The following is a 72089-nucleotide window of genomic DNA, read 5'->3' as shown; positions in this document are numbered from 1 at the left end:
TTACTGTTGTTAACATGATTTTTTGAGATTCTCCTTTGTTGAGTCATTCACTTGTAACTACTGTATGAGACTTCCAAGGCATAAAAATATAATACTACCTATCCATTTAAGTATTATTAGGTATTTGTTTTTTCCCTAGATTTTGCTCTTATGCGCAATATTTCTATGAATAGCGTGTATGTCTCATCTTGACTTTCTCCAGCACGTACACCTAGGCGGGAGATTGCCATGTGCAATTTTATTACGTTTTTGTCCAATTATTTTCCACAAGGGTTGTGCTTCCACTGAGAGTATATTAAGTGTTGCTGAGGCTAAACATCTTCATTATGAAGACATCTGGTGTGTCAATACTTTAATATTTGCAACATCAGGGAGGCGTGACATGTTCTGTGATTCTGCTTTTGATGTTTTCCTCTAACTATGAATGAGTCTGGACATCTTTTTTTGTCTTTATTCATCATAAATATTTCCTCTTCTCTGAAGTGCCTCTTTCTAGCCTTTGTCATTTTTTTATAGTGGTTGTTCATAAGTTCTAGTTAATAATTATTATTGGTTATTTGCATTGCAAAAAATTCTCTCCCAGTTCGTGGCTTGTGACCTTATTATTCTATTCCATTCATCTACTTACCAATCCCGCTCCAGTTTCTACACTGGCTTGCCTTATTGTGCTCTTTTGGTGAAGAGAAGGCCTACATTTTCATATAGTCAAATGCAACCTTTCCCTCCCCTTATGGTAAATTTGGGTCTTACGTAAGAGCTATTTCTTTTCCTCCAGATCTTAGAAATATTCTCTATGGCCTTACAGGATTGTTTTGGTTTTGCCTTTCACAGTGAAGTCTTTAGTCTTTAATTTGCCACAGATCTATAATACCCGGTCATTTATAATCGAGTTTCAACAGATGGATGTGTTTGTTTCTAGCTTCTAGTCTGTTCTGTTGGTCTTCATATCTGCAAGAGCAAGTATCTATCCACAGCTTGTTTTTCTTTAGCATTCTTAGCTCCTCTGCTATAGAAAAGCCATATGCTTTTTTGCACACATTTTAGAATCAGATTGGCATGTTTCCCCCAAAACCTGACAATCGGTTCTTCCTCCTCATAACCTGGTGGCTTCAATTTGAAGACTCTCACTATTCTTGGTGGATAGTGTATGGTAGAGTTCTTGCAAACTGGCTGCAATTATTCCCTTTGTTGTATCCATACTCTCTGGAATGTAAGTGCTGCTTCTCCTTTCAGTAGGTAGAATCTATTTCTCTATGCTTTGAATACGAGCTGGCCTTGCAACTTGCTTTTCCTCTCTGAATGCAGTGGGTAGGTCTCAGGAGGTCATCACTGTGTGTTAGAATTTTGCTGCTGTCTGTGAACAAGCCTGGGGTAGGCTGCTGGATGGCGAGAGACACATGGTTAGTCACCTCATCTTTGCACTTGACAGTCGGCCAACCCCCAGTAGCAAAACTGCCTTTTGACCTGCAGCTGACCAAAAATGAATGAGAGATTCCAACGGAGACCAAAAGAGCTATCAATCTCAAGTCTAAATCGTCAACCTGTGGAATAATGAGCTGGATAAATGGTTGATGCTTTAAGCTGCTGAGTTTGGGGGGGGGTGGATTGTTACTCAGAAATAACTAATGAATATCAGGTGACCAGGTTCTTGCCAGCATAATGTGAGCAACACTCGTGTTCGGTTTCATTTGCTCTCCTCCTTAAAGAGGCTGATAGGGAGGTCACCCAGCCTGGACCAGGCAGATGTGGACAGAACCCCAGGGTAGCTGGTCTCAGCGTATGGTCTGCAGACTCCCGAGAGTCTTCAAGACACTCTTTTGGTCTGAGAGGTCTCTATTTTAATAACAAGTTATTGTTTGTCTTTTTCACTATGTTGATATTTACACTACTTACACCGATGGTGCAAAGCCAACAGTGGATAAAACTTCTGTTACTTTAGCACAGATTTAGGCAGTTCACTATATGGACTAGTAATTGTGGAATTCATTAGCACACTTGAGCAGTAAAGTGCCAGTGTCACTGAAGACTGTCCTTGATGAAGCAGTAAAATTATTATTTTTCTTAAATCTTGATCCTTGAGTAAATATCATTTTAATAATCTGCGTGACAAAATGGCAAGTATACATAACACCCTTCTGTTGCCTACCTAGCATGAATGTTTCAAAACTCCCGTGCAACTGAATGGCTAAAGTTGCTTCTTTTTTTTCTTTTCTTTTCTTTTTCTCGTGTGTGTGTGTGTGTGTGTGTGTGTGTGAGGAGAGAGAGAGAGAGAGAGAGAGAGAGCGAGAGAGAGAGAGACACCATTTCTACCTGAATGAATAGACAGAAAACCATGGCAATTTAGACTGGGGATTTTGGCAGACATTTGTTAGTATTTCTTTTCTTTTCTTTTTCCTTCTTTTTTTTGCTTTTTAGGGCCACACCAGTGACATATGGAGGTTCCCAGGCTAAGGGTTGAACTGGAGCTATAGCTGCTGGCCTATGTCACAGACACAGCAACACCAGATCCGACCTGCATCTGCAGCCTACACCACAGCTCACAGCAACGCCAGATCCTTAACCTACTGAACAAGGCCAGGGATCGAACCTGCAACCTCATGGTTACTAGTTGGAATTTGTTTCCACTGTGCTACAATGGGAACTCCTGTTAGTATGCTTTTATAACAGGTCAGGTGCAGCTACAGAGGAAGCAGAGGAGAGGCTCAGGAAAAAATAAACTTGTCACACTCATAGGCCCTAGAGACAGGTGGCACCACACAGGAGCACATGGCAAAGCACCAGGGTGGTCAGGAGGCGGAAGACAGGAGCCAGGGGGAGGTTTAGTACATGGCCTCTAGCAGGGTGTCCCTGGAAAAGGCAAGGGAGGGCAGTGGAAACAGCTTAGGACTGGCTAGCTTGAATGACTTGGGGGGTCCAGGGCTATGGGGATGGCCCATCATTGTCAGGCACCTGGCCCTGGGATGTTTGAGGCAGAGGACCATTAGGAATATTGCCTTCTGGGGCACACAGGTCAGATAGGGGAGGTCTGGCTCTGGACTGGTTGTTTGCATGTCAAAGGTCTGCTCCTGGCTGGACCCTTTGCTGTGTCTGAGATGGTCTAACCTCAGAAGAGGTGTCTCTCTCTCAAGCCAGAAGATGTTTCTAAGATGTCACAACATCTCAACATAGAGAAAATTAAAAATATTGGGGTTCCCACTGCAGCTCAGCAGGTTAAGGACCGAATGTTGTCTCTGGGAGGATGTGGGTTTGGTCCCTGGCCTTGCGCAGGAGGTTAAGGATCCAGCGTTGCCACAAGCTGTTGGGTAGGTCACATATGCAGCTTGGATCCCGCTGTGGCTGTGGCATAGGCCTCAGCTGCAGCTGTGATTCCACCCCTAGCCCAGGAACTTCCATATGCCGCAGGTGCGGCCTTAAAAATTTTTTTTTTTTACGATGCAACTTTTCAAAAAGGAACATAGTTAGCCAATGATACATTTGCGTGTTCAAGCAAAGTAAGAATTTTGGAAACCTTGTATTCTACTACCATGACCTCCACAGCTTTCTAACACAGACTTTTTCTGATGGTGTTGGTGGTATATTCATGAATGTGTTTTAAAACATTGTATAATGAAATGCGTTAACGTTTGGAAGGCCTGTATTAATTCAGTGAACTAGTATTTTCAAGATTACCAGCATATGCTGTTACCAAATCACATGTAGTCAAAAGACTCATTCGAATTGCAAGACAGACCAATGACTTTTAATATAAAAGAATGTAAAAAATTTCTTCAATATCAGGTTTCGGGTTCTACCTACCACCTGCAGTATAAGAAACTAGCACTTGTCAAGTTTTGGTATAATATCAAATAAGAATAGGAATATTTATCTGAAAAGGTTATTAAAAAACCCTCCCTTTCCCAACTACAATTATGTGTGAGGCTGGTTTTATGCATTTATTTAATGAAAATAACATAGTGCAAGAGAATAAATACAGAAGAAGATATGAGAATCCAGTAGATTTCTATTAACACAGATAACAGAGATTTTCAAAAACAGAGAACAGTTCCATTCTTCCGATTTTCTGTCTTGGTAAATACAGTTTTTTCCCTAAAAATATATGACTTATGTTTATAAATAATGCGTTGATTATTATTATTTTTAAATGGATTAAAATATTCTAAACAGTCTTGTTTTAATTTGAATACAGTAATTATTGATATGTACAGAGCCCACAAAATCCAAAGCTCTTTGCAGTCCTCAAGAATTTTTTTTTTTAGACTTTATCTTTCTAAGCAGTTTTAGGTTCACAGCAAATTGAGCAGAAAGCCCAGCAAGTTCCCATACTCTCTGCCTTCACAGGTACACAGCCTCCCCACTGCCAACATCTTGAACCAGATGGTTCATTTATTAAAAATCCATGGAACTACACTGACACATCGTTATCACCCAAAGACTATTTGTTTTTTTCCACGAAGCTTCACTCTTGGTGGTGCACATTCTATGGGTTTTGATAAATGTGTGATGACATATATCCACCATTGTAGTATCATGTAAAATAGCTTCGCTGTCTTAAAATCCTCTGTGCTTTGCCTATTTCGCCCTCTTTCCCCACTAACCCCTGGAACCACTGATCTTTTTACTGCCTCTGCTGTTTTGCCTTTTCCAAAATGTCATATAATAGCAAGACTAGTTCAGTATGTAGGCTCTTCAGAATGGTGTTTTTCAGTCAGTAATATATAAGTTTCCTACATGTCTTTTCATGGCTTGACAGCTCATTTGTTTTTAGCGTTGAATAATATCCTATTGTCTGGATGGACCATAATTTCTTTATCCCTTCGCGTACTGAAGGACATCTTGGTTCCTTCCAGGTTTTGGTTTATGACTGAAGATGCTATAAATATCTGCATGCAGGCTTTTGTGTGGACCTAAGTTTTCAACTCATTTGGGTAATTCCAAGGAGCTCAATTTTATAGTGAGAATATGCATAGTTTTCTAAGAAACTACCAAACTGTCTTCCAAAGTGACTGCATCATTTTTGCATTCCCACTAGGAAGAAACGAGAGTTCCTGCTGCTTCACATCTTTGCCAGCATTTTGTGTTGTCAGTGCTTTAGATTTTTGAGTTCTCAGTAATTTTTCAGAGTGTAAAAGTGTTTGGAATAAAAGACTTGAGATGCTTCCCTAGAGGAGCCCAAGAATCAAGATGGAAGGAACTTGAGCCCTAAATCAGTTAATCAAGCAAAGTATCCTTCTCAGTGCAGAACAGTCAAACTTCAATCTTAATCTATTATATTTTAGGTCCCTCTGCTATAAGATGCTTAGCCTTCAGCTAATTACAGCAGAGCCATCAGATGGGACTCTTTATGCCTCAGCTTCCATTGAAGAACATACAGAATATGTATGGTAGAAAAGTTGGATGTGAGACAAGTCTCTGAATGAAGGGCTTAGTAAGGGAAATCTCTGAGGATCAGTTCTTTGACTTAGCCGATCAAGATGTAAAAAGTACTGAGAGTATGGAGAGAAAGAGAAGTCTGCCAAAGAAATTTCTTTAGAGAGACGTTTTTCCAGGGTTTGAGGCTGCATCACCTGCCTTTGAAAGAAGGTGTCAGGGAATTTTCCATCCTAACCCAAGCTTAGTGAAAGAGAGGGATGCTTGGAAGGCTTTGAAATGTGTGAAACATAGTGGATGGTGCCTGTCTCCTGTCTGAGAAGCAAGAGGGAACTGTGCTCTGGGCTCTGATTCTTGCCCAGAAAGTCTCACGGGAGAGGTAAGGAGTGATGATGAATCGCTTTGGTGGTGGTTGCTGCTGCTTTGGGATCAGCCTGCTTCCAAGGCATGCTTGGGGTGGGGATGCCTGAGTTTCTTTTCAGATGTGGGCTGCCCGGGAGCAATCCAACATGAATTCTACATCTGTGCAAAAGGCTTCGTGGCTTGGGGAAGAGTCCTCAGCAGAAGGAGCCTGGAGGTGCATCTGAGAAGGGGGGTGTAAATGATTCCCTGGAAGAGTATTGTGTCCTTCTGGGTGAAGGGACAGCAAAGGGAGGGGCACGATAGTAAAGCACTCAGGAACTCACTAAAGCCCCACCAGCAGAGAGAGGGGTCACTCCAATCACCTGCTTGGACCAGGGAGTATGAGGCTGGCTCATGGAAACTTAGTCTCTTCTTTCCCCTTTCCCCTCCTCTCTCCTCTGAACCAGCCCCAGAGTGCCAAACGCCTGTTATCTGGCTGGGGAAAACTACATGAATGTATCAGAAGGTAGCATGCATCTTGCTCACTGCAGACATCCAGCCTGGAGGGAGAATGAGCAAAAAATTAAGTTTGGAGTTTTAATGATTATATGAGACTGGGCATTTCACATTTGTATTGAGACATTTTTGGTGTGGTTTAAACTCATTATATGTTACTAAAGAGTCAAGAGAAAAAGGCCTTGAACCTGCTACAGCTTTTCTTCTGATGGGAGATTGCCCAACCGAATGAATTTTTTTTTAATAATTTTTTTTTTATTTTCCGAATGTATTTTAAAGAGAGGATGGGGAACCAAGAGTAAAGTTGCATCTGCATGTCACATTTCCTACACACCAATGTGAAACTACTCTGTTTTGTATCTCCATACTTTGATTTTTCAGGTTTTCTTCAAGAGGGTACATTTATAACAATAAACAATAGTTAAGAAAATGGCTCAAATGATTTTGCAGGTTTGTGGGAATGGTAATGAGTTTAGTTTGGAAATGTTAGCTATTCTCTGAGCAGTAGACAAATACATTTGATGATTTTTATATAGTCATAACTTTTTATATAGTCTTAAATAGCATTGAATAGAGAATAAAGGTTGTGTAATTTTTAGCTATAATAACTATTATTTTGGATTTAAATATTTGATGCAAACCTAGTCCCTTCTCTGTTCTTGGATGTGACGGTTCTATCCAATGATTTAAAAGAGGAGCAAAATAAGCAAAAAAACCACCAGTTTTCCTACTTCAATAGAGTATATTTTCTCATTTGCTTCCCCCCTTGGATTTGAAGCATTAGATTATAGATCTTTTGAGACTGTAAATCCTGACTGTATTTCTGAGTGCTACAGATGTCAATCACTGTTCAGAACACCACTCTGGCAATCAGTACAGCTTTCTTCACAGGAAATTATAATCGAGTTCAGTTTATATTAAGAACACTTTAGTGGCAGTGACATTATGTAAACTGTAACTGTATTAACTTAGTATATTTTCACTGTGGTGGTACTGCAAATTAAGATGATTTAAATGTTTTTAAAAACTTTTATTATGCTGTATTTTGTTGGGTATTAAAGCATGCAAAATTCCCTTCAAGCACATCGTCGAATAAAAGTGTAGTTATCTCCATTTATGTTAACTGAACTTTATTTTCCAGAAAACATTTTCATATTTTGATTGAATTCTTTAAAAATGGGGTAGCAAAATAAAAGGCAATTAATTTTGATGGAATTTGTAAATTTCATAGACAGTAATTTAAAGCACTCAGTAATTCTTGAGTAACTATATAATAAAATAATCTAAAAAAATGAAGTTCCAAATCTTAAAAAAAAAAATAGCATTGGCTTTTGGCTTAATTGATCTGTACGATTTTATAAAATCACCATACTTTTATCCATTATTAATATTCCACTATAAACCATCCATAGGAAAAAATAAAGTATCTTTTCTTTTCCTTTTTGATAAGCAGGTTCCCAGAAGTAACCCAAGATTATGTTAATTTTAAGTCATTCATCTATTCCATAATAATTCATAAAGTACTGATCATGGGCTAGGTGCTTGTCAAGATACTGGGTTTAATAAAAACAGCAGCAATGACAAACAACCACCTTGATGGACTTCATGTTCTTGCAGGATAGACAGATAAAAATCTTGTAAATGAACAAATCAGTAATATGATTTCTGGAGAGTGACAGCGCTGTGGAGAAAACAAAAGATGGTGATGGGAGAGAAAATAACTCTTCCATTATTAAGATAACTGTTTTTCTTTTACTTCAGTTGTTATCACCAGTCTTGATGTTCAATAATAATTTGATAACATTTATTGAGCATGCAACTTGTGCTGTGTGCTCTGTTAAGAGGTTATATGTGTTTTCTCATTTACTCCTCAACGCTCCCCAAAGAATGGGTATTATTAGTATCTGAATTTTCTGCACGAAGACTCTGAACGCTTAGGAAGATTTATCGATTTCCTTCAAGTTACATAGATCTTCAAAGGCACAACAAGCATACAAGCATAAGTCAACATACTCTAAAGTTGGAATGTCCAATATGGTAGCCACTAAGCATATGTGGCTACTTAAATTAAATAATATAAAAAATTCAGTTCTTCAACCACATGTAGGCACACGTCAGTGCACAATAGCCAGGTATGGCTAGGAGGTGTCATAATGGACAGCACAGACGATATACTATAATCCATCATCTTCTGCTATTGAGGAAAGTTGTGTTGGAGAACACTGCCTACAGGCTGGCTCTTAATCCCTTGTCTATATAGCTGCCCTCTCACTCTGTGGAGAGTTATTTAAGGAAAGTGTCTATGTTTTTGGACTTTGACTTTCAGAAGAATAGTAGGAATATTTCTTTAGGGTTTTGCACTGGGACCAAACATGTATTGAATAAATGCCTCTTAGAGAATTTCTCCACATCCACCCTTTCCTCCTCAGGGAGCAGTGCTTTCCTTCTTTTGGAGAAATCTGAAATTCTGGTATTACTCTATTGTTTAGACACCTGCCTTAGAATGCTCCTCCAGTGTTATGGGTGACTCCCCCAGCTTTGCTCCTGGCCACCCCGCAAGCTATCCAGGGCACAGCGCCACTGAGCACGTGGATACTCCTCTCCACTGGAGCCCAGGTAGGGGGTTGGGGAGATCAAGCGCATTTCCTCCAACTACCCTCTTGCGTTAGCATCACTAACGCACGACCTGAGATTGGAAGTTTCTTTTCTTTTCTTGATAAACTTGGAGGTTAGGTTTTTATATTTAACTCTCAAAGATTTTGAGGGTAAAACCTTGCCTAAAATCAGCACATCCAACTTCTTTTTTTTTTTTAAGTTTGTCCTATTATTTATTTATTTGTTTTATTTTTATATCAGCTTCATTGAGGTTTGATGGATACATAAAGTTGTAAGATATTTAAAGTGTACATCAAGGTGATTTGATACACACAGATATTGCAAAAGGGGTCTCCCCATGTTGTTAATTAACATATCCATCATGCCGCATATTTTTGCTTTTGGTGACAACATTTAAGTTTTATTCCCTTAGCGAATTTCAGTTATACTGTACAATGTTAACTACAGTCACCATGTTTCATAGTAGATCTTTGGGCCTTATTCGTCTTATAGCTGAGGCTGCACTCTTTTACCAAACTCTCCCTCTGCTCCCTGCCCCCCTCTAAGTCCCTGGCAACCACTTTTCTACTTTCTGTTTTTTTATTTATTTTAGATTCCATATGTACACAGTATCACACAATATCTGTCTTTCTCTCTGATTTATTTCACTTAGCATAATGCCCTCAAGGTCCATCCATGTTGTCCCAAATGGTAGGATTTCCTTCTTTTTCATGGCTAATACTCCATTGTGCATATATACCGTATCATCTTTATACATTCGTCTGTTGATGGACACGTAGGTGGTTTGCATATCTTGACTGCTGTGAATACTACGGCGCGGACATGGGAGTGCAGTGAGCCTGGGAATTTCTGTATCAGAACTTGGATGCAGAGGCAATCACAAGTAGAAGAGACAGTTCAGCTCAGTTGTGCTTTGCCTTGACTCTCAGAAGGAAGGCACTTAGGAGGCCAGCAACTTCCCGAGCCACCCTAGATGCTAGAGGAATGGCTCTCCTACCCTCAGCGTGTTTTACTTTTAATCTTTTGGTCACTGTTCCATAAATACTACCCTTTTAAAAACAAGCTTCTCGGCCTGAAAAACCTACTACCCATCCCCTTCGCCCAATGCAAAAACCTCAAGGCAGTTACCTTGGGGGGAGGTGGTAGGTGTGGGTGTGAGGAGGTGGGCTCCAGTTCCCTGGTAAGAGCGGCCCATCAACATGAGTTTCCTTCTGAACATTTTCCAGGGAAACTGAAGGCCTGCTGGTCCCTTTCCTGGCCAACCTATGAAGTTAACAACACCTTCCAGGAACAATCATTCATTTTATTCTCAGAGACAGTTAAGTCTGAACTGATATTGAGAGAAAAACATTTGCCCATTAGTGAGACACCTGCCCTGACTGGCCCTAGGAGTCAATAACTAACAGAGGTGTGTAGAATGGCAACTTTCTGTCATCCAGGGGTGGGTGCATTCAGCAGTTTCCTCTGACTGGGGGGCTTCAGGGGTGGGGAAAGGGTGACTGATAGTTCCTCTTGCCACATAAAGATGAAGGACAGGGTCTCCTACTCCCAGACGAATGAGAAATCAAGCAACAATGATTCGCACAACTGGAACAACTAGGTAGGAGTGCCCTGGAGGCACAGAAGAGAAATTCCCTGGGGTTGTTAGATGAGGAGCTTCACAGAAAGCTTCACTAGAAGTGACATGTAAACTCAGTCCTGAGGAATGAGTACATGTTTGCCAGAAAGACTGAGGGATGAGTGGGGAGGAAATGACACCAAGTCATGGAGAAATAAGTCTGAGACAGTTTTCTCAGCTTATTAGATTTCTTTTACTTTGACACATGTTCTCTGGCTTTGAACATGAGGTTAAAAAACAGAAATATAAAAGATCACAGGATAACCCACTTGTTCCCTTCTTTTTTCATGATTTCTTCTATCTCTTTCCACTTTCCAAAAATATGTATCAAATGCCTACTACGAGCAAACTACCAAGTACATGTACCAGGGTTAAGGCATTGTACTAACTGTGTGACCTTGAACAAGGTGCTTCAACTTCCTGATTCTGACAGAGGGATCATAATATCCACCCAATAGTGTTGACGTAGGGATTAAATGGGTTAGCACATGGAAAGCACCTAGAAACTTGGTACATAATACAGAGTCTCTGAGGATTAGATATTATCATGATGACCCAAAAGATTGCACATATTAGTCTAATATGGAACATAACCTGAACTGTCTAATATAGGATGTGTGACGAGTTGGGAAGAGAGTTGGGCAAGTAGGAAGAACCAAGATGGTGGATAGGCTTGGATGCCAGCCTCAGACATCTGGATTTTTACAGATTTATGGATATTAGGGAACCACAGAAAGTTTTGAGCCATTAAGAAGCATGATCCAGCTACCCACAACTTTAGATAAATTGTCACATTAAAAAGTCTACCATCATTTTACCAATCTCTCCACAAGTTACTGACTGAAGATACATTTGATGGAAAGGGATCTTCAAGTGTTAATTCATCTGGGGATCTGCATAGGTGAATGGGTTTGTTTATATTCACCTGTTTGGGTAGCTGTTGCTTTTGCAACAGAAGCAGAAGAATCTGTGATACAGTTTCTGGTTGACAATTAGGCAACTTACAGATGGCCATGAAGCAATGCTGAAGATATGCCTCCTTGGCCACTGCCTAGAGCTGTGATAAACAGTCAATGCATTTATTTTTAAAAATACATACAGGAGTTCCTGTCGTGGCGCAGTGGTTAACAAATCTGACTAGGAAACATGAGGTTGCGGGTTCGGTCCCTGCCCTTGCTCAGTGGGTTAACGATCCGGCGTTGCCGTGAGCTGTGGTGTAGGTTGCAGACGCGGCTCGGATCCCTTGTTGCTGTGGCCCTGGCGTAGGCCAGTGGCTCCAGCTCTGATTTGACCCCTAGCCTGGGAACCTCCATATGCCGCAGGAGCGGCCCAAGAAATGCCAAAAAGACCAAAAAAAAAAAAAAAAAAAAAAAAAACAAAAACAAAAACAAACAAAAAAAACCACACAAAAAAACATACATACATACACACACACATATATTTAACAGATATTTATTTTATCTGCATTTTAAGCAAAAAATGAAACAAATAGGAGTCTGATCCTTAGTGTTGTAAAACTTGTAGTCCATTGGGCAATACAGACAAATAAATAGCACTTTTATGATGTAGTAAGATGAATGTTATAAAATAGGAGCAACTATTGAAAACCTGGATTTAGAGAGATGTGAAAACAGATCTGATGGATGATTCAGAATTTCTAGGCAGAAGGAGGCTGTGAGTTTCAGACAGAGGGAACAGAATGTGCAGAGGCTTGGAGGCCAGAGAAAACATGGGGAGAATTTTACAAATATATACGTATACTGGTGGGACTATCACTTATCAATACAAATACTGCCATCTCTTACTTCTAAAATTAAATTATGGACAGTGTCACAAAGCCAGGTGGGCTGCACAAAGCTAGTGGCTGTGAATTGCTCATCAATGTATTACACTTCAGACATAAATCACTGAAAACCTAAGGAGGTCTCTTAGTTAATAATCTGAAATCCAAGTGAAGAGAGAGGGTATCAGTGATGATACATGTCAAGATTAGAATGATTGGAATGTGGAAGGGAAACAGCTCAAGCAAAAGGCTTATGAGTCCTCAACCAATTCATTAGTAGAGAATTCTGTGTGCCATATATATACATACAACCAAAGACAGTGAATCTCAAACACAGGTTGCTCTAGCGTATTTGGTTTTATGTTAGTAAATTAACCTACTATTCCCTACTGTCTTCTTTTGACGGTTTTGCCTGGCAAAGAGTAAATATTACAGTAAATATTTATCTATACAGCCTAGATAAATATTAGCTGCTATTACCATTATTACATCATTATTAAGAATAATATATGATTCAAAGGAATTTAACAATAGAGTTGTGCAAAGGGCTACAATTGGAAAACACTGCAAATATAGCTGACTTGATTCTTTCTTCTCTCTTCCACAGCCATTTCATTATTCGTGGCTATTGCTATACAAAGGGGATACAGAAAGTTATGACTGAATTCTAGTCACAGATTAGTGTTGGGAGTTGTGCAATTTTGAGTCCCTGAACCAATTCCAATCTGACCCCTAAGCACTGAGTGCTGGTGAATTGCACACCAGGGGATTTTTCCATAAAGTTGTGTTTGGGGGACTGTTTAAGGTAAAGAACTGAAACTGCTGTGTATATTTGTTAGAATTAGATCTGGTTGGCTCAAGTATTAAAGGCTCAAGCATCGAGGCTGCTACTTTGATCAGAGTATGTTCAAGAAATATATTCAAGGATGAATCAATGCAAAAATGTAAAGCTTGCTGCACATGAGCTTGGGAGTGGATGAAAAAAATACCTGGGCTTCAAATTTTTAGGAAGATTGAAACACAGAAATAAAACAACCCCCTCACTCTCCCATTCCTAAATTCACCAGTAACAATAACCCCCCAAATAATCTGGACTTTCCAGATTATGGAAAAAGAAAAATTTACATTTTTATTTTGTATAAAACCATTATTTAGGAGTGTAATTGAGGAAAAAGTTTGTAATTAGTCATATAGTTGTATGCAGCATAAATAGATTTTTTTTCGAGGAAACTTGCACCATGTTTGTAAAGCAGAAAATTTAAATGGCATGAATTCATATTTATCGAGCATCTTCTACATACCAGATATTATGCAAGAGACACAAGGGATGCTAGAGATATAGCAGTGCACAATAGACAAGGTGACTTAATGTTTAAAGAAGAGCTAATCATGAATAAAATAGCCACACAAGCAAATGTCAAAATTTAAGAGTGCTAAGTGCTACAAATGAGAGCACCTTGTGGAACATTCCAGCTCTGTTTGGGGCTGGAAGTGTTGGTTCCAGTCAGACCTGAAGGACAGGGATTGAATAGATAAGAGGGGTGGGTTGTGCAGATGAAGAAGACTGACCCAGAGGAAGAGATAAGCACATGCAAAGACCTTCAGTCAGAAGGGACTTGAATCTGCTCAAGGCACTAGGAGCAGGTCCAGGTGGGCAAAGCTTGGAGCAGGAGTGGGGATGTGGGTGAGCGGTAAGCACAGAGCCAGGGGAAGCCACAGAGGTAGGGAGAGGACAGTAATAAAACTCCAAATTTTAAGCTGGTGCCTGGTCAGCTGAGACTTTTTCTCAGCTCTCTTCTGGCTAAGTTTGGCTATATGGCTAAGTTTTGGCCAAGGGGATGTAAGTAGAAGTACTGATTGCAACTTCCAAGAAGTTTCTTTAAAATAAGAAGATATGTTCTTTCCTCCCATTTTGTCCTTCCTGCGAATAGAAATTTGGGTAACGTACACATTTTAAGACATGAAATGACCTTGGGATAGAAGTCCTGTGTATAGCAGAGCAACACGATGGAAGGAACTTAGGTCCCTAACACTTTCAAGTGTCATACTAGACTTGGCATGACTACCTAGATTTCTTGGAAAGAGAAATAAAAATATTCTTCTCTTTTGTTTAAGCCACTGTTATTCAGTGTTTTAAAAATTTCTTATTATAGTTGATTGACATTGTTCTGTCAATTTTTGCTATATAGCAAAGTGACCCAGTCATACATCCATACACATTCTTTCTCATTATCTTTCATTATGTTCCATCACAAGTGATTAGACATAGTTCCCTGTGCCACACAGCAAGACCTCATTGCCTATCCATTCTTAATGTAACAGTTTGTATCTATTAAACCCAGTCCATTCCACTCCCTACCCTCCCCCTCAGCAACCACAAGTCTGCTGTCCATGTCTGTTAGTCTGTTTCTGTTCTGCAGAGAGGTTCATTTGTGCCATATTTTAGATTCCACATACAAGTGATATCACATGGTATTTGTCTTTCTCTTTCTCAGTGAACTTCACTTAGTATGAGAATCTCTAGATGCATCCTTGTTGCCACAAATGGTGTTATTTTGTTCTTTTTTATGGCTGAGTAATATTCCATTGCATGTATATGTACCACATCTTCTTAATCCATTCATCTTTTGATGGACATTTAGTTTGTTTCCATGTCTTGGCTATGGTGAATAGTGCTGCAATGAACATACGGGTGCATGTATCTTTTTGAATGAAAGTTTTGTCTGGATATATGCCTGGGAGTGGGATTGCTGGATCATATGAGTTCTATATTTAGTTTTCTAAGGAACCACCATACTGTTTTCCACAGTGGCTGTACCAATTTACATTCTCACCAACAGTGTAGGAGGGTTCCCTTTTCTCCATACCCTTTCTAGCATTTGCTATTTGTAGTTTTATTAATGATAGCCATTTTGACGGGTGTGAGGTGGTACCTCATTGTAGTTTTGATTTGCATTTCTCTAATAATTAGTGATGTTGAACATTTTTTATGTGCCTCTTGGCCATCCTGTATATCTTCTTTGGAGAAATGTCTATTGATGTCTTCTGTCCACTTTTCAATTGACTTGTTTGTTTTTTGCTGTTGAGTTGTATGAGTTGTTTGTATATTTTGGAGATTAAGCCCTTGTCAATTGCACTGTTTGAAATTTTCTCCCATTCCATAGGTTCTTTTCTTTCATTTTCTTTTTAAATGGTTTCCTTTGCTGTACAAAATCTTGTAAGTTTGATTAGGTCCCATTGGTTTATTTTTGTTTTTATTTATATTACCTTGGGCGACGGACCTAAGAAAACATTCGTATGGCTGATGTCAAGGAATGTTTTGCTTATTTTCTATTCTAGGAGTTTGATGGTGTCCTGTCTTATGTTTAAGTCTTTAAGCCATTCTGAATTTATTTTTGTACATGGTGTGAGGGTGTGTTCTAGTTTCACTGATTTACATGCAGCTGTTAGTTCTCTCAGGACCACTTGCTGAAGAGACTCTCTTTTTCCTGTTTTGTATTCTTGCCTCCTTTGTTGAAGATGAATTGGCAGTTTCGTCTTGTTATTCACAGATGAGCTACTCCTAACAGATAACTTCATGATTTCAGAAGTCTAGAACTGGCCTAGCTAAATCCATAGAATTCTTCAATTTTAGTGTACCCTACTGCCGCTTATTTCTTTGTGAAAGGGTAGAGAGCAGAGAGATGTCTAGCTAATAGGAAATTCATCTGGCTGCCCTTGGCTTCATTTTAGCATTGCTGTGAAGCAACTGAAGCATCTCACCAGGGTAAGATCCTTAGAAAATATTTAGGGCAAGTGTGAAAAAGGAACCACAGTATGATGAAGTTAAAAAACATTTCACATAATGTATGCTTTTCAGTTAGGTAAAGCCTCCTTTCCTGTTTTGTTTACTGCTGTATCCCAGTACCTGGCATGATGTTCGGTATAGTGAATGCACTCAGTAAATTTTTTTTTTCAAATATATTAATTCCTGGGATTGCCTTTAAAAAATGACCACAAACTGGCTGGCTTAAAACAGCAGAAATTTATTTTCACAGTTCCGGAGGCCACACGTCTGAAATCAAAATGTTGGCAGGGTTGTGCTGTCTCAGAAGCATCTGAGGAAGGATCCTTCCTTGCCTCTTGCAGTTTCTGCTGGCTCCAGGTACCATGGCTTGGGGTTTTACCCCTCCCATCTCTGCCTCCGTCTTCACAGGGCTTCTCCTCGCTCTCTGTTTTCCCTCTCCTCCTCTGTGCCTCTTACGAGGATACCTGTCACTGGATTTAGGGCCCACTCAGATAATCCAGGATGATCTCACCTTGGGATCTTTAACTTAATTACATCTGCAAAGATCTTTAAAAAAATAAGATCACCTTCAGGGGTTCATGGCATGGACATGTATTTTGGGGGCCACCATTCAACCCACTATGGCAAGCCCACTTGGGCTAGCCCTTTGGCTGCCTGTGTTGTCTGCCATTTTCTTCTCCTGATCTGGCCATCTGAGGTGTAAGATGAGTTATTTATTGTTTATGCACCAGCATGATAAAGTTGACTGCTTATTTGCACCAGAGCTGGAAGAAGAAAGAGTCAGGAAGCTGCAATGCAGGGGCTACAGCGGTTAGTTTGTTTAGTAGCAGGGCACCTCAACTTCCTCTCTATTTCTTCCCTGGAGTCTATGGGAATGTTCCTCAGGAGGGGCCTTGCCTGCAGCCCCCATGACACCGTCCAGAGCAAAGACGAGGGAGCAGGGCGAGGACACCCTGGATTTCTTTCATTCCCTGCCTGCTTGCTCTGCCTCCTGCTTTTCTGGCTGAGGATTACAAGAAGTTTCAGACCTGTCTCCCAATTCGAGGCCATTTTTTGATGCTCAGGCCACATCTAACTCCAAGTTCTAAACTAGAGGCCTGTTTAGGAGGTTATAAAGCGGTTCCTTTCTCCCCACTAATTTCCCAGAAAAAAACCCTGATCACTGGGGAGAGAAGACAAAAATAATTGAAGGACAGGTATTTCTCCCAGGCCACGAGCTTCCTTTTTACAGAGAAACCTATGACTTCTGATGACCACTGGGGGTCCCCAGCGGGCTTTCCCAAGGCTGGGCCACCCTCACCCTTCCCATCCCTTCCAGGGCTGGGCAGCCTGTGCCTTGGGGCAAAAACAACATCCAGCTGTGACGTCGGGCAGCCGGGGAGTGGCGCTGTGGCTGTGCCATGGGTGCTCCTAAGCCCCGAGGATGAGTGGGGCCTTGTGCTTTCCCTGCCAGCCCAATTTTCAACTTAAATCATTGCCCTAATGTTATTTTAATGTGCTTTGAGGCCCTGGTGGGTAGAGTGGGTGGCAAGGGAACAGCATTTCATTTCCTTTGGAGTTTGGAATGTGCCTGACACTTCTTGCGTACTTGGATGAAAAAGAGCCTATGATCCCTGCAGTAACAAGCAACTTCGAATGCTTTTTTTTTTTTTTTTTTTAATGCAAAGTTAAATTTTTGCTAGGGGAGAAGAAAAAAAGAAAACAAGCATTTATGAGATGTCTAATATGTACCATGCAGTTTACATTCATTATATTATTTAATTTTTAGAATCATCTCCTGAGTTTGGGGGTTTTGTTCCAAAAGTGCAGATTAGGAAGGAGACATTCAGAGAGAAAACTTGTTGCTGTTCTACTGCTAATCAGCGGCCCAGTCCTGGTCCATCTGGATGCTGGGTGGTGCTATGCTATTTGTACCATAGCCCTTAGCCTTCTGGTTTGACTGCGGGGGCTCCTGCAAAGGCCTATATTCATAGTCCATCTGAGGCCTTCAAAGTACATAACCAGATCCAAAAGGTGAAGTAGCACTATTTTGGATTAAAAAAAAAAAAAATTCAAGTCTAAATTTAATCAAGGAAATGCTCATTAAGTATCTTTTATCCACCAGGCCTTACGTCTCCTGGAGGTTCATTTGGGAGCCTCCTATGGTACACTCAGGCTAAAAAAAAAAAAACAAAAAAAAAACAAAAAAAACTACTCTTGGGGGGGAAACGTGTTCTTTTGACCAGAGTGATATAGATTGGCTGTGTCTGCACGAAATCAGTAAACGGAAGGGGACAGTGATTGAGGAATTGCTGCAGAAGAGAAACTGATGATTCTTCACCACATCTCAAATGATGGGTAGCTTGACAAATAGAGAAAATGACCAAAGGGCTAGTCATGCTCGGAAAATTCAGCAGCAGGGAAAAAACATAAGGGTCTCTGAGTCGGTTTGGTCACAGGGACCAGCCCAGGGCCCAGGGCAGAGCAGCCTCTCCAGAAATCCTGAGCCCAAGTTCAGCACCAAGTGATGGGCCCCCAGCGAGGGTCCCAGACTCCCTCCAGCTGATGTCACACTCACGTGGACTCCATTCCATCTGTCCTCCGAAGCCAGTGAAGGTAGAAAGCAAACCTTAACTCTTCAGACACTACAGCACCCTCGTAAGAGTCCTCCCAAGTTATTCACAGAGTAAGGTGTTTGGCTACTAATGGCCACCCAGGCTTACATATTTATAGGAAACATGCCTCACCCCCAAGCATTAACACTTGCCTCATGACCTAGTGTTATGCAGAGATCCCAAAGATTTGAGAAGGTGAAACAACTCTGAGGTCCCTTAGATGACGCATCTTAAAGGGCCCACCTCTTCTGGAATTTGAGGGAGCTGAACTAGAGTACGAAGGGCCTCAAAACCTGTTCCTTTGCACATTCCAGGGCCAAGGGCCTCCTGAGGATCATCGCATATGCCTGACCTGCTTGCACAGGACACACGCCCCCTGGTGGAAGTGAGAGGTACACAGTCAACACCCTTGTAAGAGAGCCATGCTTGCTTTCTGGTTTCAAGAAAGTTGTCAGTCATTCATTCTTTTTTTGGTCATCTCCTGATCCTTAGCCAGAGACCCTAAATATGCATCTTCTATTTGTGACTCACTCTGTTTTTCTGTTTTGCTCATTATTAATAAAAATAGCTGACAAAACAAACAGTGGGACAACCCACAAAATTTGAATGAAGAGCACATACCCACAGTCTCTCCTTTTTTTGTTTGTTTTGTTTTCTTTCCCATTTTAGTCACACTGGGTGGTTAACAAAATCTGCCAGAATATATCTTACGTGTTTTCAGGATCTGTCAGAAAATTGTTATGTTCTTTTGGATCTTGAGTCTGCTTTTTAGCCCACACCCTTGTTTGGAATGAGGTAAGCCCAGGAATAAGAGAATCAACAGTTGCTGGTATGATATTTCCATAGAGAGGAAGTTGTTATATGTCACCCTAATGGAGAAGCTCTCCTTCTTAATCCAGAATGACTGGGGATGCATGTGCTCTCCCATCAACTCTGCAGCCACGAGCCCGCCTCCTCCCACTGCCTTTGGGGTCCTGGTTCTTCCCTTAATGTTATGAGTTTATTAGAGTTTTTCTCTCCCATTACAAGGTAGCTTTATGACAATGGGGATTAAGTTTCCTAACTGTTTTAACTCTTTCTAGAAAAACTTGGTTTTCAGTCAAAGGCAGCAGGGAACATATTAAGGAGATAAAAAAATTGGGTATGAGTTCAAGGACCTGAGAAGGAATTTAGATTTTATTTTATAGTCCGGTGGTTCTCAGCATTCCCCCCCCCCGCCCCGCCCAGCACACAAAAGATGTATACTCCTTCCAGTAATTCTTATTCTCTCCTTGAGAGCATTTGTGTGTGTGGCCAGGAGTGAGGGTGGAGGAGGCAGGGGTCAGGGAGAGAGCAGTCATGTAGTTAGAATCATAAAGAGAGGCATTTTGGGGGGGAAAAAAATCTCCTAGTCAGTTGTGAAAACCATCTTCCTAGTCACAACAGGGGCAGTGAGGAGAGTGAAGAGTCAATGAAATTTTTGAATGGGAGCATGGAAAGATGAAGAAGCATTTTTGAAAGGACACTGTGTTCTGGGTTGGGGGTGGACATGAAATGACAGACAAGGAAATTATAGTCAATTTGTCTTAATGCTATAAAAATCTGGGCAGTGTGAACGTGAGAAATGCTTTGAAGGAAGAATTGATGGGGGACAAAAGAAAAAGTGACAATTACCTTTAGAGAATCTGAGCTTCACTGATTCTACTACCAGAAATAGGGTAGGAAAATGCAAAAGCCTGTTTAGGGCAAAGGAATGATGGGTTTTCAATTACTTTCCTGAGCAGGCACGGGTTGGAACGAACTATTGTTAAATTTTCACTTTTGCCAATAGTTTTGGAGTCAAGCATTCCTTCTAACAAATATTTAGTTTTTGGGGGGTGTTTAGTTTTCTAGATCATTGATGGCATCAAAACCCATCTTACACATATTTCTTCTTCTCTGAGATAAGACCCTTTGTTTTATTTCCCATGTAACCTTTGTTGATGTTTACATGTGAGAGCTTACACCTAAAAGAAATACGTGTAATGACAGCTTGAACAGGTGGAACTGGCAAAATTCCCTGAAGGCCAGCTTCATGGCTGTGGATCGGATTTTATGACTTAGATCACAGTCCTTTCTTTTATGGGAAAATACTCCATGGCTTAATGTGGTTGATACTCTTCAAAGACAGCTGTCAACAAATCCTCCCTTTATCTATGCATGTGCCAGTCTTTCCATCAAGCGGTGGATTCTGCTTCCCTCGCCCTGAATCTTGACTGGCTTTGCGGCAGGCTTCAGCCGATAGGTTTAGTGGCAGAAGTGATTTCTGCCAGTGCCGGAGCCCAGCCCTTCCCAGCCAGACAGCTTCTGCATTTGCTGTCCTGGAATATTAGCCATGCTATAAGGAACTCCTGCTGAAGTTAGGCTATCCTGCTGAAGAGCAAGGTCACAAGGAAAGGCTTTTAAAGATGAGAAGCTGTACAGAACAAAAAGGTATGTGAAGGAGGACCACTATGCCCCAGCCAAGAGCCAGCACCACAGCACAAGCATGAGGCTTTCTTCGACCTTCCAGCCCAGCTCCTCCACCTGCTGGCTTAGCTTCCTGAGCGACTCTGGCCAGTACCACATGGAGCAGAGGAACTTCCTAGTGACTTGGAAAATTGGGAGCAAAAAGAAATCAGTGTTTCAGTCACTCAGTGTTAGAGTGGTTCGTTGCACAGAAATTGATAACCTATATAAGTACATACTTTAAATTACTTATTTTTTTTCTTTTCACTGCTGCATCTGCAGCACATAGAAGTTCCCAGACTAGGGGCTGACTTGGAGCTGAAGCTGCCAGCCTGTGCTGAAGCCACAGCAACACTGGATCTGAGCTGCATCTGTGACCTACACAGCAAATAATCACCAATATGCCAAGACAGCATATTTTTGGGCTGTGTGTTCTGAACCCCTTCAAATGCACAATAGCAAAACAAGCACTTATACAAATCTGCTACATAAGAGCTGAAACAATTTCATCATCATCGAAGCTACATTTACGACCCAGTAGAGGTAATCACTATCTTCAATTCTGTATTGATGATCTTTTTGCTTGAAAAAATAACATTATCACCCACACGCCTATGGTCAATTAATCTTTGACAAAGTTGGCAGAAGAGAAAATGGGAAAAAGTCTCTTTAGCAAGTGGTGCTGGGAAAATGTGACAGCTGCATGTAAATCAATGAAACTAGAACACACCCTTACACCATACACAAAAATAAACTCAAAATGCTTTAAAGACTTAAGCATGAGATAAGATACCATGAAACTACTGGAAGCGAACATCGGTGAAACATTCTTTGATATCAACCATTCACATGTTTTCTTAGATCAGTCTCCCAAAGAAATAGAAATAAAAACAAAAATAAACCAGTGGGACCTAATCAAACTTACCTACAGAAAGAGAGAAAAATAGTTTCAAATGATGCAACCAACAAGGACTTCAATATATACAAACAACTCATAACTCAACAGCAAAAAACAAACAAGTCAATTGAAAAGTGGGCAGAAGAACTAAACAGACATTTTTTCAAAGAAGACATACAGATGGCCAACAGGCACATGAAAAAATGCTCTCCATCACTAATTATTAGAGAAATGCAAATCAAAACTACAATGAGGTACCAACTCACTCTGGTCAGAATGGCTATCATTAGTAAGTCTACAAATAACAAATGCTGGAGAGAGTGTGGAGAAAAGGGAACCCCCCTACACTGTTGGTGAGAATGCAAATTGGTACAACCACTACGGAAAACAGTAAGGAGGTACCTCAGAAAACGAAATATAGAACTACCATATGATCTAGCAATCCCACTCCTGGGCATATATTCAGACAAGCTTTCATTCAAATAAGATACATGCACCGGTATGTTCACAAGATCCAAGACATGGAAATAACTAAATGTCCAGCAGATGAATGGATTAAGAAGATGTGGTACATATACACAATGGAATCCATAAAAAAGAACAAAATAATGCTATTTGCAGCAACATGGATGGAACTAGAGACTCTCATACTAAGTGAAGCAAGTCAGAAGGAGAAACACAAATAGTGCTATGATGTCACTTATATCTGGAAACTAATATACAGCACAAATGAACCTCCCACAGAAAAGAAACAAATTCATAGACATGGAGAACAGACTTGTGGTTGCCAAGAGGAGGGGGAAGGAGTGGGCTGGACTGGAGTTTGGGATGAGTAGATGCAAACTATTGCATTTGGAATGGATAAGCAATGAGATTCTGCTGTGTAGCCCAAGGAACTCTATCTGATCACCTGTGATGGAATATGATGGGGATAATGTGAAAAAAAAAAAGAATATATATATGACTGGGTCACTTTGCTGTACGGCAGAAATTGACAGAGCATTGTAAATCAACTATAATAAAATAATTAAAAAAAAGAAATACTGATTACTCTGTAGGATATGAGGCTTCTAAGCTGATGGTTGCCATACTCTCCTAGGAGGATTCTGGTTCCCTTGCACCTAAAAGTCACCTGAAGAACAAAGAGAACAGCTGTTGATGGCTGTGTAAATTGCTATGACTAGTCCTACTAAAGAAGAAAGCCTAATGTTCCCCCCACTAGATGCTGAGTTTCCTCTTCAATCAATATCTTTCTAAGTAACTGGTTCAAGGTATAGTATATTCCTTTCTTGTAAGACTGATGTTTAGTTAGGAGAACCCCTGGTGGGCATTCCAGCATGTAACAGATGCTCAATAAATGTTTACTGAATAAAAAAAAAATAGCATTATCCTTTATCTGCTACCAAATAACATAACAATTTAGCGAGAAGATCATCTTTGGAGAAAGCTGTGTTCTGAGCCCTATCTCTTCTCTAACTTCTGCAGGGAGGGTGGATGGGGATTGTCTTTAACTTCAAGACCAAAGTGGGACTCAGAAAGCTCAGGGTGTTACTCCGCTGCTGGAGTTTTAGTGGACAGAAGTCTGTCTCTCACTAGGCAAATCTAGAGGATGAGAGAGGAACTGACTAACTGCTTTGGTGGCACAGCCAGAGGTGTGTCTGTTGCTTGCACTCCCAAGATTTAGCTAGGCAGAGCTTGTGCAAGGGTTTTCCATGGACCATGGATGCTGAGAGAGAAAGAGAGAGTGAGAGCAAGAGCCACAGACACACAGAATGGGGGTGGGGAGGGGGAGGGAGAGAGAGAGGGACAGAATTTTTAGCGTCCCAGTGGGGACATCCAGGGAGCCAAAGAGACCCTAGCAGTGAGAAGAAAGAAGTAGATCTGAGATTCCCAAGGGTTGATGAAGAAAAATTAAGTGAGAACCCAGATGAGAGATTTATAAGCCAGGTCAAGGTAACTGCAAGTCGGGGTCCCCCAGGAATGCGTATCTATGGAGAGCTCATGAGCATCCCCATAAGACAGTTTGTTTTAATGTCTACCAGGCCCCGGAGGTCCAAAGCCAACTCAAGATTGTGCTGATCCAAGTCACATATTTCTTGTCTCTTTCATTTCCTCTCTGTCCTCTAACTCCTAGCTGCTCAGAGTGTGGTCCTAGGACAAGTAGCCTCCCTTTTGGGAGACAGTTAGAAATGTCAACACTCAGACCCCACCCTGACCTATGGAATCGCCTACATTTTAATAAGACCTCCAGGTAACAAGCAGACACATCAGCATTTGAGGAGCAGTAAGCCAAGCTGGGGTTCACAGACCTGTAGGAGTGTGTGGGGGAAGCTTCCTGGGAATGAGAAAAGTGAACCTCACTCCCCAACTTGAGGTCGGGGGAAGCCTTCCTCACCGAACACATCGTGGAGGGGAAGGTGGAGACAAAAGCAAAGCGCATTTTCTAAATCCCTCGTGTTGTGCTTGTTCAAAATACTAGGGCATTTACGTCAGGCTGGTTTCTTTCTTTTCTTTCTCCATTTAGAATAGCTGTTTCTCAAGTGTGGTCTGCTTCAAAATCACTGGGGCTGCTTGTGCTCCAGAGCTGATGGGCTGGATCCTAGCTGGGGGCGTGCTTTTAATAAGCACCCCGAGGGGACTCCTTTGGACACTAACACTTAAGATGATTCACCTAGCATTCCTTGGGTCCCCAAACTTTGCCCTGATCCTGCTACTCTTTTCTCACCCCACTATCTCATCAACATCAAGTCCAGGAGAGAGGGCGAGACTGATGAGGGAGGAAGGGGAGGGTAAATTCTATCCTGTTGCCAGGTAAGACCTTTCCCCTCAATCCTGTCCCTCTCTTCCCATCTCTGGCTTTGTGCACACAGTACCCCATCTTTTGGCCCAGCCCACCTGAGCTGCCTATCTCTCAACCCTCTAGTGTTCTTAATGCAGACTAGGGGAGCTCGGCGTGGAAATGGAATTTTATGTGGAGGGTGGAGCTGGAGTTGCTGGAGGTCAGAGCCCTCCGCCACCCCGCAGAGGAGGTGGGGGTGCCGGCGTGCTTTCAAGTCCTGTTAAGTCTCTGAATGACTTTTGTTGTAGAAACTGAGTGTTCCTAGTTATACTTAATATCAAGTATGTGGGCTGGTCTGAGAAGAAGACACATTGATAATGGTTTGTAGAAAACCCATGAGAGTTTGACTCATGAATCTGGAGAGCAACTCATTTGTACACTGGGCACGGCTTATGTCACTGTTTGTCTAAGCTTGCAGCTAAGAGTGTCTTCACTGCAATTCCCACTGTGCTTGGCGATAACGAACCTGACTAGTATCCATGAGGATGCAGGTTCGATCCCTGGCCGTGACTAGTGGGTTAAGGATCTGGCGTTACCGTGAGCTATGGTGTAGGTCACAGATGCGCTTAGATCCTGTGTGGCCGTGGCTGTGGTGTAGGTTGGCAGCTACAGCTCCAATTCGATCCCTAAGGATGCCTTCACTCACAGACTCCTTGGCATGTAAGAAGCTCATGGACATCTCAGTAACACCTGAAGATGCCTTTGTTACCAGCATGCACCGTCCCCGAATATTATATCTGTTGCATTAGATTCATCAGAAAGAACAACGTGTCATAAAAAGTGTATTTTAGGTTTCAAGGGCAATTCTGATTTTTAAATGGGATTCCAAAAATCAAATGCCTTTTCAGTAATTTGTTTTTGTTTCCAGTAGGTTTTGTGATATTTCTTCCGCTGTGGAGGACCTGGGAGGTGGAGGCTGGAGGAAGGTAATGAGCACAACGAGAGCCTTGTCAGGTGGGGCCTAAGCTCCTCCTGGGAATAGTTTAACCAGAGAATTTGACTCCACAGGCTGCACGTTTCAGAGGGATTACAGCAGACCTGGTTGCTGTCAGGGAAAAAGCAAAATGCAGAGTGGTGTCGAAGCCTCGGTGCCAAGACTGTCTTGCTGCAGACATGAAATAGAGATTACAAAGGAGGAAAATGTCATTTTCACAGACTTACAACAGGACTTGAGAGGGCTTCTTGGTGTCTTAAAAAAATTCTTTTTTTATAAGCAACTCATATTCACAGGGAGGGAAAGCTACTTCCTCTAAGATGCTAGAAAAATAATTGCTCACTGATGAAGGCTTATTCATATATCCTACAGAGAGCCGCGTATGAAATCTGGGAAGAAGCAATTCAGAAATCTTGGTTTTGGAAACTGTGATGGTTCTTACATGTGATGGAAACATGGATACTGAGTCTGAAAACAGTGTGTTATGGAAATGTAACAATGTGCTTCGATATTGATGAAATTTTTTCACCAAAGCAATGTAGTTTAGTGGAAGAGATAATGCATTTTAGAATCAGGCAGAGATGGGTACAAATTCTGCTTTGCCCACTCAAGCGTTCTTGGGCAAATCCTTAGATGTCTATTAGGTTTTCTCATCCAAACAATGGAAATAGAAGTAGCTACCTCACAGGGCTACCGTGAAGACCAGACGATGTAGAAACACCCAAGACATGCTTGCACACAGCGGGGCTCAATAATGTGTGTTTAATACATCTGCTATTTTGCTTTCCACTCTGATGCCACTTTCATGTACGTTAAAAGTCTTTTTTTTTTTTCAAATCGAAATCAGTTCACTGTGATAAAAATACGAATGTTTAAAGTAAGTACAGAATGTAATTTATGATGGGGACCCACTTTGATGGGCTAAGGAGGTATATTTATTTTGTATTTCCCACTGACTGCATGTCTTGCATGTCTCCACAACGTGGTATGAGAAGGCATAAGACATAAAAGAATGAGGAAACTTCCACAAATTGTATGTGCATCTAAAAATAAAATGTCATGAAAAGGAAGACTAAGAAATACTAGATTGAATGAAAGCTCGATGAGCTGGTTGATTGATTGCTCCCAGCTCTCTTTTCTTCTTCAAATAAAGCCAATTGCATTGTTTTTGTTCTGAGGAATTTGCTGCTAATCTGTACAGAAAAATTAGGAAGAAATAAACAATAGCCACATGGGGGAGATGACAAGGATCAGAACGTGGTTCTTTAAACTTGGATCTTTACACCCAGGTCTGGGGATCCCGACTCCCTGCTGAGATAGGTAAATGGAAAGCCTCTTTGCACTGTTTTTCTAGCTTCCAGAGTATATTGAAACTTACAAACAAGTCTTCCAAGGTCTCCATTCTGCCCATCTGACCACCTCTGCCACACAGATGAATTCCTCCTCAACAGCTTGTCTTTCCTGGCCAGGAGATACCAGCAACATCTCCTGAACAACAGTAGGAGGCTCCTGGTCTCAGCTGCAGAACTTCTAGTGTTGGTTACAACTGTGCCATTGTGTCCACTTCTGCCCCTGATATCTGTATGAATCTCATAATATTCATTTTTTTATTTTTTATTTTTTTATTACTTAACAAATATATTTAAGGTTGTACAATGATCATCACAATCCAATTTTATAGGCTTTCCATCCCGCATGCCCAGCGCATCCCCCCCCCCAAAACTGTCTCCTCTGGAAACCATAAGTTTTTCAAAGTCTGTGAGTCAGTATCTGTTCTGCAAAGAAGTTCAGTCTGTCCTCTTTTCAGATTCCACATGTCAGTGACAGCATTTGATGTAATATTCATTTTTCACTTTAGAGAAGTTTGGCTTATATGTTGAAATATATTTATTTAAGAAAACGTTATCACTTACCTCTGTGGTGACTTTTTACTATGTCAGCTTTATTAAACTGAAACTGTTTTCAAGAATCCTCTTGGATGTATGTTTCAGTGCTAGAGTTGTCCAGCAGAGAAATTTGCATGGTATTGGGAAGACAGAACAGAAGCATGGCCATCTTTTTTTAGGCTCTGAAACTTGGTGTAGGGTGCCAGGCACTGCAGCAGCCTGTGAATGTTGTCACCGATCTTCTGGCTTACTGTGGTGGCCAGGGGAGCAGCACCTGGGCCTGCAGCTTCTCCAGCTCTTGCTGAAGCATCTACTGCAGCTTCTCTGGGTGGGCACTGGTGCTGCTTCTGCAGGCCACCTGTGTCACTGAGGCTGGAGGTGGGGAGGCAGATGCAGGCTCCTGTTTACCTTATGCTCCCCTGCTCCACACCCAGCTTTTCTCCTCTACTGTTCCAGCTTCCCTATTGCAGTGCCAGGCCCCATATCAGAGGCAGACCACGGGCTTCTTTATCTTACATCACTCACTGTGGTTCTGCTTCTCTAGGGGACCCATGACCCACACAGCCTGCATACGCCAGAAGGCTTTGGGGTTTTAAAATGATGAGCCAAAGAAGTACTGACCTTTCTTTACAGAGCTTAAGAGTTAGTTTAGGATATTATTATTATTATTGTTATGCAAAAGGAGTAACATATGGTGTTTTTAATTTTCTTTTCTCTTTTTTTTTTATTTATTTTTTTTGTCTTTTTGCCATTTCCTAGGGCTGCTCCTGCGGCACATGGAGGTTCCCAGGCTAGGGGTCGAATCGGAGCTGTAGCCGCCGGCCTACGCCAGAGCCACAGCGACGTGGGATCCGAGCCGCGTCTGCAACCTACGCCACAGCTCACGGCAACACCAGATCCTTAACCCACTGAGCAAGGCCAGGGATCGAACCCATAACCTCATGGTTCCTAGTCGGATTCGTTAACCACTGAGCCACGATGGGAACTCCTCTTTCTTTTTTTTTTTAAATTATTATTATTATTATTATTAATTTTATGGCTGCATCTGTGGCATATGGATGTTCCCAGGCCAGGGACTGAATCCCAGTGCAGCTGCAATCCATGCCACAGTGGTGGCAATGCCAGATCCTTTAACCCACTGTACTGGGCCTGGGATTGAACCTGCACCTCTGCGGCAACCTGAGCCACTGCAGCTGGATTCTTAGCCTACTGCACCACAGTGGGAACACCAGTGTTTTTAATTTTCAATCAGACTGAGGACTCTTTAACAATATATTTTATACATTTAAAATTTTTTTCAAGGATTTTTCTTCTTATTTAATCACTGTCATGAGATCTTTGCAGATGCAAAGAAGACTAAGAGGGGGGTTTAAGGCTTCTTTTAGGCTAAACAGAGGTTTCAGGCAACTCCTACCCAAAGGTCATATGATTTGCAAGTGGTAGATATTTAATCTTTGGGTTCATATTCTAGCACTTGTTTATGTGCAATAGTTATGAAAATTAATCAATTTCTTAGTTCCGTGGAACAAATATTATTATCACTTGGGTCTCTACCAAAATATTTACCAATCCAGAGAATTACATAAATCTAATAGGATTCTTGGCACCATGCAGAAAATCACATGGGATTTTTCAGTTTTCAAACAGCTATCTTGATGCTCAGTAGATGTGACCATAGAAATATGAACAAATAAAATGTCTTGATGACCTCTCCTCTGACCCTAAGCTTCGCCTAATAGGCACGTACAGTTTCACTTTTAGATCATGCCTTCCCATGGAGATACTGAGATTTCATTTCCAATCTAACTACACAGAGGCAGATCTGGAGTGACAGACACTTCTGCAGTATGCCATCTAGATGGAATCTGACAAAAAGTGACTGTCACAATAGTTCAGTTCCAGAGCCTAAGAACTGCTGAGTGGGTCAGACCAGTTATCCAGCTAGCAGTGTACTGGTCTCCTAAAAGCGGGGCCTCTGCCCGTTGTGACAGCATTCCTTAAGGGTTGGGGCACACATCCATCGTCTTTAACCTGTTCTTTAAGGTTTTTTTAAATAATCATAATATATGCTGGTTTGTAAAATTAGGCTTTATAGAAGTGTGTGGAGAAAAAAAGAAGTCTCCTCCACCACCCCATTCTCTCTATCTTACTCCCCAGAGTTCTGCCCTCAAAAAGTAACACCTATGTATACCATATATATATGTTCATATGGAACAAATGATCCTAGCTACAGAAAAGAAACAAACCACAGACTTGGAGAACAGACTTGTGGTTGCCAAGGGGGAGAGGCAGGGAGTGGGATGGACTGGGAGTTTGGGGTTAATAGATGCAAACTACTGCATTTGGAGTGAATAAACAATGAGATCTTGCTGTATAGCTCAGGGAACTATAGCTAGTCACTTGTGATGGAATAGATGGAGGATAATGTGAGAAAAATAATGAATATATACAGGTATGACTGGGTCACTTCGCTGTACAGCAGAAGTTGACAGAATATTGTAAATCAACTATAATAGGAAAAATAAAAATCTTTAAAAAACATATACATTCAGGAAGTATTTACTGAATGCTTTTTTTTTTTTTTTTTTTTTTTTTTCTTTTTAGGGTCACACCCACAGCATATGTAACCTTCCAGGCTAGCGGCTGAATAGGAGCTGCAGCTGCCAGCCAACACTACAGCCACAGCAACACCAGATCCAAGCTGTATCTGTGACCTATACCGTAGCTTGTGGCAACACCAGATCCTTAACCCACTGAGCAAGGCCAGGGATTGAATGCACATCCTCACGGATACTAGTTGAGTCCTAAACCCGCTGAGCTTCAATGGGAACTCCTGATTGCCTTCTAATTATCAGGCACTATTCTCGATCTTGGAATTACGGCAATGAACACCACTGACCAAAAAATTCATTTAGTCTATGTCCTCATCTGTTCAGGCTGCTATGACAAATTACCACAGATGAGATGACTTAAATAACGAACATTTATTACTCACAGTTCTGGAGGCTGGGAAGTCCAAGATCAAGGCATCAGAAGATTTGGTGTCTGGTGAGGGCCTGCTCCCTGGTTTGCAGACGGCTGTCTTCTCATTGCATCCTTGCAGTGTGAAGAGCAGAGAGGAAGCAAGCTTTGGTTTCCTGTCTTACAAGGACACTAATCTCATTCATGAGGGCTCCACCCTCATGACCTAATCACCTCCCCAATGCCCCACTTCCTAATATTATCACATGGGGATTAAGACTTCAATATATGAAGAGTGGTAACGAACCCAATTAGTATCCACGAGGATGCACGTTTGATCCCTGGCCCTGCTCAATGGGTTAAGGATCTGGCATTGCCACGAGCTGTGGTGCCTTTTGCAGAACCAGCTCAGATCTGATCTGGTGCTGCTGTTGCTGTGGCTTTAGCTTGGCCAGCAGATACAGCTCTGATGTGACCCCTAGCCTGGAAACGTCCATAGGTTGCAGGTGTGGCCCTAAAAAGACAAAAAAAAAAAAAAATTTCAAGCTATGATTTTTTTTTGGGGGGGAGTACAAACATTCACTCCAGAACAGTTTACATTTAGCCCATGGTAATATTTACACATGTTAGTTAGCGTGGGTTAACACATGTAACACATAGACCCCAAATATTTAATAGCTCTGAATTACAGAGATGTATGTCTTGCATAGTTAACATGATTGGGCTGTGAACAGTCACTGAGGCACTCAAGAAGATGGAGGTTCTCCGACCTTTAAGAGATGTATTCCAAATTTGCAGAACAGTGGTCTTTACCCTGGGCAGCTGGATGAGGTCATGGAGGAGAGCAGCGGGGAGGTTTTTTATGGGCTTACTTGTGAGTAGAGCATTGCACCTCCATTCACATTTCATTGGCTAGAACTCTATGACCTCAGCACACCATTTACCACCTGTGTGACCTTGGGAAACTTACTTAACATCTCTGTGCCTCAGTTCTTTATGTATAACACACAGATAACAAGAGTATCTACTCCTAGGGCTGTGGTGTTAACTAAAGGGTATAATGCATATTCCTTCCTTTTGAACAGCTCCTGTTGCAAAGAGCTCAATACCATTGGCTGGAGAAGTGGTCTCCTTGCGTGTCAGGAAGAAGGGAATAAGCATTTTAGTGAGAAGTTAGCTGTTCTGATCAACAAATCCAACCTTTTTCCTTTACACAAATGGGATTAAATTTTAACTACTTTTCTGAAACATTCTAAAAATCTTATTATGTCCTTAATATTCTTCCATGTTAGAGCTATAGACCTTCCTCCCATTTTAACAGCTGCTCAGTATTTGCCTTCATTCTCCATGGACATATCATATTATATTTAACTCACTGATGAATATCCTTGTTCACTGATTGTGATTGTGGTGTATATCCATGCTGTGTGCTCTGCACTGTTGCCAGTGAAGACCCTAACTTGTACTGTCGCATCCCCTGCACATATTTGGCTATCCAACCCAGGAAAACCACTCTAGTCCTTTGTGGGGTCTTCTCATGGTTTTGAATTATAAGTCTAGTCTTACCATTCTTACATTGTCTACTATAAGCAAAAATGGGGGAAAAGCTGTTTTCAAAAGCTTTTTCTTTAGGGAAAAATAGTTCAATTTTTAAGGAAATAATATTAGTAATATACAATATTAGTAGTAAGACAGCACTTATTCTGTCTGCTTTATTTCTAAAAACAATCTTCTTAAAAAATATCATTATCTTCATTTAACAGATAAAGAAACTACAGATCACAGAATTTAAGTGAATTGTCTCCGGTCAACTTCGTGGGAGAAGTTTATGGGGGAGTTGCTACCTGGACTTAATCGAGCCTAATTCCACAATCCCTTTTCTATGTGAGTCAGTCTCCAGAAGAGGAAAACCATTGTTCCTTAGGACTCATTCTGCCAGTAAATGGGATCAGAGCTTGAACTGACAAGCTGGGTTTTTGCTGCAGCCTTAAGTGCTCCGTTGGTTTTACCTTCTTCCCAGCTGGGCCAGGAGCCCTGCTCTGTGCTAGGCCAGCCCTCAGCACGCTGGGACTTCTCCCCATTTTTCCCACTCTCTTCAGATGGCCTCTTCCTTTCGCCAGAACTGGGCTTCTATGCCTGTGGTCTGCAGGAAACCTGCATGCAAATCACCCGGGGCCCCAGTTAAAAATGTGCTTTCTTGGCTTTGGGGATTGGATCCAGGATTCTGTATTTTAAACGAGCTCCCTAGGTATTTCTATGCACAGTAAGATTTAAGAACCACTTTACTTAGCTTTTTGCAGGGAAGGACTGTCTTATTCATTGCTCTTTCTAGGGGGCCTGATATTCATTAAACACGCTAATTATTTCTTAAGGAATCTAATGAACCAGGCTGTGGTTCTCAAACAAAACCAGGTGCACAGTGTTCATCTCTGTAGCCTTGGCACCTACCATGTATTTGGAGCATTGCAGGAACTCAATATTGTAAACGAAGTTTTAAATAAATGGGTAAATGGCAAGGAAATGAAAGAGATTGTGATAATTTGCAATGTGCTGATTCTGTGACTTTGGGCAGTTCCCAAAACCTCTTTGAACCTGAATTTCCACATAAAAGAGATGGGATAATAATACTCATGCCTATATCACGCAGGTCATTGTGGATAACAAATCCGTAAGTGAAATTTCACATATAAATCATTTACCATGACATCTGGAGTAGAGCAACTGCTGAATAAAATGGAATCCACTGTAATGATAACAGTGATAACAATGCCTGCAAAAACGCTCTTAGGGTGTTTCCCTGGTGGTCTAGTGGTTAGGACTCGGTGCTTTCACCACTGAGGCCTGGGTTCGATCGCTGGTCTCAGAATTGAGATTCCACATCAAGCTTACGCACTCTGTGGCCAAAATAAAATAAAAGAAAATAAAAATAAAAATAAAGAAAAAACATTAAAAAAATGTTCTATAAAGCACCGTGGTGCAGATATCAAGCCCTCTGATTATTCTCGTTTTGTGCTTAATCAGGCAGACTGTGTAGACAATTGAACTTTGCCCATAAAATAGGAACAGCAGCAGGAGGTGTTTGATGTGTAGAAGGGCTCAGAGAAAGATAGGGGAGTTGCGACTTACTTCCTGTGTGGTCCAGGGGAGGAGGCTGTGCATCAGGGCCACGTCTTCAGGCTGGCTTCCCTGACAAGCTCTTGGGAGCGCTGGCATCCTTCCTTGAGGGAGCAGCTGCCTGCTCAGGTGATGCTGCTCAGGTCGGAAGGGAAGGGGCTGATGAGAGCACACAAGACCCGACAAGTAATTGCCATCAGCTTCCTGCCCTGAAGTGAAAATCAAACACAAATGTTACATGTGAGGAAGTCAATTTCAGGTCTTGCTTTTTGATATTTTTCCAGTTTAGGGTTTTATCATCCTTCTGCTGACAAATCGTATTTTGATCCACTTCAAAGAACTTTTCCATTAAAGTAACAATAACCAGGGCTAAAGGGAAGCCTTGTGTCAGCCACACACTTGCAAGGCTGCTGTGTGGGTCTGCACGGAAGACGTCAAGTCTAATGGATTTCATTTCTTTAAGTAAGCAACATGTTTTCAGGCTAGTATTTAGAGGTTTGGGAAGCTGACAAAATTGTCTGAAGGAAGAAAATGGCACCGGACATTTTTCAGCTTCAAGTGGAGTCCTATAGCTGAGGAGATGCTTCCCCATCAAAATTAGTGGGAAAAAAATGGCCATTTACTGGCCATCAATCATCAAAAAAGTTAAGCAAATTCCTCCAATCATGCAACATAACTATCAAAGAAGCAAATATTAATTTGTTGAAGTACTAACTATACTTCAGGGCACCCACCTGCCTGGACAGTTCTGGGGAAATTTACCCTGTATAAACGCTACAGTTTATGGTCATGTTCTGTTGCACAGGCCATTGTCTGAAAGGTCAAGTCTAATGGGAGGAGGAATGCGCACACTGTTCCAGAAAGATCTTCGTGTAGGCTGGCCAGTGACCTACTGCAGACCAACTGGTCTGGTTCAAGGAGACGAGCTAGGCAAGTGATTACTCATCTTGGAAACACATGTGAATAGAAAGAAGCTGGTATTCAGTGTAGCAGGTTAGAAGTGCAGTGTGGCCATCATGGCTATACATAAACTGCAGGCAAAGCCTGGTGAAAAACCTGAAGCTGGTATACAGGGAGGTTGCAGTGGTCTCCCCAGAAGCCAACAGAGAGTAGCTTCAGTTGCTTGTGGTTCCCCAGTTCTAGATCCCTGGACGCTTGACTAGTCTTTGCTCTTGTTCTTTGGTTGCTCCAAGATGCCACTCTGTATAAAACCTCCCCTCCTGGAATTCCCCTTATGGCTCAGCAGTAAAGGACCCGATTAATATCCATGAGGAAATGGGTTCAATCCTGGTCTTGCTCAGTGGGTTAAGGACCTGGCAGTGCCATGAGCTGTGGTGTAGGTCACAGATGCAGCTCACATCCAGTGTTGCTGTGGTGTAGGCTGGCAGCTATGGCTCTAGCTCAACCCCTAGCCTGGGAACCTCCATATGCTGCAGGTGGACTCCCCCTAGGCCCCCCCAAAAAGGGTAATCTCCCCTTCTGAACTGGAGCTGGCTGGGGTCAGCCTTTCTTCCTTCTAACCAGTTAGACATCTAATTAAAGATGGATATTAGCTGCATTATAATATAATGGCTAAGAACACAGGCTCTGGAACTAGATGACCTGGATTCGTCATCCCAGCACTATCACAAATTGGCTGAGTAAACTTGCACAAGTTAGGTAAAATCTCTAGGCCTCATTTTCTTGTCTGCAAAACAAAGCTACCCCATAGGGTCAACTTGCGGGTTGAATGAGTTTGTGTATAGGAACACCTAAAATGATGCCCAGAGCACACAGTAAGCCCTATTTAAGTAGTAAGAATTAAGTAGACACACAAAGAAAAAATCAGAAATAGAGACTCAGTAGAGGGGGAAGGAGAGGAAAAGATGCTTGTGTTAAGGCTGCCCTGGTGTACATTTAGCTAAACCCAAGGAGCCTCTCCCCTCCCCTCCCCTCCCTTTTACAGCTGTCCTATTAGCACCTGCAGGACCCCAGCTCCCTCCTACTTCCCTGACTCCTCTTTTCGGTCTCCTTTGCTGACTCCTTTTCCTCTCCCTGACTTCTGACAGCAGACTTCCTCGAGGCTCCGTTCTGGGGCCACTTTCCCCCCTAACCTCTTTCTCTACGCCATCTTACCCTTTTCTTTAGATAGCATCTATATGCTAAAGATTCTCCCATTTGTTTTCCAGACGACCCTCTCCGATCATCCAGTCTTCCCTAGGATGTTCACCTGGTTATCACTGATTCCAAGTCCATGCTCTTCGTCCTTCTGCCCCCAGCTGCTCCTTCCCCAGTCTTTCCCACAAAACATCACCGCTCATCACTCAGCCATTTCAGCCCCAAACATCAGAGTCATTCTCAAGGCTTTTTCCTGACTATCCCTGTTCAATCCATTAACAATTCCTACTGGTTCTTCCACCAAAATAGAATGCAAGCCTGATCACTTCTTTCAATCCCCACTAACTCAACCCCATCATTTCTCACCTAGACTCCCACTAAGGCCTCCTCATTGGCTTCCCTACTTCTATTCTTGTCCTGCTAAGGTGCATTTTCATACCACAGCAAAAACTATCCTCATCTGTCTAAAGACAGGCCAATCTTCTACTTAAACATGCCGCTGGTTTCCCATGCACCCAGATGAAAACCCAGACTTCGCACTCTGGTTCCTAAGTTTCTGCATGGACAGGGTCTCCCTAACCTCATCTCATGCCTTTCCCCTCCTGCCCTCTGACCTCTCAGTGCTTGTGAAAGCTGAGGGCTTGCTTTCTTCTAGTCATTTGCCTTTTTATTCCCTTGACTGCACTCAGGCTTCTCCCAAGTTCTTGCACATGTGACTCAACCTCTTCTCACCCTTCTCGCCTCAGCTCTGATTCTCCTCCTCAGAGCTGCCTTTGAACATTCAGTCTATGAGGTCATTCCCCAGTTATTCTCTATCTCACTACACTGTGTACTTCTTCCACAGCCTGAATCACAATGGCTCCAAGTTTGTTTCTTCACATGGTCTGTCTTTCTCACTAGAATGTCAGCTTCATGATGACAGGGAACTTGTCTGACTTCTGCAATGTCCTGGTGCCTGTCACAATGGTCAGTAAATGTTTGTTGAACAAATGAATGAATGAATGACTGGAACCCTGGTTAAGTTCCCTCGTTTTGGTCCCTGATGAGGCCAGGCCAAGGTCCTGACCTTGGGTGCTGTGGATACTTTTGCCCTTGGGTTGCCTCTCCTTTTTGCAGAGGTAAATTTGAACGGGGATCTGTTAAAAAAACAAACATATTTTGACAAATACTTCCTTCCTACTAATTTCTGTGTAATCACAAGTAAAGTACATGAGAGATATAAAAATATTTGCCCAAATAAATACTGTTGTACATACAAAGATATGGTGCTGCAGAATGGAGCCTTTGGAGGCAGGCAGCTTTCCTGAGTGAAAGCTCAACTTACTCACTGGATGATACACAAGAGTCTGAATTTTCTTCTTTTTCTTTTCCTTTTTACTTTTAGGGCCGCACCCACAGCATATGGAAGTTCCCAGGCTAAGGGTCGAATCGAGCAGCAGCTGCTGGTCTATGCCACAGCCACAGCAACACCAGATCCGAGCTGTGTCCGTGACCTACACCACAGCTCACAGCAATGCCAGATCCTTAACCTGCTGAGCAAGGCCAGGGATTGAACCTTCGTCCTCATGGATCCTAGTCAGATTCGTTTCCCTTAAGTCAAGACGGGAACTCCACCAAAGTCTGAATTTGACATATGAAAGATGATTTGGGTGCTGTTGTTCGAAAATTCAATTTGGTTAAAAGTTTGATATACAAAGTTATGCATCCCCAAGCCTTCATGTGTCAAGTTAACCTGACACAGAGCTGTTGAATTTGTACCAATTTTATCCCTAGTTTCCTCTAAATAGCAATGACTTGCCTAGAAAACAGATCACATCCATACATGTGCAGAAGAACCAGGCTTACTAAGATATTACATTTACTGTTGATGCATTATTTTTCTTTTGTCTATGGATTCACCTTTTCACACATATATACATATATAAATATAAGGTGTACGAAGTAATTCTGTACTTCATTCCTTAACAAGCTCTTACTTACTATCTTGACTTTGAGCCAGATAGATCTAATTTTCCTGTTTCACAAAGAGGGTTCAAGAAGTTAAATGCTTTTCCACAGTTTATAATATGTGAGGGTCTGAGTGGTTCCAACCGTTTTATTAAAGTAATAGTTATAAATTCACTAATCATCAGGGAAATACAAATAAAAACCACAATGAGCTCTCTCATACCTGTTAGGATGGCAATTATCAAAAGGGCAAGAAACACCAAATGTGACCAGAATGTGGAGAAAGGGGAAGCCTGGCATTGCTGATAGTAAACCAGTTGGCTGGAATATAAATTGGTGCAGCCACTATGGAAAACAATATGGAGGTTCCTCAAAAAAATAAAGAGAGAACTACCATATAATCCAGCAATCCCACTCCTGGGTGTTCATCTGAAAAAAAAGATGAAAATACTAATTTTGAAAGGTTAGTATATGCACCCTATGTTCATTGCGGCCTTATTTATCATAGCCAAAACCTGAAAATAACCTAAATACCCATCAACAGATGAATGGATAAAGAAAGGTGGTAGAGACAAAAAAAAAGGAGTTCCCGTCGTGGCGCAGTGGTTAACGAATCCGACTAGGAGCATGAGGTTGCGGTTTGATCCCTGCCCTTGCTCAGTGGGTTAACGATCCGCATTGCCATGAGCTGTGGGTAGGTTGCAGACGCGGCTCGGATCCTGTTGCTGTGGCTCTGGCGTAGGCGGCGGCTACAGCTCGATTCAACCCCTAGCCTGGGAACCTCCATATGCCGCGGGAGTGGCCCAAAGAAATAGCAAAAAAAAAAAAAAAAAAAAAAGAAAGGTGGTAGATATATACAATGGAATATTAGTCAGTCATAAAGAAAAACATGAAATCTTGCCATTTATGACAACATGGATGGACCTTTAGGGCATTATGCTAGAGGAAATAAGTCAGATGCAAAAGGCAAATATCCTATGATCTCACTTACATATGGAACCTTAAAAAAAACCCTTCAAAAACAAAACCAAACAACCGAAATAATCAAGCTCACGAATACCAACAACAGACCAGGGATGGGAATGTACAAAATGGGTGAAGAGGGTTGGAAGGTACAAACTTCCCGGGAGGAAATGACAAAGTCCTGGGGATATAATGTGCAGCATGGTGGCTACAGTCAATAACGCCGTGTCGTATACTGAAGATAGTTACGAGAGTGGGTTTTGAAAGTTCTCATCACGAGAAAAAAATGTGCAAGTAAGTACAATGACGGATGTTCACTGGACTTACTGCGATGGTCATTTTGCAGTTTTAACAACTACAGAAAAACTGTGGTGTACTCCTGAAATTAGTATAATGTTTTGTCAGCTATCACCTCGATAAAAAAGATGTGGAAAAACTGGATCCTCTACCCTTAACCCAACCTCCTCTCCAAAGAACACAAAAGAGATGAGGGTGCAGAAGGGGAGTGAGAAGGTATCTTTGTAGAAAGTTGTTGCATTTTCTGTCCCCTTCTCTCCAGGGCTGTGGGTGGGGGAGTACTTCCTCATCAGCTCAGTCTTGTTTACCTGTCTTAGGTCATTTAAATTGATCCTAAACATCCTAACAAGCCTTCACTGAATGTGGGTAAAGCCACACAAACAATGTGGCATTCCCTCTCCCCTACCTCTGTCTCTAGAATTCACTTAGGGTAGTGGATCTCAAACATTAGCCTGCATCAGAATTACCTAGAAGACTGGTTCAAACAGCTTGCTGGGCCCCTCCCTCAGGGTTTCTGAGTCAACAGGTCAGGGTGAATTCTGGGGAATTTGTATTTCTAACAAGTTTTTAGGTGATGCTGATGTTTCTGGCTCAGGGATCACTCTTTGAAAATCACTCTTCTAGACCACAGTCTGATTGTTTCCTAGTCTGTGGATGCTACTTGTCTCCCAACCTGGGCTCTGGGAATTCAGTTAAGGTGTCATTTGTTTTGAAAACTTTTTCTGTTCGTGCTACTCGTGGTCAACCTTAGCATTTCCTTTGATGTTAGTCTTATGGCTTTATGAGTCCCGTGTGTTTTGAATGCTTTCCTTACCTGGGAAGAAAGAGGACATTTTTCAGTGAATTTTTCTTTTAAGCTGATGAGAGCACTATGGTATTGGCAATCAATATCACAGACTTTCCCACCAGAAAAACACAAGAACCCTTCCTCTATTTACCTCCCAGATTACTTCCAAAAAATCACACGGTGGCATCTGGAATTACTACTTCCCATGGGGAAATACAAATATATATACATGAAGCATTTAATTTTCTCTGCAAATTATGGATAATTCCTTTGAAAGGAAAAGGATTCTTACCAATAAAGTTTTCTTCCACACAAGCATAGGAACATACATTAAAGATTTATTGTTCATGCAAGGATTCCACAGACTCAAACTTCACTTGGGTTTTAAAGTATTCCAGGTCTAAATCAGCTTCTTCCATATCGAAGGTCAGGTCTCTCGTTTTGCTCAGTTACTCCACTCACCTGACCCATCACTCCAACCCCAGAGGTGCACGCTTGTGCAGTAGCATGCTGTCTAACAGGTAAGAGCCCTCACTTTGTTAAGGCTTGTACAAGGCCGGTGTATGTTGTCAATGGGCAGAAATTACCTAGAGATGGCACGTTGTGGTCATATTGCAAATATATTTCTATAATTATTTTTATAGACAAAACACGTAGTAACCAAGGAGGAGATTTGGTTCTAAAGCAAAGGAGATACGTTCAAACAGCTACTTTCCCGCAACATAAACTTGATCAATTCGACATCAGATCTCAGCATGTACTTTTTTCCCCCTCTCTTCAAGGAAGGATTTGATTTTTAATTTTTCCCTGTCTCTTTCCAGGCCCACTACATTTCTTTTCTGCTTTTGGCAAGCCCCCCTAGGTATTTTAATTGCTAGTCAAGAAAGCACAAAAAATAGGAGCTTACTTTAATGAACTGCTTATGAGAATTAGCTTGATCATGATTCAACAGCTTGAAGCCAATGCCTGCCTGTTCCACCTGCTTTTTTCCTCCCTTTTCTCCTGACACAATTAGCCAACAAGGTTCTAAGCAGAGCCGCATTACAAGATTCTCAGAGAGCCCTAAAGAAAATGCTTACTGTGCATTTTAAGAATTTTGTTTTAAGATTTTAAACCGTTTGCCTACTGTGGTTTACTCTGTTAAATAAAGTATCTTAAAAATAATGAAGAGAAGATTCACCAGAATCTAATTCCATTTACCTCCCTTCTACCTTTCCTCAGTCTTTCCTGCTAAAATAAACTCTTGCTATTTGATTTGTTACAGGTTGAAGTTTTTGAGAAAGTTCTGGCATCATCTTCATTAAGTACAAATCCCATCTATTTCACACCTAAAACAGCAAAAGGAATTTGAACACAAACACCACCCAGTAAGTAAGAAGTTATAAAAATTCCAAGATACTTTTTTCCCAGAAATTTTATTTTATTTTATTTTTATTTATTTTTTTTTTTTTTTGTCTTTTTGCTATTTCTTTGGGCCGCTCCTGCGGCATATGGAGGTTCCCAGGCTAGGGGTCGAATCGGAGCTGTAGCCACTGGCCTACGCCAGAGCCACAGCAACATGGGATCCAAGCCGCGTCTGCAACCTACACCATAGCTCACGGCAATGCCGGATCGTTAACCCACTGAGCAAGGGCAGGGACCGAACCCGCAACCTCATGGTTCCTAGTCGGATTCGTTAACCACTGCGCCATGACGGGAACTCCCCCAGAAGTTTTATTTTCTTTCACTTCATGTAAATGAGCCATCCTTGTTTTCACGTAACTTCCTGAATAACAGAAACCTCTGTCAATGTACTTTTCCAGAGGTCCAAAGAACAACCATGAAAAGGCTGTGAGCACGCTTTCCGTCAGGCTGAGTTAACAGGAAGTAAGAGTTTACATCACCTGAGAGCTTCCAGGCCTCTCCAACTTCTTCGATGTGTCCTCTCTCATCCTCCAGTGACATCCTGACTGTCACAGCTCTTCCAGCTAATGTCTATGTGCAGAACATATTATTCAAATGAGAAATCAATATTCTTATCTCTAAGCAGGAATCTATAAGAAAATAATAAATGTATTTACATACATAATACTTTCCTCTTAGATATTCCCACACTAGAAAACACTGGCAGATAGAAGTAAGGTGGATAGATTCATGACCTAGGAAACTTCCAAAACTGCTGCTGGGGCAATCAAAAGTCATTTCTGCCATAGTCTTAGACAAGACTTATTCTTCTTTTTACATGCAGTATCTTTAATAACTTTTCTTCTATCATTAGAAAGTATGAGAGCTATGTTTCAGGGTACCTGCCATAGCAATAGTTTACTGGACTAGAACTGACCCAAAGACCATTAAGCCATGAACTAGTCATCATCCTGTGAGGTCTAGCTGTAGCAGGATCTCTCTGGAGACCTTTGTGCTAAGAAACTCAGTGACAACTAAAACCAGCTGAAATGTCATGTAAAGTCAGGGTTAGGACAGTTTTTTGTTGTTGCTGTGTGTTTTGTTGTTTTTTGCCTTGCCGTCAGTATGGGAAGTTTCTGGGCCAGGAATCGAACCCATGTCACAGCAGCAACAAGAGCCATAGCAGTGAAGACGTCAGATCCTTACCCTGCTGGCCACCAGGGAACTCCTAGGGCAGTTGTCTTGAGGCCACGTGTGAGATGGTCAAACAAGAGAAGCAGAGAGAAGATGGTGCAGACTCACAGAAAGAGGCAGAAGAGAGAGACCACAAGTCCCGGAGACAGAAAGCAGCGCACAGACAGAGCGAGCTTGGACCTCGAGGGTTTTGCTGTTCCTATTTCAAGAAGCTCAGCTTTCTTTTGCTTTTTGATATTGAAGTCCATGAAATCCCTGTATCCTAAAAGTCAGCCTCCTCTTTTCCTTCATTTCCCTTAAGTGAATTTGGGCAGGCTTCCATTCTCATGTGTGAGACAGAGTACTGAGGTGCTGTTTCCGCTCAGGATGGCCTGTTCTCCTATTTCAACAGAGGGAGGGCTTTCCACATTCCATATCCATGGTACAGGGTGTTCACTGTCAGGAATCTAAAGGAGGAAAACTATTCACAGTTTAGCATCTGAGCTTCTGATGTTCATAAATGCCCGGCAGAGGCCGTCACATCACTTTGAGAGAAAAGACTTTTCAGGGATCAAGAGCCCAGATCCCAGGATGCCTGGGCCACAGAGAAGGACAGGAGGAAGGATGAAACCCTAAAGGGCGAAGAGGTGCCAAGACCTTGATCTGATCAAGACATCAATGAATTTGTCTGAGTTTCATCCAGAGGTAGGTGAATTTAGTTTTCTAGCATCAGGGGGAAATTGGGGACTGAGATAGAAAGCAGTTCGTCTACAGAGAAATTTAAATTTAAAGTCAACTAAAAGAGTTACATTTTTCTGCGTGTATAGCCCATGAAAATTGTACCCAGACTATCAAGCCATAAGAAAACATAGTTATTCCCAAGGGAAGTTACAAAAAGAAATAAAAAGATTATTTTTCCTCTTTGAACATGCAGATGTAACAGCCTGGGATGGGTACTCTCACGTAAAACTCTGGGTGGGGTGGGGTGTGCCTCCATCTATTACGGAAGAGAATAGTAGCTAGCATTGACAGAATGCTTGTCACTACTGAACTCTGAAATAAGATTTCTACTCCAATCATCTCATTTAATCTACATCTATCACATAGCAGTAGCTTTATTATTATTCCCATTTTACACATGAGAAAACCGAGGCTTAAGGAGATCGGTGCCTGTGGTTTCAAAGCTATCAAGCCAAGCTCTGTTAGAATTACATACTTGCCAGTTCCACTAGGGCAATAAAACCCTTGAGCAAGGTCTGAGTACTATTGGGCTATTCAAGACGTGTCTTCATCACCTCTGGGAAGTACTTTGGTACCATGAAAAGATCATGGACTTTGCAATCAAACTTGAGTTTTAAGTCTGTGCTAAATTAATTAAACACCCTGGCCATCAGACTGAGGTGGCTCTAAGGCAACCTAAGTAAGCAACCCAAAAGCTAAGCCTGTAAATGCTTCAAGGGTATGAAACTGAAACATAAAGACAACCAATTACAAAGAGCTAACTAGACTTTAAGCTATAGCTAATGATATCATTTCCTTTCTTCGCTCCCACAAACTTTCTAGATAAGCCTCTCCCCAAACTCCTGCTGGTGGAGTGTTCCTAGCCACGTCCAGTTTGGGACTGCCCGCTTAGAATCAGCTTTTGATCAAAGAAGCTCCTAAAATGTTTCATATGTCTCGTTTAACACCTGGCTCCACTAAATATGAGCATGAGAACATGGAGAAGTTAAACCTCTCTGGGCTTCACTTTTCTCATCTATAAAGAGGAGCTGTTATGTCTCACTTGCAAGCTGTCACGTTAATTAAATAATGTAATGTATATAATGAATGCATAGCATGTGTTTATTTGATGGGAGATTTATTTACCCAATGCCTGGCTCATCAGGGATATGCAGCAAATGCTTGCTGAGTAAATGAATGCATAAAACCACTGATTTCCAAGCACTAAGGATTATTATTCAGAAAACTTATTTGTTCCATAAAATATAGATTTCAATTTGAAGAAGTAATACTTTTTTTTTTTTTTTTGGTCTTTTTGTCTTTTGAGGGCTGCACTTGAGGCATATGGAGATTCCCAGGCTAGGGGTCCAATTGGAACTGTAGCCACCAGCCTACGCCAGAGCCATAGCAACGCCAGATTCAAGCCGAGTCTGCGACCTACACTACAGCTCACGGCAACATGGGATCTTTAATCCACTGAGTGAGGCCAGGGATCGAATCCACAACCTCAAGGTTCCTAGTTGGATTGTTTCCACTGAGCCACAACGGGAACTCCAGGAAGTAATACTTTTGAAAAGAGAATGCTGTTTTAAACGAATTGGGAGAAAAATAAATATTTCAACCATTTATGGTCTGTTGATTCCTACACGTTTTATTTGGATAATATGCCCATATATATCTCTGTGGTAAAGCATTAACAAATTAAGCCAAATGTTATTAAGTCTGTCTGATTTCTCACTCATGTGGAACTTCAGTATGTCACCTACGACACTAAATCTCTATGGGCCATATTTTCCATTTTTCAATCGCTCTCTACTTCGCCCTCCTAATTTAACTACGGATTGGCTACTCATCAGGCTGGAGAAGAATCCTTTTTGGCTGCCTCCCCTTTTGCACAGTTTAAGGAGAGAGGTGTCTCTTTTGGATTGTTCAGATTCCTCTGACTTTGCTCATTCATATTCATGAGCCCCCTGGTTGTGTTTTCTCTGTATGAAATGCTCTTAACAGATCATTCTTCCTCAAACCCTTCCTTTCACACAAGGCAGCTTCTATAACCCACAGGAACATTAGCAGCAGGTGAAATCTCCATTACTGTGGTTAGACAGGAATGCTAATTGATTTCCAATATTGACCCTTATTTCCTCTAAACTTATCCTCTAAGTAGTTCACCGACAGCTATTTAAATTTAGGACTCTCTAGGAGTTCCCATCATGGCTCAGTGGTTAACAAATCCAACTAGGAACCATGAGGTTGTGGGTTCGATCCCTGGCCTCCATTAGTGCCATGAGCTGTGGTGTAGGTCACAGATGCAGCTTGGATCCCATGTTGCTGTGGCTGTGGTGTAGGCCGGCAGCACAGCTCCGATTAGATCCCTAGCCTGGGAATCTCCATATGCTTGGGAGTGGTCCTAGAAAAGACAAATAAATAAACAAATACATACATACATACATTTAGGACTTTCTAAAGACAAGAATGCTTCAATCTGAAAAGAAGCTTTAGAGTAGGAGATGAAGCAAAGACAATTGTGACAGTGTAACAAGCCTAAAAATTACCTCCAAATTACTCTAGGGTCCACGTGGGCATGACTGGGAGAAGAAACTCTTAAAATTTTCTTCTCCTTTCTTAGTTTTCCTAGTTCATCCTGTGCTTGAGATCTATGTCTCCTGGACCTTGGCAGGCCTATGTAAGAAGGTGACTAGAGGAGTTCCTGTCGTGGCGCAGTGGTTAACGAATCTGACTGGGAACCATGAGGTTGCGGGTTCGATCCCTGCCCTTGCTCAGTGGGTTAACAATCTGGCATTTCATGAGCTGTGGCGTAGGTTGCAGACATGGCTCAGATCCCGTGTTGCTGTGGCCCTGGCATAGGCTGGTGGCTACAGCTCCGATTCGACCCCTAGCCTGGGAACCTCCATATGCCGTGGGAGCAGCCCAAGAAATGGCAAAAAGACAAAAAAAAAAAAAAAAAAAAAGAAGGTGACTAGAATTAAGAGGCTTTTAGAATGGGTCTTGGAAACCACTGTCTTGTTCAAACTTCCTCTGTTTAAGTGGAGATTCAAGGGAGAGATTTGGACCCCTGTGAACATGGCACTGCGAGCGGCTTGGAGTTGGTGGGCTCTGGTTTCCAGCCTACAAGCCGTCTCTGCGCCCGCAGCGCCCTGCCTGCTGTGGCTTTGGGGGCTGCAGGTGGGTGCTGTCAGGTTGCTGTGCACCGGCCCTGCTCTGCTCTTAGTGCGAAAATTCACAGACAAACATGAACGGATAACAACAGAAAATGGCACTGGAACGATGGGAATCAGCAATTTTGCACAGGAAGCTTTGGGAGATGTTGTTTACTGCAGTCTGCCTGACGTTGGGACAAAATTAAACAAGAGGAGTTTGGTGCTTTGGAAAGTGTGAAAGCTGCTAGTGAACCCTATTCTCCTCTATTAGGAGAAGTAACTGAAATTAATGGAGCTCTAGCAGAAAATCCAGGACTTGTCAACAAATCTTGTCATGAAGATGGTTGGCTGATCAGGATGACCCTCAGTAACCCTTCAGAACGAGATGAACGAATGAGTGAAGAAGCATATGAGAAATACATAAAATCTATCGGGGAGTGAAAGTGGAACCCCTAAATAAACGAGTTTGAAACAACTTAATCTAGCATAGTTGTCTTAAATTAGTGGTGGATAGATTTTTAAAAAGCAACTTTTAGCAAAAGAAACGACTTACAACAATGTTAGCAGAAAAAAACACCTCTTAACTTCCTAATGACTTCAGATAAACACTATGCATCTTTTGCTCAGCACCTATGATTTTTTAGGCGAGGCTCCCATTAGAGTATTCAGAATTCTTGAAATTATCTGTAGTAAAACTATTTATAAAATTATACAATTCAAGGATAACATTATCTTAAGCCTTATATATACAGTATTATAACTTGCTTACAGCCATCCATGGATTTGGCTCAAAGTACTTAATGAACTTCCTTTGGAAATAACTGGCTATGGAGAAAAATTTTTGTTAGTTGTACAGTGTCAATGAAGAACATTCTATCTTAATTTTGCAATATACTGTGTTTGCTGGTGCTATTTTTATACAGTGAAGCAACCAGCCTTGCAGAAAATAAGGAGAAGTTTAATAATAAAATATTCAACTTAAAAAAAAAAAAAAAGGAAGCGATTTGACCAATGGTACGCTTCTAGCTAATGTCAGAGCCTGGCCCAACACCCAGTCTACTACCTACAGAATGGGGTGCAATCTTCATGACGTCAGGGAACAGTCTAACAGAAACGTTTGACAGGCCTGAAGGGTATTGAACACCAGGCTATGTCTAACTTAACTTCACCCACTGGCTTTAAAACTTTCCTTTTGAATGGGCGTCTGGGCTGACTCCTGGCTGTGGTTGGTCCTAGGTCTTGGCAGCCTCTTTGGGGATTCCCTCCACACAGCCTGAGATGCTTCTCCCCTCTCTGTGCTTTCCCTGCCATTAAACAGTTAGAACAGAGGAATGCCTATTTTCTTGAGGAGCTGGCTGGGCACAGATGGAATCCATATTCTGCTTTAGGGTTGCAGAGGTGATGGGTTCTTGGTATCTCCAGCTGGAACTCAGGGTACCTTGTCTGAAGAACATGACATACAGTGGGTAGATTGGAGGGAGTGGTTAAAATGATGGGTTTATGCAATCAGAAGACCTGTCTTGATACCTTTCACCAACAATTACTAACTCGAACCTCACTTTTCCCATCTATTAGAGCTGCTACTGCTAATAAAAAATTAATACTCACTTGGAGTTCCCGTTGTGGCTCAGTGGAAACGAATCTGACTAGCATCCATGAGGATGCAGGTTCAATCCCTGACCTCATTCTGTGAGTTAAGGATCCAGCATTGCCTTCAGCTGTGGTGTAGGTCACAGAAGCAGCTCGGACCTTGCCTTGCTGTGGGGTAGGCTGGTGACTACAGCTCTGATTTGACCCCTAGCCTGGGAATTTCCATGTGCTATGGGTGTGGCCCTTAACAAAAAAAAGACAAAAAAAAAAAATAACCTACTCATTATATTGTTGTGAAGATTAAGTGGTATAATAACTGGCACATATTATGTGTTTGATACATGTAAGCTATTATTTTTAGTTTTATAATATACTGGCAACACATCCAGGTTCAAACTGGGCTAAAAAAAAGCCTTTTGTGGATTTGTCTAGAAATTAATGTATGTTGTTTTCCTGATTTCTTGGATGTATTTAGAACCTCTTTTGTTCCTAAATTAGGGCTGCCCCTTCTCTCTGTATCTTTCTTTCCCCCTTAGTATCTCTTCAATTGGGTATAATGACTGAAATATCCTAAGTCATTTTGCAGATTTTACTACTTTTTAAATTTTTGTCTTTTTAGGGCCTCACTCGCGGCATATGGAGGTTCCCAGGCTAGGGGTCCAATATGAGCTGCAGCTGCGGCCTATGCCACAGCTACAGCAATGCCAGATCAGAGCCCCATCTGCGACCTACACCACAGCTCATGGCAATGCCAGATTCTTAACCCACTGAGGGAGGCCAGGGATCAAACCTGCATCCTCATGGATGCTAATCAGATACCTTTCCACTGAGCCATGATGGGAACTCCCCATTTTGCAGATTTTACTACACACATGAATCTTTTTTCAGAAAGATACTCTGTACCTCTGTACATATATAACATTAAACAAATTATTTGGTTTGGTTCTTCATATGGATCAAAAGGATGGTGTGACCGACCAATCTCTTACTCCTTTTCCCTGTGACTATAACACAAGGGCACTCTCTCATGTGTATGTGCACTTGGCATCTCCTGGCTTGGCCATGACGGGTGTGGGCTGATACCTTGCAGGAACCAAGGAAGGGAGCCCTGATTAGTGTGCTGAAAACCCAAGACACACTTGAAGACCCCTGAGCCATTCTGGAGGCTGTTTTTGAGATGCTGCTTTTGAATGACAGAATGTTTTAATAGTAACATCTTAAAAAAAGAGGCCCAGTGATGATGGCCATTTCCATCTTCTTTCACTGGATGTATGATCCCTACTGGGGTATAATTTTGCCAGAAAGCATGATCTGCTCTATATAAACTCCAAAGGGCATAAAGATCCATAGGATCAACCAAGCTATTTCTTTTCCTTATAAACAGAAAAGTGTTAGAATCTACATTTGTGTGTATGGCAACCAGCATAGGGATAGGATGGGAAGCAGTTTCCTGGCAGGAAAGTGAACGTGAGCATAACTTGCGGAGAACTCCTTTGCTTACTGTGTTGGGGAGAGAATCAGGTGTGTAAGTGCACATTTGATAAAGGTTTGGTGTTTGAGGAGCAATAAAGTTAAGTAGAACCATATAGAATTATCTGAATTCTTTCCGTTTTTTTTAAAGGTTTGTTTAATGCTGGAAATTATTTCAAATTCAGAAAAGTGTTTAAAAAATAGGATACTTAAAAAAAAAAAAAGGAGTGGGAGGGCAGGGTATTAAACAGAAACTGAATTGCACTTCCCAGGTTCTGAGAGAAATAGTTACTTCCAGCAGAAGTGCCAAGAATGGAGGATGCAGGCAAAGGAGCTGACTATGCACCCTCCCCTGCACTGGGCCCTCCCCACAAGGGGCCGGTGCGGGCTGAGCACACAGTAGAGACATGTGATGCCTGAGTGATCAAGGAATGAAAGAGGGCTCAGTGGTGGTTTAATGGGAAGAAAAATTGACCTGTCAATTTTATTCCACATTTGAGCAGCTCTAATCATTAGGCATTTCCTCCTACCTGAACTAAAACCTGCCTATGTGTGCCTTCTGGTGTGATACAGAATAAATCATATGCTTCTTCTGAATGACAGCTCTTCAAATACTTAAAGGCAGCCAGTTACATCCCTGTGCCCTCCACTCCATTCTATCTGTCCAAGCCATCTTTAATTTTATTTATTTGGTTAAATATTATGACTTCTTCGCTACATATGATCTGTTTTACAGGTACTTGATTCTCCTGGCTTCTGGAGGCTTTACAGTTAGTCAATAGGCTTTTGCAAATGTTGACCTGGATGAAATATTTCAGATCTAGGGTAGCTATTTCAAAACACTGAGGGACCATCTTGACTTAGACACTGTGCTTCTAATTAATAAAAACTAAATTTCCCTTGAAGTCTCTGGTAGCGAATCTCATCATCAGCTCAATCTGAACTTTCATTCAGTTAAATACCAGGCCTTTTTCATGCTGATTTTGTTAAATAAATCTCCTTCGTCCTATTCTTCTATGGTTAATTGAAAAGTGTTATTTTGAAAAATTATTCTGACCCCTATTAAAATTCAGCTTACTGTTCCAGCATGGTTTTCTGAATCTTAATTGTTGCCATCAAAAGCTTATTTTCTTCCTTAAAATTGTGGCATATGCTGATATGATAAACATACCATCTATGCTTAATAGATGTCAACTGAAGTAATGAAGTTGCATTTTACATATTAAATTGGAAAAGAAGTAAAAGAATGAGACAGGTGTGTGGGGGGGAAGAGTCATTTTCATAAACTATTAATAGGAGTACAGACTGATGCAAATAATCCTGGAAAGAATTTGATGATAGCAAAATGTCAAAGAATGAACATTCTTTCTGAACTATAGTTTCTCTTCCAGGAAGGATGAAAAGGAATTAATCTGAGCAGAGAGAAAAGGATATTTGTTCCCACATAATTTAGAATGCTGAAAAATTAGGGAAATATAAATGTATCAGTAAAGTTTCTATGCAAGTCATAAAACGGAATATTCAGCAGCCAGTTGAAATGATATTTTTATTTGGTTTAATGGGAAAAGGACAATATGGATATGTACATATATTTGTCAAAAGATGAGTAAGCATGTGTATGATGAGCATGTAGTGATATGTGTAGAGGCCAGTTTAATAATGTTTATATATTGGTGGTAGAATTGCAGGTGATTTTTACATTCTTGTTTATAGTTTTGGTATCAGTTTTCTAAAACGAGTATTTTATAATTAGAAGAAATTCGATTTTGGAGGTCTGAAGGAATCACAGTTATCCTTATGGCATATCACCGGAAGTTCCTAACTTGACAAAGATGTTGTAACAAGTCGTCGATGTGGGTCAGAGTCGCTACTTGCAACAACTGGATTATTTCCATGTCCTAAAAGATGGAGTCAATGCCTCTTCCTCTTTATCTTTTATGACCCCATTTACTGTGTCTGAGGTTGGGTTCTCTGGAAACAGACTCTGAAATAAAGATTTGCCTGCCAAGGTTGACTGAGGAGTGCCCTTACTTGTATGCACCTGTATGGAGTGAAGGAAAAAAGGCTGAGCAGAGGCAGAGATTGAATTACAATGCAGTTGCCACAGAGGCCGAAGTCCCCCTGAGGCTCCTGGAAGCTGAGATAGCCATTCAGACGTATCCTGTATGGAGGCAAGGGACCTGGCTGTGTTCTCTGGTCTTTTTAAAACAAATTATCTTTTATTTTAAAAATTTTAATGCAATTTTAAAGATTACTGTCCATTTACAAAATACTGGCTATGTTCCCCATATTATACAATACATTCTTGAGCCTATCTTACACCTAAAAGTTTATGCCTCCCACTACCCCCCCCTTTTTTTTTGCTTTTTAGGGTCACACCCATGGCATATAGAGGTTCCCAGGCTAGGGGTCCAATCGGAGCTAGACCACAGCTCACGGCAACGCCAGATCTTTAACCCACTGAGCGAGACCAGGGATTGAACCCGCAACCTCATGGTTCCTAGTTGGATTCATTTCCGCTGTGCCACAACAGGAACTCCCCACTCCCCAGTTCTTATTCCTTCTTCCCCCTCTCCTCTAACCACAAATGTGTTGTCTGTATCTATAAGGTATTCTCGTCTTGACCAGTTCTTGGAGGAGGGCTGCTCCTACACAGAACATAACCTCGAGTGAGACAGCTCCCTTTGACTGAGGGCAGTTCTCAAGGAAGGATTCATCAGTGAGTCAACAGCAAACATTCTTAGCACTTGGGGGTTGGGGTGGGGCAGTGACTGCCTTTATCCTAAAGGAGAGAATCTGGGTAACACACCACAGGATCTACTACAAAGGGCATTAGTGCATTCCTGCCCTTTTTGTCCTAATTCTGTTTTTTTTTTTTTTTTTTTTTTTTTTGTCTTTTTGCCACTTCTAGGGCTGCGTCCTTGGCATATGGAGGTTCCCAGGATAGAGGTCCAATTGGAGCTGTAGCCACAGGCCTACGCCAGAGCCACAGCAACGCAGGATCGTTAACCCACTAACCAAGGGCAGGGATCGAACCCGCAACCTCATGGTTCCTAGTCGGATTCGTTAACCACTGAGCCACGACAGGAACTCACTAATTCTGTTTTTTTAAAAATGAAAATACTTCCGTTTCCCCTTTCATAGTCTTCTTTCTCCATTCCTCCACTTACAGATTCCCAGTTAAAGCACTTTGATTCAAATATAATTATACAGAGATTGGACTGAGAGCTCATTCATTCATTCATTCAATATTAATATTTAATGAGTGTTTTCTACTGTGTCAGGCATTGTTCTAGGTGCTGACAACACTACAGGGAACAAGAATCCCTTTCTCATAGGTTTTATATTCTAAATGGCTGACTCTCAGCCTTACTTAAATGTTTATGTCTCCTGTCATTACGGAGCCTTTGCCGTTGGGTCTGGGTAACTGACTTTGCTTCTAGAGTGAGTCTGCTCCCTTTAAGAAGTGCCTTCGTCACACGTGGATCTAAATTTCAGACTGCTTTCCCTAAGAATTAGTCTTTCAAACTTGCCCAGAAAAGTTTGAATTCTACCTGCGGTTTCAACTTTTGATAAAAATAAATAAGCAATAAGCAAACTGACAAAAAGTAATGGCTTAGCATTGTGCAGGTGAAATAGCCCATTGTCTGATGACTAGTCCCTTCTCTAGCACTTTCTAAGGACACTGAGATACAACCTAAAACACTCTGTCCGGATTGCCTCCAGGGGTGTTTTTCCTGAATGAACTTGGACTTTAAAACAACTTTCTTGACCCCTATTTGCTTGGCATCTCTCCTAGGTAAGTATGGTTTGCTTTCAGGTCTCAGTTTTAAAATGACATTGAGCAAGTGACTCTGCGCTAAAATCAGTCTTGAAAAGTGGGGAAAGAAAATTGATAAGATCATTTTTCTCAGTGGTATAATTCCCACGTTTTGAGAAGTAAGGCCACACTATTTCAGATGTGATGAAGAAATAACTTTTTTTAAAAAAAAAAAAAAAAAGAAACCTAGTGGGAGAGAAATGAAACCAAGTGGATAGAAGAGGAATACACATTTTTTCTACATGTTTTTTCCCCTCAAGATTTAGTAGTTAGCCACAGAAATTAAATTACATTTTTTTAAGCTTGAAATTCTTTGTGGCATTTTTGTTGTTGTTAAAATTTGATAACTGAATTCAGTTTTTTTAAAGATGAACACTGCAGTGTTTATTCTTTTTTAATTTTTATGAAGGTGGGCAAGGATAATTGGAATAATTAATAGACGTAATTTTGTTGACCATTATCCCTATATTCAGGTTAGACATCTCATTAAGCTTCTGTGAATATTGTGAAAATGACTGAGATACTCAGGAAAATGTTCAGGCATTCAGCAATTTTCTCTTTAAATACAAATTGAAAGTTAATTATGCAGATTTTATTCTGACCCACTCTTGTTGATTCAGATTAAAGGCTCTGCACAAAGCAAAACACAGTCACAGTCAGATACTGTATCTTCTTTTCAGTGGAAAGTTGTATTTCTTTTTTTTTTTTTTTTTTTTGGTCTGATTTTTAGGGCTGCACCTGCAGCATATGGAGGTTCCCAGGCTAGGGGTCTAATTGGAGCTACAGCTACTGGTCTACACCACAGCCACAGCAATGCCAGATCCGAGCCGTGTCTGCGACCTACGCCACAGCTCACGGCAACATCGGATCCTAAACCCACTGGGCAAGGCCCAGGATCGAACCTACAACCTCATGGTTCCTAGTTAGATTTGCTTCCTCTGCGCCACAACAGAAACTCCTGGAAAACTGTATTTCCACACTGGTAAAACATCTAAAGCTGGGAATTGTGTCATGAAATATTAAAATAATCAAAAATAAAAAATACCCAGCCAATTATACAAATTAATCAAGCTAAATCTCCTAACTAAACCTCACTCCAAAGTAAAAGTTCAAGTTAAATTCACTGACCAACATTTTACAAAATAAGTAATTTTCCATGCAAGAATGTTTAGTATAAAACTCATAATGGGGTTATTATTCTCAGGTTGATTTGTTCTGTTCATTCTTGGCTTTTTTTTTTTTTTTTTTTGTCTTTTTAGGGCCACACCCACAGCATATGGAAGTTTCCAGGCCAGGGGTCGAATCAGAGCTGTAACTGCCAGCTGAAGCCACAGCCACAGCAACTTGGGATCTAAGCCACATCTGTGACCTACACCACAGTTCACGGCAACACCAGATCCTTAACCCACAGAGCGAGGCCAGGGATTGAACTGGTGTCTTCATGGATTCTAGTCAGATTCAATTCCACTGAGCCATGACAGGAACTCCCATTCTTTAGTGTATCAGTACTTTTTCCAGACATTAATAAGAAGTAGCTCAAGAAACTTAAATTTATAGCCACCCACAACATCATCTTTGTCACCATCAGCATCATGATCAATCTCACCAAAACGCTGCACAATTCTTCAATGAAAGTAGCATTCTGAGAATTTTCCCCTGAAAATAAGTACTTTAGTGTGGTTACATTAATCAGTTACAAATCACTTAGCATGGCAGTGGATTTTTATTTATGAAGGATCTTCTTTTCACCTTTATTATTTTAAGAGTCTATGACTAAGATATTAAAAAGAAGAAGGGTATTCTTCTTAGTGTGGATGAAAAATACCATTAATTGGAAGAAGCCCCCTTTGAGTTTTAAGAGCTGGTTCAATCAAGTTCCTGGATATTAGTTAGGGTTCTCTAGAGAAACAGATGCGATAGGATCTCTACCTCTAGTTGTTTATGTAGGTATGTATGTGTATGTATCTACATAACCAACAGGATTGGTTCACATGACTGAGGAGGCTCGCAACTCTGGGATCTGCAGAGCTGAAGCCCCAGTTTGAGTCTGAAGGCTGGCAGGATCCTGTAGAACCAGGAGGAACTGAAACCCCATTCGAAGGCCATCAAGCAGGAGACCTCTCTCTTACTGCGGAAGGTCAGGCATTCAGCAGGTTGGATGATGCCTACCCAGACTAGAAAGAGCAACCTGCGAGGCTCAGTTTACTGATTTAAATGTTAAATCTCATCTAAAATCTTATAGAAACATCCACAAAAGTGTTTGGCCAATTATCTGGACACTGTGTGGCCAGTCAAGGCTTTTGTCCAAGGGGTGAGACAGAGGAGAATGGGACCCAAACTGGCTTTCCTGCAGCCCCTTTGTCTTCCTCTCCCAGGCGTGCATTCCAGGGAGGATTTCACAGATCTCCCACCCTATCACCCGTCTTTCTGGTGAGCACACAGGAAAGTGTGAGAAAAAGTGAGCAATATCTCATGCGTCTGCAGCTCCCAGGGTTATATTATTTCCATCCTGGCCTACCCTTGGCCTTAGGCAGTTACGTAAAAAAATCAGCTGAATTCTCCTCATTGTCCTTTTCGGTGGCCTTTTCTTCCCCTCATGCTCTGCCACAGTGACTTGTGCTGGTGTGCCATCCGTCCTTGGGTCATTGTCTTACTTCAGATTCCAGGTTATTTGGTTGTCATGACTTTAGTTAAGTTCAAGAAAAGCGGTGGCTTTGCAGATTATCTGGTAATTCTTTGCTGTAAAGCTGGGAGTGATGCTCTTTCCAACTTTCTATATCCTAAGTGGAAGCTGAAACTCTAGTCATTTGTCCTTAAAGGTAAGTATCAGCTGTTTCCCAGACACAAGTAAGGTGGTGAAGAGGCAACATTCATCTTGAGAGATGAAGACAAGCTATTACAATTGGTAACCGCCTTAGTCCATTCAGCTTCTCTAACAAAATACCACAAACTGGATGATAAACAACAAACATGTATTTCTCACAGTCTGGAGAAATTCAAGATTAGGGTGACCACATGACAGAGTTCTTGTGAAAGCCTTTTGGGCTGCAGACTGCCAGCTTTTTGCAGTGTCCTCACATGGTGAAAGGAGCTGGGCTGGGGGTTCTGTCTCTTTTATTAAGAGTGCTAATCCCAGTCATTGGGGTACCACACTCATACTTAATCACTGCCCCAAGGCTCTGCCTCTTAATATCGTTACACTGAAGATGGGGGTTCATATGAATTTTGAGGGGACACAAACATTCAGACCACAGCAGTAATCTTCCAAGACTGAAAAACAGCACAACCTCTGTATTGGCAGCTAGATAAGAGAATCATGCTGGAGGCAACTTCATGTAAATCAGGAATAATTTTAACATTCAGTTATTTATCACTTGTCAGTGTAAAGTAGCAGAGAAAATCAGAATGGATCTAGCCAGGATATAGGTGGAGGTTGGATGTCTTTTTTTTTTTTTGCTATTTCTTTGGGCCGCTCCCACAGCATATGGAGGTTCCCAGGCTAGAGGTCGAATTGGAGCTGTAGCCCCCAGCTAAGCCAGAGCCACAGCAACACAGGATCCGAGCCGCGTCTGCAACCTACACCACAGCTCATGGCAATGCCGGATCGTTAACCCACTGAGCAAGGGCAGGGACAGAACCTGCAACCTCATGGTTCCTAGTCAGATTCGTTAACCCCTGCGCCACCAGGGACCTCCTGGATGTCTTTTATTTAAGGGAAACACATAGAAGAAACCCAAGATCATGTAACAAGAAAAATCGTCACTTTTTTCTCCTCTTTGGCCGAAGCTTTTTCTGATAACTCTTTAGTATAAGCTATTCTAGGCTCTATTGTGCCTGTCTTGCTCCGTATCTGGAATCAGTATTTCTCAAAACACCTCTGGCTTTCTTTTGTGTGAGGTGATATTTCAAAACACCTGGGTATAAGGTGTGCTCTTTGCTATTGGTCATTGTTTTTAGACTTCTTTAGTAGATAAAGGTAAGGAATACATCCCCTGCCCCCCCCCCCACTAATGTAAAAAACTTTATAGGATCAAAAATTTCAGGGCTATAGGGCTTTTAGTTTAACCTCTTCTGTTTTATAGCAGTATCCCCTATCTTCCCCAACATCAAAATCCCTAGTTCTCAAGGACACAGGGAATAACAGAATCTGAACCTTCCATAATTATTCATTTACTTTATTTCACATAACAGTCTCAGAAAACAAGAATATTGTCATAGCAATGTAATACTAAGTACAGTTATTTTGAATTTTTTTCTTATTACCTGGATTTTACTAGTTATACTATTTCTGCATTTTCTGATCATATGGCCATTGATCCAATCTTCTCTCCCTGTTTATCTTCATTTTTGTCGTAGTTCTATAAATAGTTATGTTTAACCTTACTCACTAGTTCTTATGTTTGTATCTTTGTAGTTGTTTAATTTTTTTGAAGACTGTTCTCTAGTAGATCCCTCAGGAAAGACCCATGAAAAAAAGTCTCTGCATTCTTGAATGTTGATAATTTCTTGATCTTTTTTTTTGAAAATGCATTTTCTCTGGATATAAAATCTGCACCTCACATTTCCTTTTCCTGATAACCTTAAATATGTTATTCCATGTTTTTCTTTCTGGTATCAAGTGTTGTTTTTGGAAAAAAACTATTTCTCTTCTGCTTATGTCATTTGTTCTTTTTGTCTAGATGCTCAAAGGATTCTTTCTTTATTCTTAACATCCTATAACTTTACTAAAATATGTCTTGGGGTTGATTGTTTTGGTTTAATATTCTCAAGTACATGATATGTACTTTCAAAATATAGTTTAAACTCGTATTTATCTCTGGGATGTGTTCTTGAATTACAGTTTTCTACTCCCTGCCCCCTTTTAGGGACTCTATTACTGCTGTGTGTGTTTTTTTTTTTTTTTTTTTTTTTTGGTCTGTCTTCAATATTTGCGATTTGATTTTAAAAGTTTCCCTACTTTCACTATTATTCTCAAGGCATTTATTCCTGTGTATATTCATGCATTCTTGTAATCCTTACTTGAATCTGCAATAATTTTACTTTTTAATTCTTCCCCTCCAAGTTCCACCTGAGCTTTTCTAATTCTGATTTACATTGACTTTCACCTTTAGAATCATCACTATGAGCTGGCAGTGAAATGTTAAAGTCTTGAGAAAATACCCATTGTTTTGTATGGATGTCTTCTTCTAGTCACATATTCTGGGATGTGAATTCCTTTTCTTTTGGGAACTGACTGTACAACTTGTCAATTATGCTTACTTGGAGCTGCTGTATGTACTTATTTCTGGTGCCAGGTTGGGCACTTGACTCAAACTGAGTCCATCTCCATGGCTTTTGATGTTGGCCCTGAGCTCAGTCTCTTTTCACGACTACTGGCAACCAAGTTTTCTGCCATGTGAAGAAATTTACTCTGCACTCTGTAAGAAGAAGAGAGTCCCAAATACTAAGAGATGGAGACATGATGATGAAGAGAGTTCTGACTGAATCCAGGTTGCAGTTATTCCCAAGGCCCAGCTATTTCTAGGATCTTCTCACCTTGGTTGTTCTGATCGATACGTAAGTATTCTTTCATAAACTCTCCCAATCGACCTAAGCATATTTGAGTAGGGATCTGTTAACAGGAAGACCAAATCTTAGAACGTCTTTACAAAGCTTTTACACAAGCAATCATCAAGCCTGGAATACAATAAACTCTTTCATGCTGTTAGAACCATATTTTTCTTCATTTCTGCAGCATTTTTCATAGTGTCGTAATGCTTCTTTAGAGTATTTTCATTTAAGTTTCTTTCATTCAGAGTAGTCTTATTTCTGCTTCACAGACAACTTTAAATTTTGGAATTGGATACACTTTCTGTTCTCCATATTTTTTCTTTATTGTTTTATTTCCTTGTGTTTTCCTTTTATATCCTACATGGGTGTTTCAAATTTGTTATTCCATATAATTTTCCTAATTCTCTGCAGTGGCTATTCTGCTCTTTATTGCACCCAAAGCAGATTTTCATTTTGCTATTGAATTCTTTTCTTTTTTCAGCCAGTATCCTTTGTAACTCTCCCTTTGTTTCAGGCTTTTTGTTTGTAGAAGATGTCTGCTCTGGTTTTATAAAGTTTCTGAGATCTTCGTGAGAACACTGAGTCTGAAATTCTTATGTAATTTTGAAGAAAAGAGTTTTCAGAGCCATGACCTCTTGAGAGTCTGTAGGGAACTCTTCCCATCCCTTCCAAATGTTTTCTTTCATTCATATTTTAGTGGCCTCCATTGTTTATTTCCTGGATGCACTAACTTGGAGAAGAGCTATTCAGGATGCCATTTTCTGCAAAGCTAAGTTTTCTTCATCCCCTTGGTTATTCACTTGGGATCAGGCAACTTTCTTCTTCCCAGTCTAAACCTGAAGGTCAGAATGTAGTGTTTAATTTTATCCTTTGTGACACCTGAAGTGTATTCAGAACATACGACTGTGGTAGGAGGAAGGGACGCTTGTGCTCTGGCTGTGCTGGGCAATCAGCTCAACCGTGTCTTAGATGAAACAGGACACCCACCTCAGCACTCCTAGGTCTCTTGTGTCTCTTGAGGTTTGTGTTTTTTTTTTTTCATTTTTTTTATTACTCAAAAGAATTTATCATATCTGTAGTTGTATAATGATCATAACAATCTGATTTCACAGGATTTCCATCCTACAGCCCAAGCACATCCCCCTACCCCCCAAACTGTCTTCTCTGAGCACCATAAGTTTTTCAATGTCTGTGAGTCAGCATCTGTTCTGCAAAGAAGTTCCGTCTGTCCTTTTTTCAGATTCCACATGTCAGTGAAAGCATTTGATGTTGGTGTCTCATTGTATGGCTGACTTCACTTAGCAAGATAGTTTCTAGGTCCATCCAGAGGTTTGCAGTTTTTTTTTTCCCAAATATAAAACATCCTTGGATACTATCTTCATGGTGCTCTCTACTTCCTACTAACGGAATGAAGACTACAAAGAGCTGATGGAAATAATGTAAAAGGAGGACAGGACTTCGGCTACTTCTCCAAATAATTATTTGCTTATTTTCCTACAGAATTTAGCCTCTATATTCTGGGATTAGGTATTTCAAGGGGAAAGGAGAGCTGTTCCTTTTCTTTCCTTTGGTGAACATCTTTTGCTTTGGGGTCAGATGATTATGAGACAGAGGCCAATAATTGGCTTTTCAATCTATCCTCACTGATAATGCATTTAGGGGAAATTGCCTGGAAAATCTGGTATGTCACTCTTTTTTTCTTTTGCCATTGTCAGTTTCTGTCTCCTTCATTTATCTTCATGAATGTTTTAATGGGCGACAGCAGACCAGACACATCTAATCTGTATTCATGTTCCTTATTAAATTTCATTCGATTTGGGGGAATTATACCAGTGTTTATGAAGACAAAAACTCTATTAGTAAATTTAATAGAAGCATGTTTATATATTTATTGCAAAAGACAGTAAAACAGAGATAGCCTCTGTTTCTGGGGCACAGAATCTCTATAGTAGAGTATTAGCATGGACTATGGAATCAGATAGATATGGGTCCAAATTTAGGCAATATCACTTTCTGTGACTAACTCGACCATCCCAAACTCCTTTTCTCCTGTGTGAAACAGATATAATAGGACTTACTTTACAGGGTTGCTGTGAGGAATACACTTTGCATTGTGTTTGGTATATCATGATAAACAGCAGCAATGATTGGTTCTTAAAAGTATGATAAAAGATATTATTTTGAATCTCATGAGTGCATGTAAAATTCATAAGCCTGGTTAGCAAGAGTCTCTTATTCTTTTAGAATATTAAGAAAATACTTTTAGAAAATAATGTTTATGATAGACCTACGCCATTACATGAGCTAACATACAACTGGTTTAACAACCTACCACAAATGATTTTCCCATGCTACCCATCTTACCCTATATGTTAGCATGCAAATATATCCCTAGGCAATTTGTGTAGGAAGTGATTATTTAGTTACTCAATTAGGAAGGTGGCAACTGGTTCGCACAGAATCTAAAATAAAATTGTTAACTTGCTTTGCCTACAGGCATAATGGTCTCTTTTAAGAAAACAATTTCCCACATAAGAAAGAAAACAAAAGGTTCTTGATAAAAATAGGAAAACCAGTTTGTTCTAGTCATGTAGAGTCCTGCCAGGCTCCAGCTGTAGAAGGTTGGTCAAAACAACATGTAAGGAGTTCCTGTTGTGGCTCAGCAGTAACGAACCCAACTAGTATCCATAAGGACGCGGGTTCCATCCCTGGCCTGGCTCAGTAGGTTAAGGATCTGGCATTGCCGTGAACTGTGATGTAGGCCAGCAGCCGCAGCTCCAATTAGACTCCTAGCCTAGGAACTTCCATATGCTGCAAGTGCAGCCCTAAAAAGCAAAAAACAAACAAACAAAAAACAAAACCCAAAAGACAAAATGGAAAAAACACCATGTAAGTGCATTAAAAACAGAACAGCAGAGGCCCTGCTCATTCAGTGGATTTCAAGGTCACAGAACCTTGTCCTGCTATAGAAGGATAGGCATTCTTTTTTCCTTTTTGTCTTTTTGTCTTCCTGCCTTTTTTTCTAGGGCTGCTCCCTGAGACATATGGAGATTCCCTGGCTATGGGTCTAATCGGAGCTGTAGCCGCCAGCCTACGTCAGAGCTCATGGCAACGCCAGATCCTCAACCCACTGAGCAAGGCCATGGATCGAACCCACAACCTCATGGTTCCTCGTCAGATTCATTAACCACTGAGGCACAATGGGAACTCCAGGATAGGCATTCTTGATCAAAGAATATGATTTGCATCCAAACTGGCCTAATTCTGAAAACAAAATACACACATGTTCTTGGCAATTTCAACAAATCATTTCATGTGCCTAGCAAGTTACTAATTGTATCCACCTAGAGCCAGTTCTTTTTTTTTTTTTTTTTTGTCTTTTTGCCTTTTCTAGGGCTGCTCCTGAGGCATATGGAGGTTCCCAGGCTAGGGGTCTAATCGGAGCTGTAGCCATCCGAGCCGCGTCTGCGATCTACACCACAGCTCACAGCAACGCCGGATCCTTAACTCACTGAGCAAGGTCAGGGATCGAACCCGCAACCTCATGGTTCCTAGTCAGATTCATTAACCACTGCGCCACGACGGGAACTCCCAGTTCTTGATTATATAGGAATGAACTGTACAGTTTATCACTTATCTAGCTATACTGTTGCTTATTCTCCTTTTCTTCTTCCTCTGCTGCCTAATCCTTTCACAATCTCATTGTTTGCTAACTTCCTCACTCACGGAATTAGTCGGCTTCGGCTTCCAGGAATAAAGTTTCACTGTCTCACCTCTATTAGCCATTCCTTTGACATGTTTGAAAAGGGAGAAATTTGAACCTACAATTTTTAACAGGGTGTTGAAATAAGTGAATTTCATTTGTTTGAGACTATTATCCTTAAAAATAGCACAGGTAGAGGGGATGGCATGAGTAAGGGCACAGTATGTTTTTATTTTAAAACATACCTGGCTTTCGTGCAGTGTACTGAAAAATAGAATAAAAGGAAAGAGCTCAGCAAATTATAAGGTGTGAAACAAAAATGACTTTCAATTAGGGAGGAGCTACTGGTTCGGAGAAAAGCTGACATCTAGTTAGGTCATTCCCTACCTCAGATAAAGGGGAAGGAGAACTGGGCACTTATCACATGGGTTGATAAAGATTCATGTCTTCAAAAAATCCAAGTGCTATAACTGGAATCTAATATCCAGCACAAATGAACATCTCCTCAGAAAAGAAAATCATGGACTTGGAGAAAGACTTGTGGCTGCCTGATGGGAGGGGGAGGGAGCGGGAGGGATCGGGAGCTTGGGCTTATCAGACACAACTTAGATTTACAAGGAGATCCTGCTGAATAGCATTGAGAACTTTGTCTAGATACTCATGTTGCAACAGAACAAAGGGTGGGGAAAAAATGTAATTGTAATGTATACATGTAAGGATAACTTGATCCCCTTGCTGTACAGTGGGAAAAAAAAAAAAAATCCAAGTGCCTTCTGCTAGTTACACGACTTTGGACGGTCCCTTTTCATATCTTTGAATCTCAGCATGGTTGATTGTGAAGTGTGGTTTAAATATAAATCCATCATGTTTATATAGATTCTTCCAATGAGCAGTCTGAGAAAATGTTTTAAACTTTAAAATGAAAGTTTACAACACAGTAAATGAGACCTTTGCTTAGAGAAATAGTTTCAAAGAATAGAGAAAATTTTGAGTAAAGGGGACAGGGCAATGTGACGTAATGGATGTGAGCGTAAAACCTGGAGCCAGACTGCCAGGGTTTGAATCCCAGCTCTACTATTTACACGGCGTGTTACCGTTTTTTTTCCTCAGCTTCCTCATCTGTGAAGCAGGGATGATAATGACAGTACATAGCTAGAGTTGTTTTAAGGAGTAAATAAGTTAATATGGGTAAAATGTGTATTATCTAGCCTATAAGTTATGTGATGGAAATATTTATTAAGTAAATTTTGAGGAGAGAAAACATTATTTCTTAAATAGTCTTGACCATTTGGTGTTATGGGCATACTTTACACATGCGTGTTTATTATGTGAATGTTTATTACCCTAACTTGGATATTATATGGTCTGAAGTAGAAATGAAAATTAATAAAAAATCTATGTTTTAATTTGCATATAGGATCACAGAGATGTATTATAATGGATTGAAAGTAAGGTATGCTTGGGTCTTGGTGCCAGTGAATCTTTGGACCAGTCATAGCAGATCTAGGCTGTCACAACAATCCCTCTGAATTTAAATAGCACAAGCTTCCCTAAAGTCTCTAAGAAGGCCAATAAGAAGGATATTTGGAGTTCCCACTGTGGTATAGTGGGTTAAGAACCTGACTACAGTGGCTCAGGTCGCTGAGGAGGTAAAGGTTCAATCCCTAGCCTGGTGCAGTGGGTTAAAGGATCTGGCATTGCTGCAGCTGTGGTGTAGGTCACAGCTTCAGGTGGGATTCAATCCCTGGCCCAGGAATTTCCATATGCCATAGGAATAGCCATGGAAAAAAAAAAGAAAAAGAGAAATGAAGGGTATTTTGAAAAATTATTTATATATATATGTATATATTTATTTTAGGGCTGCACCTGCAGCATATGGAAGTTCCCAGGCTAGGGGTCAAATCGGAGCTGCAGCTGCCAGCTATACCACAATCACAGCATCATCAGATTTGAGTCACGTTTGCCAGCCACACTATAGCCTGCAGCAATGCCCAATCCTTAACCCACTGAGCAATGCTAGGGATTGAACCTGCATCCTTATGGAGATTGCCTTGGTTCTTAACTGACTGAACCACAATGGGAACTCCCATAATTTCTATTATAAATTATCATGAATAGTAGATTATTTTGGGGACTATAAAAAGTTCAACTTTAGAAGTTTCCGGTGTGGCTCAGCAGGTTAAGAACCCAAGGTAGTCTCTGTAAGGATGCGGGTTCTGTTTCTGGCCTCACTCATGGTGTTAAGGACCAGACACTGCTGCGAGCTGCAAGATGTGACTTGAATCTGGTGTTGCTGTGGCTGTGGTGTAGACCAGCAGCTGCAGCTGTGATTTGATCCCTAGTCAGCAAACTTCCTTATGCTGCAGGTGCAGCCCTAGAAAGAAAAAAAAAAAAGAAAATGCTCAACTTTATAGTGGAACAGAGAAGGTAAATAATGTCAACTATAAGATGAAACATCTGCTTTCAACCCAACTATGAATATTCTGACAAATTTCCTCACCGTCCTTGTAATTTCATTACATTTTTTCTAAAAGTGATATGATTTGATGATGATTTCCATCATTCATGGAATTTTTAAAATAATATCTTTGCAGTTAAGTACATGATTCAGTTATAATCATTTAAAAGATTCAAGAGAACAATATATATTCTTGGTTGAAATGGTACATAGGTCTAGATATTTCTACCAAAGTAGGTTTACTCATTGTGCATTACATTTCTTTAAAGCTTTAGTTATGTTTTCTCTATTTGATTTATTAAGTTATGAAAGAGACCTATTAAAGTCCTTCACTAGGCTCATGACTGTTGTCAATATTAGTTATCAATACTATTCTATTCAATCCTTCTCCTTTATTGAAGATTGCAACACTATTCACTGTTCTGGTCCTTTTTCATATTGATTTCAGCATTCTCTGGATGAACCATTCAACACCTATTTTTCCTACTATCAATGATTTTTTATTTCGCCTTTCCTCAGCCACCCTCTCACCTAGATTGTGCCATGATCAGTAATTTTAAAAAGCTGTCACTACCAATAACTGGAACAGTTTCACTTTCAAGCATGCCACATTCTGTTCTTCACCTTTTCCATCTTTTCAGCCCATCTTATGCTTTCACAGCTTTTTGGCTACCAGGTCCAACCCGTTAATCCCACCACTCATTGCCCATCATCCCTTCCGTGTTTTATTTTTTTCCTACTTATCCAGCTTAAACTCTGTAGTCCTCACTGCAGTCATTCCTTTGTGTAAACTCTTGATGCCTCTGTTCCAGTCTCCCAAGATTACATGCTGCTTTAAAACTCCAGCACTGCTTACATCCACCTCTACCTACTCCATGCTCACTCATGAGCACCAAAATACTGCTGGAGAAATGACAGCAGGTTGGCTGGTTTCATTGTCATTTGTGACCACAAAAGGAACACTCTCACTTTTAGTACCTTCCCCACTCTTCTAGGAAACTATTTTGCAATTCCTTTTTGGTGTTTCCCCTGTGCAGTATCGTCATTCTTCCTTGCCACTTCCTCATTCTCAGCAAATAACAGCACTTTTATTTCATGGAGAAAGAGAAGCTCTCAGAAGTTACTGCCCAGCTCTTCTCAGCATCAGATCTACGTACTCACCTGCACTGTACCTATATATCCTTCTGTCTCTTCTCTTACCGTGATGGATCCCTGCTTTTTTCAGGACCAAACCTTTTTTTTTTTTTTTTTTTGTATTCCATCCTTTGTCTACTTTTCTACTCAAAGATTTGCTTGCTCCATTCCAGCCATTATTCTTTCTCTTTCCTTCCCTCTAGCACCACTAGACTTTCCCTTTCTCCTGGATCATTCCCATCAGCATATAAAGAGACTTTGAAATTCCCATAAAATACAAACCTTTCTCAGATCCCATATCCTCCCCGCTCCCCACCAGCTACTGAACTGTTTCTCTCCTTTCCTGAAATACCCATCATGTCACATTCTCGCTCTACCTTCCCTCTTGAACACACTCCTCCCAGGCTCTGTTCTTCCAGTTTACCAGACCCCTTTTGGAATTACTGATAACCTCCACGTTGCCAAAACTAGCAATCAGTCCCTAGTCCCCATCTTCAACTACCTGGCAGCGTTTTAATACAACATGTTCTTCCTTCCCTGAACACTTCACTTAGCTCCCAGGACACCTCCCTCTCTGTTCCTATCTGTCCCCCTCCAGAGCTCCCCTCATCTTTTTCTTGCCCAGATGTTAGAGAGCCCCAGGGCTTAGGACTATTTCTTATCTCTGTACACAATATTTTTTCCTGATTTTTCTCAACCAAGTGTATTTTGATGCTTTATACACTGACAATTTCTCAATCTGTGTCTCCAGTCTTGGCTTCTCCCTCCAGCTGTAGGCTTATAAATCCAACTTTCTACCCTTTAGTTGTCTCATAAGCATTTCAAACAGAACTCTTGATTTTTCTGTTCACATCTGCTGCTCTCTTAGTCTTTCCATCTCTGTGACTCTACCTCAACTATTCATCTATTTGAAAGATCTAGGGGAAATATATATATATATATATAGCTTTCTAGGGCCACACCTGTAGCATATGGAGGTTCCAAGGCTAGGGGTCCAATCGGAGGGAGCTACAGCCGCCGGCCTACACCATAGCCACAGCAACATCAGATCCAAGCCACATCTGCCGACCTACACAGAGCTCACAGCAACATGGGATCCTTAACCCATGGAGCGAGGCCAGGGATTGAACCCATAACCTCATGGTTCCTAGTCAGATTCATTTCCGCAGCGCCCCGACAGGAACTCCTTATATACAGTCTTAACTGCTTCCTAGATGTTTACTAGGGGTTACCTCCTAAATGGTCTTTGGTGCCCTTCTCTAGTCTCTTATTCTGCTTGACTTTATTATAGTGTACATTTCTTTATTAGCTTTTATTCCATGCTGAAATGTAATAAATTCTATGATTGTGAGAAATATCTTTGTTATGTGAGCATCAGCCTATTCACTGACCTATCTCTAATGAGTAATGCTTAGCAGACTCCAGGTGGTCAACAGATATCTGTTGAATGATGACATGCATAATTTATTTTTTAAATTGCCATATAGACATTGTTGGATCCTCTTTGCTGACTGTAAATTTTTATAATTTAAAAGCATTCTTTGCTCCAATTAAAGTGGTGCTTATTTTATTTCAATATCATGCTCCTTGTTTCTTTTACAATAGACCACTCTACCTTTGTGCCTTTTATTAACTTTTATTCAGAGTGATATCTCCTGTTTCATTCCTGATTTGCCAAATTCAGATCAAACTGTTCCATGGGAGCAGTGGTGGAGCAGTGGCTAACCTACACAGAAACATTAATAGCTGCAGTTCTTTAGATCAGCTATTTTCCTTGAGTAAGCCCCTTGAATAAGAGTCTTCTCCTGAGGCCTTGCCAGCTGTGGGGGAGGGAAAAGACTGTCCTGTGAGCCCTCCTTGTTTGCTTTTGTTGAGGTCAAATAATATTTGTGTACAAGGAGCCTGGATGGGCAGGGATGGGGGCCTTATGTCAAGTTGCTAGTAGGTAAGTATATGGTAGCCCTAAAGGGTTGATCTGAGTAGAATGTTCTTTGCTAAGCTCATTTATGAATGGATCCTGGTATTGCATGACTGTGTGTGTAGAAGTCTGGGGGCAATTTACCTACTGGCCATGAATCATACTATAGCTGAACTCCTCTTTTAAAATCATTTTCACAACAGTTATTCTACACTGGAACCAACAGTGTCATTTCTCCTTCATTTTAATATTGCCAACCAAGGCCCATCTGCACTCACGGCTAGATGGAGAATGTCAGGCAGCTGCAAACAATAAAAGACTGAAGTGCATTCATATTGGTTGGTGACATGTCCAATACGATGATCTTTTAAAACGACCTCACATGCATAAAATCATGGCGTATATTCTCGTGTCATCAACTTTAAGTCAGCTGCCGATAATCTAAAACCAACTCCTCACTTTCGTGGACAAACGTGTCACGCATCTTAATATCTTTCTTGAAAAAGGCAACTAAGCAGCTAATAATCCTAGGTCAGGTTAATAAAGCAATAAAGAAATAAAAATCAGAAGAGGCCAACTCGGGATTTTTATCCTATTTAAATCTTATTATAAATGTATTACCTTGACAAAACTCAAGTGTAATATATCTGTATGGAAAGGTCCAAGTTTGATCATCAGATATAGCAATGTGAGCAGATTCTGAGATACAGTTACTGATACTATTTATTTAATGAGAAGCCTTGTATAAACTCAAACTTTCTGACATTGAAGCTTGCTTAACTGAGTTTTACAAAATCAATTAAGTTGGGGAACCTGCTGATTGGTTTAGTAATTCACCTGTATATCAGGAATACAACTAAAAAACAAAAACAAAGCCCTTGGATTCAATTAAAGACCTGGGGAAGATTTCTTGCCCCTGCTTTGTTAGGTAGGTTCTCTTCCTTACCAATCTGTCAACTTTTTTGAGCACTTCTTAAATGTTCCTCATTTGTGCATCCATTTACTCAGTCACTCATTATTTGCTGGGTAACTTTTGGGTGTTAAGTACTGTCCTAAGATCTGGGGACATAGGTCAGTGAACCCTTGTGGAGTGTTTTATTACGGAGAACAATATTTTAACAATTAGCAAATAGATCCATAAAATAATGTCGGTTTGTGAAAAGTGCTACAAATACAAAATAAAGCTAAGAAACCAGCAGTAATTGACCTCATTATTACAAAGAGACCACCTTTTGCTTGTAAGTGTGATAGCCATTTAAAAGGTATTCCAGGTAACATGTTAATAAATTGAAAGCCTTGTTTTCTTGTGTGTGTGGTTTTTGTTGTGTGTTTTTTCCAGATAATGTTTCTATGAGAGATTTCCCAGAATGGCTGCATGGAATTTCCTGGAGGTCCTCATTAAAAATACAGACTCCTGAGTCACACCCAGGGTTCATTAAACCACAGTCATGGGGGATCAGGCCTGAACTTGTGTACGTTTCACTGACCTGGCTAACTGGACGTGCTGCCAGGACAGGAATCACAGCAGCCACAGAAGGAACAAGAAGGGCATGAGGCATAGTCATTCTCTTCATTATCAGCACTTGGAGAAATCTGTTAGGAGCAAGTGTAAGATAGTTTGTGACTTCTCTTAACCTTTTCTCATCCTTAGTCTCTCTAGGCAGGAAAGATCAGAATCCATTTCGTGACCTCAATACAGAGCCTTAGTTACTGAGGCTCCTGTAGTACCCCAATATAACTGAGGTCAAATCTGGCAGGTGTTTTGATGGCAGCAATTTATAGCTGGGTATGACTGTGATGCGATTTGTTTTCTAACTCTCTGCACTAGCTACCCAGTGATGTGACTCTTAGATGAGTTGTGTGTGTGTCTCCGAAAGAGAAAGTCAATGATGATCACTCTTACTTATGTGACATGGCTTTACTGTCAGAACTATAGTGCTTAAGAGACAAGAAACGGGCCACAATTTCAAAAAAGGACAGGAGATAATAACTTTTGACCAGTCTTTCAACTTTTAATAGGACTTCGGACAATAATCTTGCATATGGAACGTAACTTTGTTAATTACCTGGTGTATTACTTGTGACACATCAGGAGGTTATATTGCTTGCGGTTAAAGATTATGTGGGAGATTTAATGATTGTGGTCACGCACTGTGGCGGTGTTTTGCAGACTTACCTTCATATTGATAAATGACCTGAGGAGCTTAAAAACAATCTGCCCCACCTCCACATATTCTGAATGGATTGGTCTGGGGTTGAACCTAGGGATTTGCTTTCAAAAAAACACCAGACTTCCTGAGCGATTCTCATGTGTGGCCCAAGCAGAGGTTTACTGTTTTTGTGGCTTAGAATCTGGTGCCTTGATTATATGTATCCCCACACAGGTGCAGGCCTTGTTGTTCTCATCAGTCCCATCTCTTTTCCCAATTTTCACATTTAACCAGAAACTTAGCACACATTAGCCACACCCTGGTACTTGTCAAGAACAGACCCTTGAACCCATGACTACTTGTTACCCATCAGAAGCCGACTCAGAAAAACATTATTAAAAATCGTTCAATAAAACCTCAGTGGGTTTCAGGTAAGAAAAAACTCCAAAGTATTACTGCAAAACTAATAGCCACTAGTACCTAGTTATTAGCCACTGGCAGAACTTATTTATTGTAAGCGCTCTTTACTTTTTTACTCAATTCTATACCTTATCTTACAGTTCTATTAAAATGTTTTGATAGACAAAAATCTATCAGTGCACTTAGATGACAAGCTTTAAAAGCAGGGACTATGTCTTTCATGTCTCTAGTCTTTTACTCTTTTATATTCCCTCAGAATACAAACAGTGCCAGGAATTTAGTAGGTGTTTGATAAATATTTTTAAAAGGATGAATAAATCAATGAATGAGCAATTGATCCTGGTATCTCAGGTCACAGAAATCTACTGTATCGCCTCAGAATTGTAAATATCCTAGGAATGTTTATTAAGAATTTTAAGTACAAAAATAAAAGAAAGTACCATAAGCTAATTAAAAAACAAAGCCTGGTAATGACATCCTTCCCTAAGTGGGTTCAGTTTTTTGTCTTCTTATTGCTGAATTCTGTGCTCTGTACTCCGTACTTTCAGCAAGGCCATAGCTAAGTGAGAACCTGTATGCATGTTAGCGGGAGTGATGGATGGCAATTTATCAGTTTCTTTCTATATTGGTGGCTGAAACTTACGGCTCTCAGCACTTCCCAGTTGCTGGTGATTGATGGGTTTGTTTACTACTTCTTCCTCTGGTCTGGAGGGAGATACTGAGTGGGGTTTCTGCCAGAACTCTGGAAGGTTTGGCTGAGTCCCAGAGCCAAGAGCTCTGCAGCCCAAGCTGTGTTTACACCACAGAAGCCCTTGGGCTTTTTTGGATTTTAATCACTTTCCCAACAGATGCATTTCTGTTAGGATGGACAAGGTATTGAAACTTGCACTCTGCTCATTAAAACCTAAACTCTGTGTGGTTTTAAAACAGTGGGGTTTTTTGTTTTTTGTTTGTTTTTTGCTTCCAACAAAGAAATTAAGTGGAAAATGTTTCTTTGGATCTGATTCCTATTTCCACCATTATATTTCTGACCCAAAATTGAAGACTATGGAATGTAATCTCAAACTATTAATAACCTCTTTTTGGTTGAATATGAAGAGTTAAGTTGAAACAAATATATAAGACACTAGGAAACTGCACAGCAAGCATATATAAATTAGCATGCTGTTTGCTGTGAGAAAGGAAAATGTGTGTGTGTATACATGAATAATTACGCTTTACACACACAAGCAACAATGTCTTTACTTTTCATTATCTGACAAGATCCATTGTGTGTTCCTTAATTGTAAACATTGGCTTTCACACAAAAATAGGAGTTACTTTTAATTTCATAGAACTTTCCTATGAAAAAGAAGGCTGGGAAATCAAGCCAAAATTAGTAAAAGAATTGCTTGTACCTTTTTGCTGCCAGAAAACACTGTATACACAGTCTGATAATTGACTCATATTGCTTTGTATGCCTGGCACCCTCTTTCTCTGTTTCGTTTATTGTCTTCTCTGAAAAGCCTGTGGAAGCCAGATCTGGTATTTTTATTGTGTTGATTCTGGTAAAAACAGGTTCTAAATAAGCATGACAGGTGTCAAGAAAAGCAGCTGGATCTGGTTTAGAGGTCTAGCAGATGGGAAAACA

General features: G+C 40.9%; 1 pseudogene; it reads left to right on the top strand.

Annotated features, from left to right (window-relative positions):
- LOC100620684 lies at window positions 46170-46780 on the top strand (annotated as a pseudogene).

This window comes from Sus scrofa, chromosome 8 (genome assembly GCF_000003025.6).
Source record: "Sus scrofa isolate TJ Tabasco breed Duroc chromosome 8, Sscrofa11.1, whole genome shotgun sequence".
Classification (NCBI taxonomy): domain Eukaryota; kingdom Metazoa; phylum Chordata; class Mammalia; order Artiodactyla; family Suidae; genus Sus; species Sus scrofa.
Note: the sequence above shows the minus strand (reverse complement) of the source record. Positions and strands in the feature narration are given on the sequence as shown.